This window comes from Thermobia domestica, chromosome 3 (assembly GCF_964235325.1).
Source record: "Thermobia domestica chromosome 3, izTheDome1.hap1.1, whole genome shotgun sequence".
NCBI classification, from domain to species: Eukaryota; Metazoa; Arthropoda; class Insecta; order Zygentoma; family Lepismatidae; genus Thermobia; species Thermobia domestica.
Genome location: NC_137456.1, coordinates 175460489 through 175521029, shown reverse-complemented (window position 1 = coordinate 175521029; position 60541 = coordinate 175460489). Strand labels below are relative to the sequence as shown.

The 60541-nt window shown below is 35.8% G+C and overlaps 1 protein-coding gene across 1 annotated transcript; it reads left to right on the top strand.

Annotated features, from left to right (window-relative positions):
* The first annotated feature begins 20886 nt into the window (after positions 1–20886).
* LOC145680876 (uncharacterized) lies at positions 20887–58095 on the top strand. Its single transcript, XM_081752017.1, has 2 exons — positions 20887–20975; positions 57348–58095. The coding sequence occupies exons 1-2, from the start codon at positions 20919–20921 to the stop codon at positions 58053–58055; spliced, it is 765 nt and encodes a 254-aa protein (XP_081608143.1). The 5' UTR covers positions 20887–20918; the 3' UTR covers positions 58056–58095.
* The last annotated feature ends 2446 nt before the right edge of the window (positions 58096–60541 follow it).

Genomic DNA, 60541 nt, shown 5'->3' with positions numbered 1-60541 from the left:
GTGAAATTATCATCTACAGCAAGGGTTTCATAAGTGTTTTAGGCATTATTCAGAAAATAATTTCAGAGAATACTGTTGACTAAAGACATTTTGGAAAATAACGCTGTTTTCTTTTGCCTACAAATTAATTTGATTTATGGAGTTTTGGCATGAAACCCAGTTCAATATACGGAGATGCTGAAATGGAACTTAAAAGAACCAGTATTTCAAAATTGACAAAAATTGACTTAGGCTCTTTTGTAATTTACCCCTCCATAGAATTTCAATATGGATTCTGTAGCCCTAATTGATATCCAAGAGAGATTTGTCAACATAGCATAACTGGCGTGATAATGTTTCTTTTATTCACGTGTTCTGGATGGGCTCTTTCTAGTATACGATTGTCACACAACCTCTTACGTACAATGTAATCACACTTTTTACAGGACTGAAGAACTTGTTTTCCATCTACCGCCTTGCAACAGGAAGAAATGAAGGAAATAGAGGAGTCTGTAAGCGTTATTCTGACGCGCGCTCGATACGAACAAAGTAAAATCGATTTCCGTTTGTAGCAGAAAAAACAACTCATATTGTTCCAAGAGCAAGAGGACTTTGCAGTAGAGTTTCAAGCTCATATTCAAATTATTATTGGAGCTCTTTTGTGGCTAAGTGGTTAGCATACGCGCCTTTGGCGTGGGAGACCCGGTTCGATTCCCGGAGGGAGCTCATGTGGTTCGGATTCCACGTTAATTAGTAGAGGTCCCGTCTCATATAACCATGCTGCTGAAAGGGAAGTAAAAATCAAAATCAACTCAACTCATATTATTATTATGAAGAAAAAATAAAATATTTTCTTAATGTACTTACAATGTCCGAATTTAATGACACCTGAAGTATTTTTATTTAACATTTCGCAGTGGAGTGACGGGTTATGTCCGTCATGGATCTAAAGTACAGTAGAATGATCGATGGGCATTATATTTTCTTATATTTTTATTGAGAAGGACCTACGAGCTATATTATCAGTATGCCTTCCGTGCATTTGGTGGAACATTGTGTTCAAATTTGAGCCACTAAATAGCAAGTGTACTTTTTTGTTACAAGGAAACATTACTTGAACAAGTATAGTTTTCTTGTTCATGGTATTGTTAATGGAATGAAGTAATTTAGATGCTGATCAGAATCTGGAAATTTTAAAGCACAATTTCGGTTTTGACAATTTTCTATTAAACATTGAAAGAACATTCACATTCAATATTAAAAGTATTTGCATAAATTATTTGTGTAATATTTATTATCTATACCTGTAAAATAAGTTCTAATACAATACTCAAAAAGCGTTACCCCCCCCCAAAAAAACAGTTTCAAATGTTAGAATAATTATTGTAAGTACAACAAATAATCTCTCTCTCTCTCTTTTTTTTTTAAATAAGTAATATTATACAATTGTGGCCTCTACATTGATAGATACGATATATAACTACGATAAGGCCTAGAAAGGGACAAGAATAGTGCTCCGATTTGTGAATTTCTTAAATCACTTACATTAAGTCCACTTACATTAAATTTATATTAAGATGTTTCCAAAAAGGTTTAAATTAAATTGGTCAAAATAGCAATAACTATTTTATTGTATTAAAGTACAGACGTCCCAATTTCAGCCGAAAATGACTTAACAGTAATCAAGATATCACAAGAAAATTTAACGCAAGTTTACCTCATTTTGTAGGAAATGTAATGATAGTATATGCTGAAAGTAGACATCATTCGCTTCCATACAATGATTAATAAAATTTTTCAATGACCGAACATTTTTTAAACTAAACTTTTAAAATTTTAAAACAAAAAGGTTCAAACAATGATCAAAATAAATTTCAAACTAAAAAATGTAAACAATGTTTAAAGATAACTCTTCGAACTAAAAGTTAAAAAAATAAACAAATTAATTTTTAATAAAAATTTTTAAAATAAACGTTTCAAACACTGATCAGTGATCAAACTAAAAATTTTCAACAAAAGTATTGAAAAGTGATAAAACCATTTTTAAATAAAAGTCCAAAGGGATCAGCCAATCAGATTATTCCAAAGATAACTTTCCACTAATGACCTTGGACTATAAATCATATGGTTAAAGGCTAATTTGTTGTATTTCAATTGGTCTTAAGTATTACCTATCAAGTTTCAAGTCCTAAATTTATGAGTTCTACTTTGAGGACACACTGAAGTGACGTCAGAACACATGAACCAGATTAAAAAATGTGTCAAAGCTCTTTTCCATATTTCAAAGCTAAGTTCGTAACTTTGTGATAGATTTTGATTTGAAGACAAGAAATATGCAGATGTGACTTAACATTTTCCAATTAAACAATGACGTACTATATGTCAACATATTATTACTATTAGTCAATGCTCAATATTAAAATCACTAATAAATTTCGTTCTCAATATTTGATATGTAGTATCTTTGTCTAGAACTCAGACCAATGCACATTCCCTAAGATGTTTAAACGTGAAGCAAAGATTATCTAAATCATATCTATCAGATTTGTTTCAGATATTTTAAAAAGATATCTTGAACCAGATATCATCTAATGATTAAATATAGCTATGGACCACATAGGACTTGATTTAAAATGCTTAAAATTAATAAAAGTACTTCCTGAATTCATATTTTCTAAATATGGTCCAGAAACGTAGGAGTAGTATGTTGGACAAAGTACATGTCAGTCATTTAACTTTTCAGATACACAAGGGTACCTTACAAGACTTCATGCAAGAGAATTTAAGTCTAGAAAAATACCTCCCGAATTCATATTTATCACATATGTTCCTGCATTTTAGAGAGGTATGAAGAAAAATTGTATAGAACGTACCCAAACCTTAATGAAATTATTGTCCTTATCATAAAAGGTGCCTACCATAAAGATAATTACTAATGTTTATTTCTAAACTTTCCCAAATGCTGATATTCTTAACAATATTACACTATTCTATGAATTTAGAAGAGCCAATAACACTTAGCCACTTGCTCCCTCCCTATATTTTCGTCTAAAGTTTACTGTTTATAGTTAGATACATGATACAGATACTATATAATTTCAAAGCGAAGAATCATTTTTACAACACTGTTTCGTAATATCCATATATTACACGCTTTATTCTAAATGAGACTGTCCTGCTTTCTTGAAGTTAAAACATATCCAAAAGAAACTACTTGGTAATAGACAGTTATTGTGATTTTATTTACTTCGTTTCATATTGATTTTGCACAGGACATCCTTCTAATTCAATCGCGTCCTTAGTGTGTAACACTGAACAATAAACGTAACATTGTAAATTTTCGTTCGACAGTAGACTTAAAATATATACCTTGACGTACTGGCATTTGAAAAATCCAACTTTGTGTTGGGTCGGCAATACTGTTAACCGTATGGTATCACATAGTAAGCCAAACAATGTCCCCGGCCGATATTTGCATGGTATGAAATTTCAGCGTTTCAGCAATTAACTTAAATTTACAAGAACCCTTTAAGATAAGTAGTCTAATCTGCATACATTACAGTGATTCTTATTTCTCGACATTTGATTTTTTTTTTTGAATCTCACTCCTCTAAAATGTTTCCATATCAGACCAAAGTAACTCATAAGACCAAAGTTAGCTCAATTGAATAATATTGAATAGTACCCCAATCGGCTACATGTTTTGAATGCGTTTATACACGTAATATAGAACATGAGGCAAAGGTACCTTGTAAGATTGGAAAGATAATTGTAAGTTAAAAACAAATATGTAAGTAATAATTATTAAGTGATTACTAATAACTTGGAAATAACGTCAGATGGGTATTTGTGGTTCAAAACATTCCAAAAATAAAATGTCTCATGACTCCCCCTTCTTATTACAAAGTTTGGTCCTGAATAGTGTTGTAAAATTTCCGGAAATTTTAAACCTGTTGGTAAAAGACCGTCTTTTCCTTTTTTCTGGAAAAAATTGAAAAACTGGGAAAATAACATATATCTTTGTATTAAGTTAATTTTACTAGTAATAGAACAGTTTTTTTTTCGAAGAAATGTCAATATTGCGATTTTTTTTTAAAAAAAAGAAGCATTCGAAAATAAAACCGTTGTAGTTATTTTTGAAAATTATTTGACTGCCCTCATTTCCTTTATGTTCTCTTTAGTCATTTATTTGTGGTTGGGTATTAATTACAGAACTTTTACAGTTGCATCCACATCCACCATCATGAAAAGTTTCTGTTGCAACAAATAGGACATTTGAATGAAACTGAGTTCTTAATGTGCTTTTTGATCTTCTGAAATTTTGTTAATTTTAACCAAACTACTTCTTAAAAGAGAGAACAGTAGGCAAATTACACTAATACTCTTGCCCCAAAACATATAATTGCTATTATTTAATATTCTACTATATACTTTTATATAAACTTTATGTGCAAAATTTTGCATGTAAACAAATACCTGTTTTCAAATGCGACAAGGGCAAACATTGAACATGGAATAGCCTGCATATTCAAGTAAGTTTCCAATTTCTCAAGCCAAGAAAAGTTATCTTTTTCGGTTATGTGGGATGGTGTAATTCCGTCCATTTATCAGCAGTATTACTTATCACTACCTACATCGCCATCGATCAAGGATCGTCTCCCAGAACCAGATATTGACGAATCTGATGAGTTTGATTGTATTGAGTGAAAAACAGGACTATGACAGTGACAATATTATAAATTTTGTGGTTTGTTACAAGAGACTGCAACACTTACAAAATGTATAGTATGTAACTATGGATACCCTTACTTTGAAAGCACTGTTTTCTTTATAATCTCACATAAAACTTTCTGAACATACAATACCGTATAATATTTTGTTTTAAAATTAACAGGTTTAAATTTATCGTCTAGACGTTTTGTTATTCTTAAAGCAAAAAGGGCTTAACTGATTTTCTCGGCTCGATCATTATGACATTGTTGGAGCCAAAAAGGCGTAACTGAATTTATCTACAATTTATTCAAATTTATTTTCACTTTTCGGGACTCAAAATAAGTTTCTATGTTCTATTTTCTAAACTTGAATTGTACCTTAAATATAGTTTTCAAAGGAAAACATATTGTGAAAAGGAAAACAGCGACATTTTAAAGCTCGATTTTCTCTAAACTAATAAAATTGCAGTTACGCCTTTCTGGCGCTCAACCATATAGGGTGTAACTTTAATGATGGGTCAAACTTCAGGGAATGATGGAGAATGACAAAAGAAGTGATTTAAGATAGGAAGTTGTTATCTGAAAATGTGTCAGTACTGAGCTATAGCCCGCCGAAAATATACCAAGATAGAATAAATATGAATCAAACTAGAGAACGAATTGTGGGAGAAAGGTCAGGTCAAAGGAAATAGTGCATTATTTGACCTGGAGATTTCAATTCATGTACAAATCGATGAGGAACAGTTTCGGCGCAAGGAGGGGGTTCATATGACAACACTGGTTGGGATAGGATATATTGGGAAAAGCGTAGCGTGATGATGGAAAAGGACACAGAAAGCCATTCAAGAGACGGATCACTATTTTGGAAATGCACCAATCCCGAGCTAAACTGCGATTGACAAATACAAACGTGAGAATGAATTGTCGGAGAAAGGTCGCGTCAAAGGAAATAGTGATGGCAATCTGGAGATTCGATTCAGGTACAAATCGATGAGGAACAGTGGCGGCGTGAAGGTATGTTCAGAGGAAATGGACATACTCTTCATGCCGGAGGCAAATATCCGACGTGGATGCTGAGTTGTAATTCTCGTACATAAAACCATTTGAAATATCGGGAGCGAACAACATAAATACAGGATGTACACAGTGGTATTTGTTTGGAAAAGACATGGCTGCACTAGCATCGAAGTAGGTTGCACTAGCTACCGATAGTACAAATGGAGGTGAGTTATCATCTACTAGATTCGGCGACTACTAGCCACAAGAGAGCTCGCATACCCCACAGCTCGAACATTGTTGACATTAAACATTGCCTTTTAATATCATCCTTTATGTATTGTGGTTCATGGTAAAGCACAAGAAACATTGCCTGAGATCTGAATCCAGGAGTCCTGGAGTCGGTCCAAAATCATGTAAGGTTTCGTGTTCGATGACACCGTTTCGGTTTCTCCTAGTTCCATATTCCACCAATTATTGTAAATATCAGCAGACCTGACTTTCAATAGCCTCAAGTTGTGTTTTATTCCTCTTTCGTGACGCTGTGGCAAGTACAATGGTCCACATGCAATCTTGCATAAATCTTTTTTTTTTTTTTGAAAGCCCTATTTAGTAATCCACAATAAAACACGTTTCGTCTTTAGCATCATTTGACACCTATTCTTGCTTGAATATCATACATTACCTACGTTCGTTTGCTACACACCAACAGAGGAAACAACAAGAGTCTCTATAACCGTACGTCCGCTGTATTACAATACTCGGAGGTCATTTACGTCATCGTTTGGAAGGCGAGTGTTTCGTTCACTAAACTGAAGAAGGTGTGTTTCTATTCCGTGGGTAGTCTCTCAGTATCTGTACCTGTGCGTTGTCTGTGCTCTTGGTCGGTAGTGGGATTAGTGCGGGAGTAAAATGGAGTTCACCTTTGAAGAACTTGCAGATATAGTGATTTTTTATGGGCTAGCTAATGGAAACAGTCATGCAGCAACAAGGTTGTATCACAACAGGTATCCAGACAGGCGACATCTAAAGTACTCCATGTTTTTGAGCCTATTTCGGCGTTTACGGGAAACGCAACATTTGCGTCTATTACGTCACGACCGCGGAAGGAGACTAACAACCAGGACTTCAGACTTTGAAGAAGAGATTCTTGATCGTGTGACAAAACAACCTTCGACAAGCACTAGAGCATTAGCACATGAAGTGGGGGTTGATCACAGTACTGTTTAGAGAGTACTCCGTGAACAACTACACCCCTATCATTCACAGAAAGTTCAAGACCTGCATCTTACAGACTTCGCACCCCGTTTGGTGTTTAGTGAATAGCTAGTGCAGCGCTGTTTGCATGACCTGCAGTTTCATGCCGTGATACTCTTCACAGATGAATCCTGTTTTACGAGAGCGGGTATATTCAATAGCCATAATAGTCATGTGTAGACAGATGAAAATCCCCATGGCACCATTGTGCGTGGACATCGAGAAAGATTTGTTGTAAATATCTGGGCAGGGATGGTCGGTAACAAGTTTATAGGACCATATCTCTTACCACCTCGCTTACATGCCCATTGTACGCATTGATCGTGCAAGAAATACTCCCTGAACTATTAGAAGATGTACCTCTTGATGTTCATCAACGTTTGTGGGTTCAGCATGACCGGGCTCCAGCACACTTTGGAGTAGCTGCTCGCCAATGCCTTGACTATTCCTTCCCGCACAGGTGGATCGGAAGGGGAGGTCATATTTCTCTGCCGGCACGATCCCCTGCTCTTAACCTAATTGATTTCTTCTTGTGAGGTTATGTAAAATCTCTCGACTACGACACACCTCATACGTCACTCCGTTGTCGTTTATTACGTACATATTTCTTGTTCCAAGGATTCTGCTTCCTAGGATCGCTCTCATCCTTCGGTGATATCCGGGCTTTGAGATCCCACATTTTGCCAGAATTTATACAGCTTTCGTGACGTCGGCAAATCTCCTCCTGTTTTATTATACCCTCTTAAATCACTGTCAATTCTCCCTAGCCATTTTCCCAACGCTCCGATAGTAATACAGTACATTTTTGTGATTCTTCTCTTGCGCCGCCACTATTCTTCATCGATTTGTACATGAATCGAATCTCCCTGTTAAATAATTTACTATTTCCTTTGGCCCGACCTTTCTCCGACAATTCGTTATCTCGTTCTCCCTCGTTTGTATTAGTCAATCGTAGTTTCGGCGGACTATAATTCGGGACTGCTGCATTTTCCGAAATAGGGATCTGTTTCTCGAATTGCTTTCTGTGTCCTTTTCCATCCTCCCGGTACGTTTTTTCCAATGTTTGCGATCCCAAAAAGTGTTGTAATATGAGCCCCCTCTTGTGCCGCCACTGTTCCTCATTGATTTGTACATGAATCAAATCTCCAGGTCAAATAATGCACTATTTCCTTTGATCCGACCTTTCTTCGACAATTCGTTCTCTAGTTCTATGCATTTTTTTCTATTTTGGTACATTTTCGGCGGGCTGTATTATAGGGAGCTGGCTTTAATGCGAGGCTGAGGAATTCAGACTTGATTGGCAGGTTCCCCACCCCGTCACCAAGAAACGGTCACTCGACGGTCCTGAGCAGGGTTGCCAGTGCGTTGTCAAAAAATTCAGCTAATACTCACTTAATTCAAAGAGTTTATGCAATTATGCAATCACTATCGAAGATCCTTGTATACGTGGACACACGCAAATTAGGCTGTGATAAAAATGCTTCAGTTTTTTTCTCCCTCGCTTCTTCGTCACACTGCACTATGGCCTTCCTTATTACTTCTCTAGCTTCGCTGTGTATAGTTTGCCCTCTCTTACGCTGTGAAGTCATTGTCAAATGAATAATAAGCAACAAAACCGCAACCACAACAACAAACAACAAATAACCAACTCACACTCTCTTCAGAATGACATTCATGTGGCATTTTTTTAAACCCTGGCAACGCTGACATATAGAAGGAGGGTAAGGGAGTACTGCAAGAGTGAGGCAGAAAAATTGTTGAATTTCCCCCCCCCTTTACCTCAGCCCCCGCTGGTAAACAAGCTAGCTCCCTATAATACCTCGGAGTCAGAACTAACGCATTTTCGGATAACAACTTCCTATCTTAAATCACTTCCTTTGTCATTCTCTATCAACCCTTGAAGTTCGTTCCGTCATTAAAGATACACACTGTATATATAAATGAAAATGACTATATTTATAACTTAAAAACTCTTAACCAGACTGATCTCGATAAAATTTTCAATGTAGATGAGGTTCATTCCCGGAATGGTTTTTATCATTTCACTTTGAAGGTGCAACTTGGAGGAAGGAAGGAGGGATATATCGATATTAGTGTCTAATCCATAGTTTTCGGGGTTGCTGAGATGAATATGACACTTCCGATGCCGCTTAAATCTAAATTCAGCATTTCAACTTTCAACTTAGGGAAAGGGGGTAAGGATATATATATAAACTAATCGAAAATGGCTGATATTAGTATCGAATCCAAAGTTTTCGGGGTCATTGAGATGAACAGTGATCTTTCAATGCCATTTAAATCCAAATTCATCTCCGCAAATTGGGGTAGGGGGAGATAGTAAAATTATGGAAAATGATCGATATTGTGTCGAATCGATAGTTTACGGAGCCGCTGAGATGAACAGTAACACTTCCGATGCGTTTAAAACCAAATTCAGCCCCCATTAGTACTTCTAAAGGGGAGGGTGACATTAATTGAAAATGATCGATACTAGTGTTGAATTCATAGTTTTGGGGGTTCCGAAGTCCATTGGTGACAGTTTTGGTGCCCTTTATGTCCAAAATGAAACATATTCTCCCCATACGGTTAACGGGTATTTTGTTAGTCTTTAATAATAACGAACGGAAGTTTCACATGTTAAATTCTTTAATATATTTCTCTCTGCTCAAATTTACGCACTTGTGCAGTGTATGTATATATGTATGTATATATATATATATATATATATATATATATATATATATATATATATATATATGTGTGTGTGTGTGTAAATAAGATCATTTCTCTTTTTGAGTTGTTCGAAAAATATACAAATAATAAAGAGGGATTTTTACCAGAAATAAAAGAAACTAAACAGTAAAAAAAAATCTGTTGCTTTAAGTATTTTTCCTGCTAGCGAAATACATTGTATATATGCTGCTGACACGTTGCAGCAAATAAGATTAACAACAGGCGAAGAAACAGTTTTAAAATTATATTTTCCGATTTTTGCCAATATTTCCGAACAAAAGATTTTTCTTTTTTTGTAATGGGTTAAATTTCCAATCACTTTGTACAGTTAAGGAAGATACGCATCTCCATAAAATATATATTTGATTTTAACATACTGGTATTAACTAAAATGATTCTGGCCCCGTTAATTTAACATTTCCCTGCCATAAAGCAATAACTTCATAAGATTGCTTAAGAAGATTTAAATGCGTCTATATTAATTAATCTAGCTAGGATTATATTTTAGTATCTTTTGTAACCATAACTCCATTCTATCACGGTGCTAGTTTCAAAGGGGTGGTGCACATATATTTGTTGCCACAAATTTTCCCTAAGTACTCAACGATGTTAACTGTAAACTAGTAAATATAAAATAGTTTTCACTTTAAAAGCATAATGTAATAAAATATTCGAAAATTTCAATTTTTCCCAAAATTTCCGTTTTCTTCCTATAGTGCGTCCAGTAAGAGAACGTCTCTGACAGCTCGCAGTGACATTGCCACTACTTGCATGTCAAGGTTTTTTTCGGTGCAACTGTAGTGGCAATTTAATTAATGATATAAGACAGAGTGATCGTGGTTGGTAACACTGGTATCAAAGTAGGGGCTGCAATATCCCACCGCATGTAGTAAGAAACGTCAGAGACCATCTCTTGTTGGCCGTGCTATAGCTTGGGAAAAACGGTAAAAAAAACTGTTTTTTACCCAAAATTTCCGGTTTTTTTCAGGCCTTCACAACACTAGTCATGAATCCAAGATATTGGAATGATCTATGATATTCCATCCATTTTGGGTCTGAATTTGTTATCATGATATAATCCATGATAATACTATATAGTAATAAAGGATGAGGCAAAAGTCTGGATACACCCCTATAAAAGTCGAAGAGTGTGATGAATGTGTCATTTGGTATGGGGTGTCTATAGGTGGGGACACAACTTATTCCCCAGAAAAAGGCAGTTTCAAATGACATGCGACATGACTCCGTTCTGATTTGAAAAACGTAACCCAAATCCAAGATGGTGGATTTCAAGATAGCCGCCGCTTGTTGCCATAGCTCCTATAAGTTGCGCCCCCACCAATAGACACACCATACCAAAAGACGTTATGATTCCTCACACCGTTCGACTTTTATAGGGGGTGTATCCAGACTTTTGCCTGGCCCCATAAATACGGTTGTACCTCCACTACTTCTATTCAAGATATGGTGTCACTCCTTCTCGCTGTTCTATATTTAGAGGGTACCCTTGTATCATATTGTATATTGTAAATGCATTAAAAACTCGAGGTGATTTGAGAGACCATTCAATATTAAATTGAGAAAATTGTTTTCATGGATTGCTTTCGTCGGGTATGCAACCATTTTAAGGGGCAAAGCTAAAGAAAAAGAGCTTGGAAGTTCGAAAGTAAGGTCCACCCCAATATGTATATCCACTCCAGATAATTGTCAAATCCATGCTACTTCTATTCGTACTACACAGTGATTTTACATTAACAACCATAACACTATTCTTCCACATTTCAACAATTAAAACAAATCTTTTCGTACCGTCTAATACACGTTTCATTTTTACTTCATAATTGTCACGAAAACTGGCAACCTGGACACACAATCCATTGTCTCCCATGATGCAATATTTCAAGCAAGAAAGGCCTTCTTCCTCAAGCTTCGTCATAATTAGGTATATTGTTTATATTTTCAGAGAAGTATGTAATATTTAAAAACCTAAGGTGCTTGTCAGAAAAGCTGATTAATTTTGATTAATTTTAAATTTCAATACAATCACAAATTTTGTAGGTAATTATAATTATAAGTGCCATTGTTCAATCACTACCGCTACAAAGCATGAGGTCCTTAATACCGCCATCTTGAACAAAGCAAGATATCCCATTCGAAAGATCATTATATTGACGCGATGGCAGAGAACAGAAGTGTGAAAGAAGAAGTTTTTGTTTCAGCTCGCTCAAGTTTTCCTGCGTCTCGCCGTACCACAAGGGGATGGCTAAGGGCTGCTAATCTCTTTGCCAGGATTCTAGAAGTGAAAATGTTCCTGTCCGAAGATCACACTCTACGAGTCTTTGATTTGCTCAAGAAAATGTGAATCGTAACTAGAAAGACGTAATCTTCAGTGACGAGTGCATATTTTCTTCAACAAATTATGGTCCTGTAATTATGCACCGTCCGAAAGAAACGAGACATGACTCCCGTATTTGTTTATCACAGAAGATTCTCTTTTAGGGTATATGTGTCCGCTTGGAGATTCATCCACTCTCATGGACTTAAGTTACTACATCGTATAGAGGGGAGATTTACAGCTGCGCATTATTTACACATCCTCCAGGAAATAATGCTGCCAGCTGTTCGCGTCCTCTATACATGTGGAGTAATCCACTTTCAACACGATAAGTTTCTTATCCGCAAGTTTCGATTGATTCAAGGGTGGCTTTTCGGGGACGCAAATCTAGATGTCCGAGATTGGTTCCTAAATATGCAGTCGAAAATGAAGAGGATAATGAGATATATGTAGCCCTTACCACTTCCAGTCACACAAGGTAGTATGTAGGAATTAGTTGAAAAGGCTTGAGAAGAGTTGACCGAAAGCCCAAACTATATACGAAAGCTTGTTGGAAGCATGTCACGACACCTTCAAGCCGTAATTGATTAAGAAGGGCGTTGCATGCCATAATAAATTCCACGGGACAATAAACCAGCTCTTCTAAGAACTATTTTCTAAATTCCCAAGATGTTTAATTATAAACATAAATTTACATGAATTCGTTATTCTACATGATACTACGTAAATTATAAATAAATAAGTGGCTTCGGACAGATTAGAACCACTGAGCTTTTATTTCAAAATCCCATGCCGTTCCACTGCTTCACACTCTATCATGCCTTTAAGTTACGGTAAGAAACACAGAGTGTATGCAAAATTGGCTACAAGTAAAACTATTAGCTTAAAGAAATGGAGAAAACCTTTTTGTATTCGGATTTTTCATTTGGAACTAAATACGTAATAACTTGTTTACGACCAAGTGGGAAACTATCCGTTCCATGGATGGGAAAATTGCTGCATTCGTCCCAGGCTCTGTACTTAAGAAGCTCTGCTTCAAAGGACAAAAGAAGTAGACTCTTCAGGAAAAATAACAAATAAACTATTTGGATTCTAAAATATTATGAAATGATGAATTATCGTTTTGTAAGATGATTTTTATTACTGTATACTATTAATTCAGATTGATTAATTAAATTCACTCATTCATTGTTTGTCGATTTCAATCCTAAGCTATGGGGATCGTCAAAATCTCCTAAAGATAGACAGCAAGGATGTTTTGTCAGAATCGAATAATTTTTAGGTACTTATTCTGCAAAATTATTCTGGAAAACACATGTGTAAATATGCAAATGAGCGATCATCTCACTAATTTCAACCTCAAACTATACAAGTAAATCTCCAATCTCGACCAAAATACATTTATGTTTTATAACAATCGGAATATTTTATTTTATTTTTTCGCAATAATTTATTAACAGTTAGTAGTAAGGGTTCACTTTTACACTATTGACTCATTTCAATACCAATCAGAAGAATTGATTGAAAATTCTCAGAAAAATATACACCATATTACATCAAAATCGAATGACTTCTGTTTCCCAAACCTATTGTAGAAGGAAAGCAAGTAGTTTCCATCATAGAGTGGATGAGAAGAGAAGGAGAAATAAAATTTCTCCTAATTTCTGACTGACTTCAACTCCGAGCATTGGGGATTGAGTGAAATCTTTAACCCTTTCGGCCCTGACGGTAACGTATGTGTACATAATATTTTAAGATTAATATAATTACTAAATGATTAGAAAGTGATTTAGACAAGTTCAAAGAATACTGACATGAAAATCCAGCCACTTTGAATCCTCGAGATAAACTATATTAATCTTAAAATATGATGTACACATATGTTACCGTCAGGGCCAAAGTAACGCTTTATTCCAAAGTTTCTCAACGTGACAGTCGGGACTCCTATAGGGGATCGCGAAGGAAAGTGAAAAAGATGAATTAAATTAGAATCAAGTATCAAAAAATATATATTTTAGAAATAAATTTGAATTTCTTATTTTTATAGACATATTTTTTTATTTTCATACTTATTGCCAAATACAGCGAAGAATATTAAACATATGCAGACACGTAAAAAAACAGTTAATCATAATGGACGAAAGAAGCTTGTAAGAAACCACATGTTGAAATACAAGAAAAATAAGCATACAAGAATGTGTTAAAGGGAATCTTGATATAAAAGAGGTTGAGAAATTGATTTATTGATCAAAATGGAATAAATTTTGCGATAGTTCTTGTGAACTTTTTTTTAAAAAGTTTGGGACAGGGAGGAGGAGCGGTTCATCCACCCCTTATAGACTGAAATAGTGTGACGTCACATCCTTTTCGTTGCCATGGTGATCGCCATTTTATTTTCTAAACAACAAATTGCTTAAATAACAAAGAACCTCAATGCAAAGCGAAAACAGAGATGAACTATTTTTGAATTGCAAACATTAGAGTGAATGAAATATTTATGTTTCTTTTTAAACATTTCTAATCAATGAAACTAAAACACAAAGAGAACACAAATGTACTCATCTTGTTCATAATGAGATATTAACCTTAAATAATTCTGGGAAATTTTTGATTCATTAATATAAGTATCACAACATTGCGTACGTGAACATGATTAATGTTTAACAGTTGTTTAGAATATATGGATGAACCTTTTATAATTGGATGTTTTCTTACAGTACTGTTTCTAAATGTTTTTTTTTTTAAAAAAAAAAGAGGTTGATAGGGAATATAAGAAAATATCTGACGAACATCCACTGATAGTCCGGATTGAAAATTTCCAAAGGCTTGTTTTTTCCCGTTTACTTTGTAATATTGTAGATACTAATACCGTATACAAGTGGACATAAGAAAAGTAAATGTGCCAATAGAATTAATATTGCTCTAAAAGATTTTTCCCTTTTAAAAATCGTATATTTTTACAGTTCTCCTTGTGCCGACGGTTTGTCAATTTGCACGTTAGGGAGTTTATGTTGTGTATAATTACTTCTTAAGGTGGATTACATGATAATAACTTTTACATTAATTATTTGATTTCTACATTATCACTTAGAGATGTGGCGCTTTTAGAAATAGATTCCTTAATTATTAGCCTTTCTTTATGGATTTTCTTGATTTTATTTGTAGTTTCCTAAACGCATTTCCATATTCTAAATCTATGCCCTTTCCCACCAACTTTATTAGTCGTTAAAACATTTTATAATTATAAGTAAATTTACAGCCATTGTCCTTGTTTGTACTAAACTTTAAAATATACCATTCCCTTCACGCGTTTGTATAGAAAAAAACATGGCGAAAAAGAACTGACGTCATCACTATTTCCGTCTATTCTTCACTGATTTGAACTCCATCTAGAGCAGTGATCCCCAAACTGTCGATCGCGAGCTACTAGGAGCTCCAGGGAACATTTTCGGTAGATCGTGTTAACGTACATTTGTCGTAAAATAAATGAAAGATTTCTTTTTTTCTTTCAAAAAATGGTTATAGTTGTTTTGGCTGCTAGCTCACAGTAGGATTTAAAAACGGTACAATAGCTCAGAAGCTTTTGGCGACCACTGATGTAAAGGGATGATTCGGAAGTCTTAATGAAACACACGTCACAATGCATTAAAATAAAACTTTTTATTTTAACGGAAATTATCGTTAAACATTTTTATGAATTCACTGGGGGAATTCACCATTTCCTTCTTGGCAGACCTTAATCCTAAGCGGTGGAAATACTCGAAATTCCTTCAGAAAGTATACACTATATACTGTTGAAATCCAACACTTGTAACATGGATTGGATTTGATCTCCTTTAACTCTTTTATTTTTGATAGATGCATCGCTGCAAATCTGTCTTCAACATTGGGGGGGACGGGTAAGACCGTTCCCATATTTTATATATATATATATATATATATATATATATATATATATATATATATATATATATATATATATATATATATATATATATATATATATATATATATACAGTATATATAAGCGATTTTCAAAATATTTATGAAGTTGAAAAACAATGCTGTGAAGGATCAGGGGAGCAGAATTGTCTTCAGTGGCATATTTAGGGGGCTATCGGGCTCAAGCTATCTCCGAAATAAATTTGTTAGTTTTTCGCATTCCACGTACAACAATAATCCTTCTTACCATTTTTAAGAATGTCATTGACTTTCCATTTTCTTATGCTCTTTGTTCAGAAATAATACTGTATTTGTCAAATTTCATTCCATGTAAGAACTGCGTCCTTTTGTTCTTTCTTTCGTCCTTTCTACTTTTCTGTTTCTTTTTCTTGACGTTACTTTCGCCTGTCATACTTTATCGACCGTTGTCAGTTGTGATTCAAGACGGCCGTCATCAGTAACACCAAAACTAAGAGGAGCTGATAAGCGAAACTGGTGTTCCATTCCAACTTGCGCGGATATCAACATGACGGGACTTTAGTTATTATAACAAAGGAAAAATTATATCGTCTAGTTATTTTTAAAAGAAGGAAATGTTTGAATTAAAGAAAATCAAACCGGCAAAATAATTTGCCCGGGAAATTAAGAAGGCAAAGAGGATGCTTCCTTTTTCTTGTATGAATAGAATAAAGCGTTAGATTCACTCGTGAATTTTTGTATCATATCATATAGATTTATCGGTCTGCATTTCTTGCCATTATGACTTCAATTTATGCATAAATTAAAATATATTTTGTTTTCAAACTCAGGTGGGCAATTGCCCACTTCCTTTCTTGTGTTGGGCATAGCTCCTCGAAACAAAATCCTAAATACGCCATTGGTTGTCTTCAATATTGAGAGGTGGGCAGATTTGAGGCTTATTCTAGAGAAGGGAGATGAAACTTATATTACGGTAGATGAATCTGATCAACTGTTGTAGAATATATTATATATTAGGCGACGTAGATGAAGTAGTAGGACATATCAGTATTACAAATCACTGCCGTGAACAAATTCTGAAATCTTATTACGTTCGTATTTATAATTGGTATGTTTTTAATTAGGCATCCACCAAGATCCACGTTAAAATTGTTTTATAATAATATAATATAAATAAAATAAAGACTTTGTTTGTGTGTTTGTGTGTTTTTGTGTGTCTGTCTATCTGTGTGCGGCCTGGGGACCAGACAAGTTGACCGAGAATTACGAAAGTTTGGTCACTGATACCTTGTCCAGGCTCCAGATCAGAGTGAAATGTTTTTGTCAAAATTAGAACCAGGGGGGTCTCAGGGGGGCATTAACCGGGACATGTAAAAGTAGGAGAAAGTGACCGACATTAGTGTCGAATTCATAGTTTTCGCAATCACTGAAATTAATGGTGATACTCCTACCGGAGTTGATTCTTAATACAGCCCCCGTGCGAAGCATGGGTATATTCAAGTAGTATAATAATATAAATAATGACTTCCCAAAAACTACGAAGAAAGAATATCAATTATGTATGACGCAAAAATACTCTTTGAGCAAAATGATGATAATCTCAATAACATTACAAGAATCGTTACAGAAAACTGACACATGTCATATACTGTTTAGTTAACAGATACAATCTTAAGATTATGGAGAAAAATATTCCAGCATTGAATTACTTCTTTGCTTACGAAGCATGCTCCCTCTAAAGAAAAACTGGAACACGCGGAAATACGTAGGAACAAACCATGGTTCGAACTAGCAGAGAAGAGAAAACAGGTAAAATTACGTTGGCTACAAAATCCGAATGAAATAACTACACAAAATTTCTTAGACATCAGGCGGAAAACTTCCAAAACTTTTCGAGCAAATAAACGCGACTTTTTGAAAGCTAAAATTTAGGAACTTGAAGATAATAGTAAAAATAAAAACATTCGGGACATGTATAAAGGGATCAACGAACTTAAGAAAGGCTATCAACCTCGTGCTTATATTAAAGAAAGCTGATGGAACAGTTCTCACTGATACAGGTAGCATTTTAAATAGACGGAAAGATTTCTTTGACGATTTGCTTAACACGCAGCCAAAAAGTAATGTTCGTGGAGAAAGAGAGATACACACCGCAGAACCGTATATTCCACAACCCAATTGAATAGAACTAGAAATAGCTATAAAGAAATTAAAGAAACACAAATCTCCGGGTGTAAACAAAATTCCGGCTGAGTTAATTTTAGCTGGAGGCGAAAAATTGTAGAACAAGATACACAAACTCATTCTCCTTATCTACAACAAGGAAGAATTGCCACAAGAATGGAAAGAATCAATCATTGTTCCAATCCACAAGAAAGGCGACAAAACTGACTGTAATAATTATCGAGGCATCTCTCTTCTGTCAACATCCTATAAAATCTTTTCAAATATTTTATTAGCAACATTGACCCCATACGCAGATGAAATTATTGGAGATTATCAGTGTAGATTTAGACGAAATCGATCAACTATCGACCAAATATTTACCATTCGCCAAATACTCCAAAAGAAGTGAGAATACAGTAGTCCGGTACATCAACTATTTATTGATTTTAGAAAGGCTTACGACTCGGTTAGGAGAGAAACATTGTACAACGTTCTTACAGAATTTGGAATATCGAAAAATTAATTAGATCAATTAGGGCATGTTTAAATGAATCGCAAAGTAAAATCTGGGTAGGAAAATTTTGGGCTACGAACTTTCACGTCGAGAATGGCCTGAAACAAGGAGATGCGTTGTCGCCATTATTATTTAACTTTGTCCTGGAATACGCTATAAGGAAAATCAAAGATAGCAACCAGGGCGTAGAGCTGAACGGTGTTCACCAGGTTATGCGTACGCTGATTATGTAAATTTAATAGGAGAAGATAGGAGAATAATAGAAAGAAATGCAGAGATCTTATTAAACGCTTGCATGGACAAGGGTTTAGAAGTAAATGCAGAGAAAACTAAATACATGGAAGTGCGCCGGGACCGTAATACGGCAAATTATGAATGCGTTAAAATATTAAATAATACTTTTGATAGAGTGGATACTTTTAAATATCTAGAATCAGTATTAACAGACGAAAATCATATTCACGAAGAAATTAAATGTCGACTAAAAACAGGAAATTCGTGTTATTATTCAGTTCAAAATCTCTTGTCGTCGCTAATTCTGTTGAGGAATTTGAAGTTTAAAATATATAAAACGATAATCATACCTGTTGTTCTGTATGATTTCGAAACATGGTCGCTTACTCTGAGGGAAGCACATAGACTGAAAGTATTTGAGAACAAGATGCTCAGACGAATATTCGGATCCAAGAGTAACGGGAATGGGGAATGGTGGAAACTTCATAACGACGAACTACATAATTTATATGGTTTACCCAACATTGTTAGGTCATCAAGTCTAGGAGGCTTAGGTGGGCAGGACATATAGCCAGGATGGAAGAAAGTAGGGCGCTTCCAAAGTGTTAGCGGTAAGACGAATCGGAGAACGACCATTAGGAAGACCTAGGCGCAGATGGGAGGACAATATTAAGATGGATCACGCAGAGATAGGAATACAAAGTAGAAATTGGATCCAGTTGGCTAAGGATAGAAGTGAATGGAAAGCTTTTGTGAACGCGGCATTGAAGCTCCGGGTTCCATAGGCTATAGAGTTAGTTAGCTTATGAAGCATGAGTAGATGCCTAGGCTGATACTACAAATAGATTAAATGCGCATTCACTGAAAAGATGGGTTCTACTGACATTGGATACTCTATATACTCTTCGTGAGCTAAGGCCTAGGGGAGAGGAGGAGATAAGATTTCATATCAGGTTACGTCACGCACAGTCGCACGCCTTCATTTTATTGAAAATGGAAAAGCCAAGAGAAACAAATTTCATCTCACTTTACTTTGTGGCGCTCGGACACAAATCATCATACTTATATGCAAAAAGCACTTTTCAAATCGGATTATTGGGAGAAACTCCAGTTCCAATGTTGGGGGGGACATGTCTTCCCATTTCCCCGGAATTTGTGCCCGCACCTACAGCTGAGACAACATTCCAGCAAGAGGAGAGGGGCATATCCTCCTCTGGCATTTATTGCAATTTGTGCCCAAGTAGCGGATGTGGAATTAATACATATTGATGATACTACTAAACGCATTACAGCAAGAAGTTCAGTTTGAAATACTATAGAATGCGATTCTTTTTTAAAAAATGAAATGACATTGGATACTCTATATACTCTTCGTGAGCTAGGGCCTAGGGGAGAGGAAGAGATAAGATTTCATATCAGGTTACGTCACGCACAGTCGCACGCCTTCATTTTATTAAAAATGGAAAAGCCAAGAGAAACAAATTTCATCTTACATTCCTTTGTGGCAGTCGGACACAAATTATCAGACTTATCCCAAAAAGCATGTTTTAATTCAGGTCCAAGATTAGGGGAACATGTCCCCCTCGTACCCCCGGGATTTGCGCCAGTGGATAGATGACAACCCTAAACAACAAACTTACTTTGGAAAGTTGCAGGAAGCTACACACAACATTTCATTAAAAACAGATAAGTTTTAGGAGAGTTTTCGTCGAACAAACCGTGCAGAAAGGCACACAAATGAGGATTAAAGCTCGCTAATTCTTACTTCAAACATACTCGTGTGAGATTATATTTCTGTAATCTTTTCTTTATTGCTGTTGATTACTCTTTACTGTATCGTGTTAAAAATTTGTTTAAATATTGTTACTAGTCTCAACTATGAGCAACGCTGTTTACTTAGCTAAAACCATTTCCTTTTTGGCATATTACGGTTTAATAAAGAATTTTATAGCAGTTAATAACATGCTTTTGTAAACTGAGGATAACCTTTAAATGTATTTTAGTATAAATGACGACTTTAATCTTTACGAGATTCCTTACGACTTTATATCTGGATATCTAACCACCAGCAATGGAAGGAAATAGAAACCCAAGTAACACGTTACTTTTTATTTTGTCAATATGCTCAGTAAGTTGATGATTTTTTTTTATTTAAAGGGCAAAAATATTGTCTTCATTAGTTTAATTATATAAATTATAATACTAGCATCTTTATCTGGGATTTACTTTCGCATCTATAAATAGAAAACTAAAATTATACTTTAATTGCTTCTTGCTTATGTTTTCTTAAATAATTTTAGCATGATTATTACTAGTATAATTACTTGTGATTTCGTGCATTGTTGAAGCAAGCATTCTCACTTTCACTAATCGCAACTAGAGATGGCCAGAACCGGTTCCTGATGGAACCGATTTTCGGCTCTGAACGGATCTGGTTCCGGAACCTTATTTCGGGTCCAAGTCTGGAACCGGTCCCTGAGATTTGGTTCCAGAACTAGGTTTTCGGATCCAGGTTTGAAACTGGTTTCTTGAGATCCGGTTCCGGAACTAGGGATGCATTCGAGTCGAGTCGAGTCGAGATTTAAGCCTGTCTCGACTCGTCTCGAGAAAATGTTGTCTCGACTCGTGTCTCGACTCGAAAATATGTTTCTGTCTCGACTCGTGTCTCGACTCGACAGTGTCTGTCTCGACTCGACTCGAATTCGAGTCGAGACGTCTCGAAATTCGAGTCGAGACAAAATGTACGAGTTAAAATATACGCACACATCAGCCAGACCATCATGACTACCTACCTAATTGTCAGTATGTCGACTTTTGGCATGGATAAAAACGGCGACACGTCTTGGGATACACGCAATGATCCTTGATAGGTTGCTGGAGAGAGCTGGCACCACATGTTCTCACTCAAGTCACCTAATTCCCGTAAATTCCGGGAAGGGGGGCGATGTGCTCTGACGTCACGTTCAATCACATCCCACAAGGGACATCACTCAAATGTCCGGCTCCAATTTCAATGAAACTTTTTTGCTGATAGAAGGCATGTATGCATCATTACTTGTGATGACAAATTTTTGCCATGGTGCATGTTTTCTATTTTTTTCAATAACATTTAAGAGTTGTGATGTGGTTATTAGAGATTACTACAGAAGTCCCTTACTACTCTTTGTAAACGGAGCGTTAATGAAGAAAAGTGAAGAAAAACCATGTGGATACATATAAGTCCTGGGGGGAAGTCGTATGGTAGATATGACCTTGATGGCAGCCATATTGAAATCCACCATTTTGAATTAAGGTCAAGTTTTCAAAATGGGAATAGGGTAATATGATACATAATTTCGGGCTAGAATTTAATTAGAAAAATAATGGTGAGGTTAGTTTTAAGATACACCCATTTGGGGGAAAGTTACAGGCATATTAATTGTTTTTACTTACTGTGTGCGTAAGTCCCTTCTTACTTTCGTCTCAAGACCTGTAAATCGATCGCAACGGCAGAGCCCGGTTTCGCACTAGTGTTTAGAAATCTTTAAACTCACTTGAGGCAATATTTGTGGATTATTGTATTGTATTTTGCCTTTAATTAAATTTCAATCCACTTCATGATCTTGTGTAAAGTATCACTAAAAGAGAATTTCTGTTTTTATGGAGAACGTAAGCATCGCAATTATAAAAGGTGAGTAAGGTGTGTATGTATTTATAAGAAAGTCTTTTATGGTTCCGCCAACCTATTCTTTAGTTTTTTTTTCAAAATACTCATATCTCATAAATAAAAGAGCTATTATAAAATCTCTTACCACTATTCTTTAATACTTATAAAATTTTATTTATTGTAAAAGCACTGGCGAGATATTTCTTAACGCCCACTAAAATTATGGTGGAGCTCCTTCGTGGCTAACGGTTAGCATACTTGCCTTTGGCGTGGGAAACCTGGGCTTGATTCCCGGTGGGAGTTCATGTGGTTCGGATTCCACGTTAATCAGTAGGTCCACGTCTCACATAGCCTCGCTGCTGAACGGGACGTCAAACTCAGAATCAATTCAACTCAAAATTATGGTTTTGACTTTATTATGATGTCATTAGTTTAAACGCCCAACTGCCCAGTAATTATAAACATTGACTACATTATAAAATTGTAATTTGTGACGACTAAAATATCAGAAATTAAAGATTATTCTTTGGGTTTTGGAACATTTTGAAAAACTTGAAAAACTGGTACTGCACCGATACAACACACCTTTTGGATTTGTCATAACATGTCTTACATAGCTTTGGTTCGATTCTCAACACGGACTGCAACTACCCGTTAAATTGTGCATCCGAAAGGCACTCTTTGTTAAACCTCGCTTATCACCGCTCATCTTAATAATATATATAACTTCACCGCGAAGCAAATGTTGCATTTCTCTCTTTCATCCTAACACAAAACAAAACTAACCACAGCTGTGACACGAAGGAGCTATTTCGAAAAGAAACAAGCTGTGCTTCATAGAGATGTGTACCAAATGATAGAAGTATAAAGTATTGTTTTCTTTAATGTTTATTGATATCAGTTGGTGTTCTTAGTGAGTTTACTCATTAGTTTAGAAAGAGTATATATGGAATTTGGACATATGTTGTACGTATTCTCCTGAGAAATTGATGAGACCAGAAAAGTTATAAGGACAGATGGAATAGGTTTAAGCGCATCTACGTGACTTTATCAAATATTTATTCTCCGTAATGGTACCACGGGGAAAACTTGGTATAGGCCTACTTTTATCTTTGCCTCCCTCTGTTAGCTGTTTCGTATCATATATATCGGATGGTTTTGATATTTCTTCTGATCATTAAAACAACAATGGTACCTGTGTGCGTGCAGAAATGCAAAAGCACAAGGTAACTTCCTATTTGTTTTGGAAACAACAAACCCATTTCACGTGTGCGAGAGAAATTGAGCACAGCGAGATCGGGTGTTTACTCACGGTCAGTTCGCAGCAGGAGTCCATGGTAAAAAATTTGGCTATCTCGAAAACACTCGCTAAACCTTACAAATACAAAAAACTGCGCTTCAAAGAAAGTTTAGACACAGATGTTTCAATTTTCTTTTAGCATCTTTCTTCAGCAAAAGAGTCGGTTCATTGTATTCGAAAAAGGGAAGGGAGAAAGGGTGAATTTATATTTTATGTGAGGGGTAACGTTGTAAGTAGTATAAACAATACATACCGCTTCCGACTCTGTACTGAAGCACTTCCTTTAGCGGTATATCACTAGATCTATCCTGACCCTCATCCCACCTCAAGTTGTAAAGTAGAAAGGGACAGAAGTATTCAACATGACTGCGCACTTGAGTTTCAGTTCACAATACGAAAACCAGTGAGCAAGTAAACAGTCTTTTGTAGGACCGTGTTTTACTTCTTGAATTTATTTTTGAACATTTCTGTGAATTCAACAACAGAACGCAGTAGAAATACGGACTAGTTTTTACTCCAACCATTACTTTTGCTCCAACCCAGGGATGCCACATTTATGATTTCGTACTAGATTTAGTGATTTTACTATTGAACTAGTGATCTAGTACGTACTTTGGGTAAATAGGCACATTCTAGTGATTTTTTTGCATTTTTTTTCTGATGCAGACAAATGAGAAGGAAATGGTTCTTAAAATAAAAGGAAGAAGTATATTGCAGTTCAAAACAAATGTAGAAACCTTAAATTATTTTTTCTTTTCCCTCTGACTGAATGAAACCCCTGCTGTGTAACGATCTTAGGTAAACAACGGCTATCTTTGGTCCGCTACCTCCTTTTGTTAGCCGACATGAGATGGGTTACTTTTTTTTCTGGAAGAAAGTGAAGAAATAATTATCCAGTACATTTACGTTTTTCAGGCACACAGGCGCAGTCTGTACTTGTTTCCTCACGAATTTTAGCAACATAACATAAATGAAACATATGTACCAGAAAATAGAGGCAGTACAAACGGAAATTTTCATCTGTGACACATTTGATGAGAAATATAGTTAGATGTCACGTGCAAGCAATCTAAACATGTCCTATCCTGTAATTCTATTCGTATGTTTATGTAGGTGAGACTGAGAAATCAAGAAACAATAATAACTGGTTTTCTTCCAGGGGAAAAATCTAAATGTGAAGGGGTGTTACACTGGGACTTTAATTGCGTCCTTTGTACAAGATTAACAAGTAATAGCAATTTTTTAATTTATTTTAGTTCTTGGGGAGAGGAAGATGGAAGCGAACCCTCGTAAGGACCTCTGCAAGGAAACATGAATACTATCCGCCACTGTTTGTTACATTACACAAAATAGTTAATATATATATATATATATATATATATATATATATATATATATATATATATATATATATATATATATATATATATATATATATATATATATATTGAGTTTTAGTCAGGGTTTTCATTCTGCAGGAGAGGGGGGATAGTAATACCTGACGAACATTTTCTATTCTCAGAGTGTTGCAATGATAGCATTTCCTCCATTATAACTTGGCCAAGCTAGTTGCATTATATGTAAGGATTAAGTTAGCCTAAAAAGCTTAAATTTCTATGGCTGTTTTACTCTGTACCCATGTTTCTCATTTTCGGTCTACGGGACTCTATATCCGGAAATTTTCGATGGCTTCCAAGTCGAAAATAAGTGTATCAAAGGCATATATATTATATCTATAGTTATATGAGGCATGGATCTACAGTTTAAAGTGGGATACCGGTAACAACTTCATGAGCTTCCACCGTAAATCGAACCAGAGTCTCCCGCGATCAAGGCGTATGTGTTAACCATACAGCCACGAGGAAATTCACATAAGTAGAGGTCTGCGCGGATGCGGATATCCGCATCAAAATTGGTATTTGCGGATATATATATCTTTTCTGTGCGGATAGCGGATAAAGTTGCGGATAATGTTTCCTAAAAAAAATGCTGTGAAATTTCTGATAATGGTGGAAAGAACACTAGAAACGTTCATTTTCAATTAAAAGTTTTAAAACCAGTTAAAAAATACTAAAATCAAAATACAAGTATGTTTGAAGCTTGAGACTCTGTGACAGCAAAAGGACAAAAAATGACACAAGAGAGTTCTCCTTTTATTGCTGTTTCAATATTTTTAGCAGCCGTTTTGTGGGTGAATGACATCTCTGACCTAAACACAAAGAAACGACAGGCCTCATCGCTACTCCTCAAGTACCGCTATTGGCCGCCAAAGCCCCTCTGATAAAGCTGAAAATTTTCAGACCATTCGCCTTGAAGAGGAAGCAATGTCTTCAAATAAAGTTTTTCTAGCCCGAGAGGTCAGGAACCAAAACCCTAATTTAAAACACCGCATCCCCTTCCATAAACTGAAAACTGGCCAGCAGAATTATCTTTACCTTTTGTGACAAACTGGAGAAGGGCGTCACCGAAATAGTAAACAAATCACATCATATGCTCATCTTTCTCTCTCCCTTTCTTAAAAAAAAAAGAGAAAAAGAAAAAATCTTCACTGTTTCCTTTGAAGTACAGGAGCAGATAGTGAATGCACATTTGCGACCGCACAGATTTCTCTCTTCGGAGAGGTGCCACGGACCTCAATGAACATTCCGAGGGATTGGAGTTTTATAACAGCAATTGTTTCTCTCTCTCTTTCTTCTTGTGTGTATATTCTGGGCCTCTTTTTCACTTCTAGTTTCAGTAAAAGCGTGGTCGTGAAAGCTTGAGTTGACTTTTGAGTTTAACGTCCCGTTCAGCAGCGAGGCTATATGAGACGTTGACCTACTGATTAACGTCGAATCCGAACCACATGAGCTCCTGCTGGGAATTGGAACCGGGTCTCCCACGCCAAAGGCGCGTACGCTAACCGCTAAGCCACGAATGAGCTTGGTCGTGAAAGCATGCATTGTATTGCGTTGTTAGTTTCGTCACTTATTTTTTAAATTTAGTGCAATTACTGGTGCTAGTGTCAGTTCGGGATATGTGGATGTGTTTGCGGTCCTGTGATCAATTTTTATTTCTTAATAACGATTATTTCTATTTCGCCTTTGTGTTTAGAACAAATGCCCCTTTTTTATGAGTAATGATGAAGTTTAAAAACTTAGTGACGTGCTCTAAAATTAGTCGATTGAGGGGATATTACCTACGTGGCATTATTTTGGTCCGATATCTGCATTTGAAGATCTTGGATAAGTACATAAATCGTTTATTAATTTCTAATTTGTATATGCACGGTTTGTATTGCATTTTATTTATCGTAGTTGGTATTTGATCACGAGGAAACTGATTAACATATTGTTTCGTTTGATTCAGAAAACTACGTGTATTATAGAATATGTAATTTGTATATATTTGCTACCTCATTATCTGCGGATGCGGGTGCGGATAGAGATGTTGCGGATGCGGGTGCGGATAGAGATGCTGCGGACGCGGTACGGATGCGGATGCGATATTTTGTATCCGCGCAGACCTCTACACATAAGCACACACACACATATATTGTTGAGTTGATTTTGACTTTACCGTCTCTTTCAGCAGCGAGGATATATGAAATGTAGACCTACTGATTAACGTGGAATCCGAACTACATGAGCTCGCGCCGGGAATTGAACCCGAGTCTTCCACGGCAAATACGCGTACACTAGCCGCGGAGTTCACACACACACACACACACAGAATCAGAGTCCTCACACACCAAGGGTGAGAGCTGTGCCACTGAGTCACAGCGGCCACGGGGCTAGGTCGAGTCCACTTTACGTTCATAGTTTCTTAGTACATAAATGAAATGAAATAGATTTTCATTTATGAGCTGCATAAAAACAAAAGCTTTCGAAATGCATTAAACAATTAGCTCGATTTGAGTGTGAACTTAAAGTTATATCAGAGTGTAAATACGGATACGCACCAAAGATCGAAAACTTAATACACTATTTCTCCTATATAGTCAGCATGTATCAAGCAACCGTTCAGCTTTCATTTGAGAGGATGGAAATCGAAGGCCCCTGAACAACTATGTTACTAATGTGCGGAATGTATTTATCTTACAGTGAACTGCTTTGATGCAGAGTTGCCTAACTCCAAAATTGAAATTTTCCAGGAGTGAAAGTTGAAGTTCAATATCTCATGAACAATCCATATTTCTTTTATGTTGGGAACCAAAACCATAACTACTGTATGTAGTTCATTGTTTTATAACTTAGTGTTTACAAAAATCCTTTTAAAAAATACCTATTCATAGAAGTGAATGGTACTTATCTGTACTAGTTCTTGGCATCCAAGCAGTCCATTTATTGTAATACTAGCTTAATATACCCATTATTCGCATGGGGGCTGTATTTGGAAGTCAACGCCTGTGGAAGTATCACCATTCATTTCAGTGACCGCGAAAACTATGGATTTGACACTAGTATCAATCAATATGGGCTATTTATACATGTCTCGGTATTCCTCATCCGCTGACACCCGGCCCGCATACAGTAGTAGCTGCATTTGCAAGTCATCGCTGATGGAAGTGTCACCATTGATCTCAGCGACCGTGAAAACTATGGATTTGACACTAATGTCGATCAATTTGGATTACTTTTACTACATGTCTCGCTAAACGCCCCCCTGAGACCCCCTGGTTCCAATTTTGACAAAAACGCTTCGCCCTAGACTGGGACCTGGACCAAGGTATCCGTGACCAAAATTTGGTAACTCTCGGTCAACTTGTCTGGTCCCCAGGTCGGTCCCAGTAAACGTCCCCCCCGAGACCCCCCTGGTTCGAAATTTAAAAAAACGCTTTGTCTTGATCTGGGGTCTGGACTAAGGTACCTGTGACCAAATTTTGGGAACTCTCGGTCCACTCGTCTGGTCCCCAGGTCGCACACAGACAGACAGACAAACAAACAAACAAACTCTTTATTTTATTTATATTAGATAAGATATACTATGTAAAATAGTCTCGTATCATAATATGTGATTTACAACAAATGTTACATTATATATTATCCGTAGTTCGTGATATGCTGCAACATATTAAAGCCTCAGAATAGTTGGGCAAGCGAATAATCCAGAAGTTACGTAACCCTATTGCGTTCATGGGAACGAAAACACAATAATTATAACTATGCTAAATTACTATAGACTACCAACTGCTCATTCAGAGAATTTATGAAGTTCACTTTATCGCAATAGTTTTATACAAACTAGATTTTGACTACGGAAAATAGTTTTATACAAACTAGATAATCAATTATTATTATTATTATTATCATTATATTTGCAGTACAACCAAATACAACGACATTAACTATTAGTTCTAATTAACTGAATTGAGCTGAAAATTAAATCTTGATCTTTAAAGATTAACTATTAATTTTATGCTTTCTGTACCTTTCTGAAGGAATAAAAGCTGGAATTGGTTTCAAGGCTGTTTCTGAGTGAATACTTTCTTCAAAATAATATTAAAAATTATAGAAAGATTTTCGAGACATTCGAGTCGAGTCGAGATTTTTAAGAGCCGTCTCGACTCGACTCGTGTCTCGACTCGAAAATTCGAGTCGAGAAATACGTTTGTCTCGACTCGTCTCGAATTTTACAAAGTGTGTCTCGACTCGAATCTCGACTCGAATTCGAGTCGAGTCGAGTCGAGATTCGAGACATGTCTCGACTCGAGCGCATCCCTATCCGGAACCGAGATTTTCGGATCCAGACCTGGAACCAGAGCCGGTTCTGAAAACCGGATCTTCAATAACCGGTTTCTCGCGGAACAGGTTCTGCCGGAACAGGAACTTTGTGGCCATCCCTAATCGCAACACCAATTTATAAGAGTAAGCCAACAAAACACACACAGACTTATTCAGACAGGTTTCTTGTAGGATTAATACCGTACAAATAATTTGACTAACGAGTGGTGCTAACTTGCATGTTATCCATAATTTATATCGAAAAAGGCCAGCCACGACTTTTCTGTAGGGTTGAATACAAACACATTGAGAGAAATCAAAACAGTATTCCCTTATAGTGTTGGCGTGTGGGCTAGTAATCTGGAAACAATTTTTACCGAATCAATTATTTCCTCATATTGTTACTCTACATAGATGCTATTACCAGAAATGTTTGGGGAAGGTTAAGAAAAGTCAATTTAAACAAGAGTTGGGAATTAACCTATATTATTTCTTGAGTCTAATGCAAACGTATTCAAGAAAAGTTATATAACTGTAAAGATGCGTATAACAATTACTCTTAAGAGCTAAGTGAATAATAAAAATTATGCCTCGTATCTTTTCATTATGCCTCGAACTTGTTAGTTATTCAACAATTATAATTAATTTAAGAAAAAACAGAAAATACTTTTCTAGGAAATTATTTGCACTTCATCAATTTACAATTTCCTTAGGATTTGAAGAAGTTGCACTTACTCTGGTTATACAATATTTTAATTAATCGTAAAACAAACGTCGAAGACTAAATACACATTATTATCATTACGGGCACCATTATTATCACACAAAACAATCTCACCTTCAACTCCTCCTTCATTGCAAGTATCTTAATGAAGAACTGTGTGTGTTTATATTTTTTACACGTAAAAATTCAGAAAATACGCAGATCTTCATGTTCTCAAATCTAGACGAAAGTGTTTCAGAAACAATTAATTATTTCCATCATAAAGCGATCCAACTACTTCTTTTTCACTACGTGTTATCTTCATCAGAATTAGTCAACCAAGCTATATCTTCAACATTATAACAGCTATCTTCATGGTAATCTCCACATTCTGTCACACAAGTTAGTCCTTGTTTTCTACATGAACAAAAGTTGCTTGAGTATGGCTTGGTACGTTACACTTACATACTAACATGTTTAAAATATTTTGGGGAACAGGCTCAAGATCGACCATGACTTCTTCTTTTACATTTTTAGCTTTTGGGACAAAGGGAAGAACGTTCAAGTGTTTGCCATTCCAAAAGTGACAAATGCACCAGAAGACAATGATAGAATGCTGCATTTTCAGTTGAAGGAAGATTTTGCTGTTCCAACTTTGATAATCTGTAGCTATCAGCTTCATATGTCTGATAACGCAGCAAATTTAAGGAGTTTTAAAATTTTCCGCTATATGAAAAAAGCTAACAATTTCAGGCCAGCTTCTTTCAGTTCTGTTGTTGTCGATCTGGGGTCATCCAGAATAGCAACTAACTTTCTGCTGTGATCGTTAGATTTAAATTATTGACCACGCCTTGCTTATCTAATCCAAACGGTGCAGATACCGTATCACGTACACTAATTCCATATATTACGAGTAATGCATTAGATACATCATCAGCAATGTCTTCTTTGACGGCTCGAATTTGGATGAATTTTGTTTCCTTTCTTCCATGTCCAACTTCTGATCGGATAAAAATATAACAGAGATTTGAAGCATTAGAAGAAGTATAAGTATAGTCTAGGCATCGGGGTTAAAAATTAAGTTCTAAGGGAAAATCATGTTCTAAGGGAACAATTTGGGATACGGTGTTTTTTTTTTTTTTTTTTTTTTTTTTTTGAATATACACTAATCACTGATTACAAAAATGCCGGATGCCAGAAAAAACACCTCACGTGAAGGGAGTGGGAGGTAGGGAAAGCCGAAATTTTAGACGTTTCTATTATACACTATATCTCCGTAACTATTGGAGCTAGAGCATCCGAATTTCTTTTATTTTGTTTGTCTAATTGTCATCTACAACTCAAGTTTAGTGCATTTTCGAGCTAAATATAATGGTTTTCTTATTATTTTCATTTTTACTCAGTATTGGTTGCGCGTGTCGTCAGTATTTTATTAACAGATTCTTTACAAGATCGAATTCGGAAAAAGTTTTTCTCTAAAAGTTGTTTGTCATTTTATGCTCTTTCAAAAAATGTATACTTATATTAGTGTAGGACTAGTAGTTCCTGAGTTATAAGCGACTTTATTCTGTCGTGTACAAAACTGATCACGGCGCGACCCAAGAGTTACCTTCCCACAAACGGTAAATATTAGCAGCTGATGATGATTGATATATATATATATATATATATATATATATATATATATATATATATATATATATATATAAACTCGTCTGCCTGCAAGTATATAATCCTGATGATTAAGTCTGTCTATAATCTAATTAAAATATCCATTTTTAATATCAATTGATTGGATTTTTGGAAAATAACCCTTGTCAAAACAAGATTTCTAGTACGCACTATGAGAAGCTATGCAAATTTGTTTCTTTATACGTTTGTCTGATACGTTCTAAAACATGCAGAAACATGTAGCTTTCTATTCATTTTTCTGAAAAAATCTTGTTTTGACAATGGCTATTTTTGCTACAATTTCTTGGATTTATGTTCTACAATGGTACTGAACGAAACAGAGCAGGGACTAGATTTCAAAATTGACTTCAAGAGAGAATCAAGTACAATTTGCTATCCACTTTATATATATTTGAGATTTTTAATTTCCATTCAATAAGGTTTCATCGGTAATTCTATCATCAATATTTTATAAACAAGACTGTACACTGTTCTTCAAATTTAAATTTTCGTATTTATACTTAACGTATAAGTGCGTATTATATTTTATACACAAGTTCTTGCTCGTTGAAGGTACATCATTGTATGTCCATATATTTGAAAAGGCTACAATATTATTTTGAGATACAGTTTCTTTATAAGAATTATTTATAGCATACTTTAAACGGTGGATATAGATACTCAAAAAATCCAGAGGACAATAAAACTGCAATATAAATTATATCTATAGACACTGTATGTAGTACTACGTGCTAAAATAATCAAAAAGTTAGAGAGAGAAATAGTTGACTTTTTAGAGCTAAAATAGTCTACAATGAGTTTATTATTAGGTATTTCATTTAAGTCCAAAACTTTACAGATTAAAGTGCTTACAAATTTCCAAACTAGCTGAACCGCTTCACATTCATAAATTTTATGTAATCCTGTACCGACTTTCGGGCAGAAAAGACACTTCGGACTATCTAATTTCTTCCATTGATACAATCTTTCAGGAGTTATTAGCCTATCATGAAAAAACCTCTATGAATTTTGAGCATCATACCCAATTGAGGGAAATCGGCATATTTCAGTGTGAAGTCTTTGAGTTTTACGTCCCACGGTTATGCCGGTTAGGCTAAAGAAGACGGTGATGATGAGAAATGAATGAAATGGTGGAAGGAAGAAAGTGAGTAAGTTTCAAATGCAAATGTAAGAATCGCGGTTTCTTGTGCACTCCAATGTGTAGTTATCCGAGCGAGTATAAAAATTTAATATTAGTTAATGAACATAGTGATAAACAAGGCTGAATAATGCATTAAAGGCATCACAAATTTCTTTATCTTTTTCGATATATAAGAGTGGCATAACATTATTGAAAACTAACTCTAAAAATCAAATAGTTCGTTTTCTTGTGTAGAGATTTCTTAAGAATATGGTTTCCTTCTGTACCACTTCTTATTATAGATTTATTGTATCATAGCAACTGTACACAATCTTATTAATAGGCAAGTGCTTCTTTTGTAAATAAGATTTAACAATTTAAAAACTGATCATTTATAAAATATGTTAGGCATATCTTATTTTACCTTTTTTTCGAAGGCAATTTTGAACTCTGGTTCCTGCTCTATTTCGTTCAGTACCATTGTAGTACATAAATAAAAGGACTTAGACCAATAACAGTCCTTGTCAGAACAAGATTTTTTTTAGAAAAATATATATAAAGCTGCATGTTTCTGCATGTTTTAGAAGGTATCAGACACACGTATAAAGAAATAGATTTGCACAGTTTCTCATAGTGTGTGCTAGAGAAAGCTCTCTTTTCATTCTTCAGAGAAATTTTGACAAGGGTTATTTTCCAAAAATTCCCTCAATTAATATTTAAAATGGATATTTTAATTAGATAGACAGACTTAATCATCAGGATTACATACTTGCAGGTAGACAAGATACATATCCATCATCATTAGCCGCTAATATTTACCGTTTGTGGGAAGATAACTCTTGGGCCGCGCCGTGATCAGTTTCGCAGACGACAGAATCAAGTCGTATATAACTCAGGAACTATTAGTCCTACACTAATATAAGTATACATTTTTTGAAAGAGCATAAAATAACGAAAAACTTTTAGAGGAAGCATTTTTCCGAATTCGATCTTGTAAAAGAATCTGTGGCTGAAAAACTGACGTCACGCGCAACCAATACTGAGTAAAAATGAAAATAATAAAACCATTATATTTAGCTCAAAAATACACCAAACTTAAATTGTAGAAGACAATTAAACAAACAAAACAAAAGAAATTCGGATGTTCTAACTCCGGTGGTTACGGAGATGTAGTGAATAATAGAAATGTCTAAAATTTCGTCTTTTCCCTCCTCCCAATCCCCTCCCGTGAGGTGGTTATTCAGGCAACCGGCATTTTTGTGATCAGTGATTGGTGTATATTCAAAAAATATCGGATGCCAAATTGTTACAGGATTTACCCTTAAACTCGGAAAGGAGAGCACTTTTGTCAAGTTGATACTAGTATCATCTGACACAATGTTGTACTTTTAGTAACAGCGAGCTCTAGCCCTGAAAATATAATCAAAAAGTCGCCATCTGCTTGTTTGATGAGTTAACCATCCTCTTTTAGATAATAACTGAGAAGCGAAATTAATCTCTTTTTATTGAAAGGATTAGCTAGAAGTTATTGGTAGTTGAGGTGGACACAGTGATGAAAATTTTCCGGAGAATTTTGAAACGGAAAATTTTCCAATTCATAAAAACATACTCCACTTATTCCTACATGGTTGTTTAATCGAGATGTGAGGTGGAAAATTTTCTTCTATATTTTTCCGGAAAATTTTCCGTTCTTAACAAATATCAATGATCAAGTAACAATTCGTCAGTATTTATAAAATCGATTGAATTCATATATATAAATTTTAAAAAGTGAAAGATCGTTTAAAGAATTTGAAAATTTTCATGGCTTAGACAATTTTCAGTACTATGTAGGAACAAGTGGAACAAGTTTTCATGAATCGAATGAATAAGTGGAGTATATTTTTATGAATCGGAAAATATTCATGACTTTTAATAAATTGAAATTTTAAATAATAGAATGGGATATTTGTACTCTACAAACTCGAGGTATGTTCTCTGCACTTTGCATACACGCACACACACACACACACACACACACACACACACACACACACACACACACACACACAGAGAGAGAGAGAGAGAGAGAGAGAGAGAGAGAGAGAGAGAGAGTAGGTGAATTGAGTTGATTTTTAGTTTGTCTCTTTCAACAGGGAGACTATATAAAACGGTACCAACTGATTAACGTTGAATCCGAACTATATGGGCTCCCGTTGGGAATCGAAGCCAGGTTTTCCATGCCAAAGGCGCGTATGCTAACCGCTTAGCAACGAAGGAGCTCGCAGAGCAAGAGAGAGAGAGAAACACTGTAAAATTTTATTTCCCAACTTGAAATAGAAAATTTTCCGGTTCCCGAAAGCTAATTGGAAAATTATAATTTGTTGCTGACTAACTTTCCTCAACTGAAATTCTATTTTGTAGCTCTATGTGCAGTTAAATATAGTGGAAAGTTTTCCACCTAACATCACTATACATAATATTCAAAATTGCCAGGCCTATGAAAAGTGGTTTCCACTTGTTTCTACATCGTGATGAAAGTTTTCCGATCTATGAAAATTCCTCTCACTAGTTTCTACAGAGCAATAAAACTTTCCGATTCACAAGAAAGTTGTTTTACTTCTTGCTTCAAAATGATGAAAACTTTCCGACTCATAAAAAGTTCTTCAATTTTTCCATATAAGGCAGAAAATATTTAGATTCATGAAAAATTGTTTAGCTTGTTCCTACATAGTACTGAAAATTGTCTGAGCCATGAAAAGTTTCAGATTCTTTAAACGATCTTTCACTTTTTAACATTTCTATACATGAATTCAATCAATTTCATGATTGCTGAGGAATTGTTATTTGATTACTGATATTTTTTTAGAACGGAAAATTTTCCGGAAAAATATAGCGGAAGCGGAAAATTTTCCACCTCACATCACTAGGTGGACAGATGTTGAAAAGTCAAAAGAGATATTGGCTGATATTAATTTTGCATAATTACGATCATGCTCGTCTTTAGTCGATGGTTCAGAACTGTATCCGTCAAACACAATAAGCAACTTTGAATTATAAATCGTTTTCAAGTAATGAAGATACATGTTGACTACGTCCAGATAAGTGCCTTCCTTGCTCCACTTTCTTTTATACAACAAAGCACCACCATCGATCATGTAACCTACATCACTGGGTGGTAATGCATTCTTGGGTAAGAATGCTTGAATAATAGCATTTGCTAATACAGTTTTTAAAAAGAGATGTAGATTCAGCAGTCAGCTTGTATAAAAAATATTCTGATAATTTCTGATTTCTTTCTGCAGGAACGAGTAATCGACAAAAAATAAAGGATTGAGTTATCTACTGAAATCGTTGAATCACCAATACGAATACTTGTTCTGAGGTTGACCAGAGTTTTCACTTGATCAGTCTTTTCAATGTAATACTTGAAATGATTTTTCCATCCATTTTTTCATGTATTTTAAGACCAACTTCTTCTGCTTTATCACAGTTTATATTATCATTATCACTTGCAGTCAAAACAGAGGAAAACCATCTCAAATTAGGTTCTACAGGTTGAAATGGGTTGAACGACAGTGAAGTCATTTTTATCACAGTACGTTCCAGCTTTTCTTAATTCTAGTTGTTGATTACTTGTGACATAACTCAAACCTTTTAAGTTACGCATTGATACATGAACTGCTGCACATCTGTGCATTGTGTGAACCCATGTCAGTCTTACACTGTCTGACATGCCTTTCCTTGAGTCGAAAATTACGAAATAGATATGGATGGGTTTCAGGCAAACCTATCATCATCTGAAGATAAAGACGCGCACTTAGCATACTGATTATGGCCTGTGGCTGCGAATAGATTCAGCATACCAGTAACTGCTGTGAGGTACGTTCCAATCTCCAAGTCGTTCTGCTGCTATGAACAATTTCAAGATGTGCACATATTCCAAATATGGAATCCGAAGTCGAGTTGTTCTGGAGTAGTTCTTCAAATAAGCCATATATTTTGATAAGCAGTCTTGAATTGTCGATGACACTAGTACATTCTATAAGTTTATATCTTTGGCCAGCACTCCTTCACAAATTCTTCGTAGTTTAGTAATACAACATTCAGTGACTTCAATTTTCGATTTTCAAAGTTCTTCGTCTCTATCCTCGTTGTTGTTGATAATAATTGGCTTTAGAAGCAATAATATCAGTGCTGATTCCATTCATATGTGTGCTCTCCTGCTCTTGTAAAGGCATTTCGACTCACTATGTGATTTACTGTATTCTGCTAGTAGACGGTTTCAAACGAACTCTCCAAACCTGAACCATTCATCAAACTTCCAATACTTCCAAGGAAACTCATCATTATATGGAATCCTCCCAGACGGCACACAATATTTAATGACTTCTCTGGAATAATTTCTACAGCTTTAATCCAAAGCGGCTGATCTAATGTAACTCATGGTGTGACAACATTTAATGCAGCCGCTGTTTTTAATGTAGAGGAGTGTTGAATGCAGGTTAAATCATTTGGACTAAGGTCCAAAATTGGCAGGAGGTGAATTTCTGCTGGCGATGGGTGGCTTCTATCGCTATTTGCGTATATCCAGACTAGTTTGATCTCATCGGGTCAGGAATAGTAATTCCAGTTAAGTGCCATATCAAGTCTAGATTTATAACTGACAGTTGCACATACGGAAACTGTAGTTCGCGAAATGGTTTCAACACAGTACAAGCCAGACTATATGCCTCTGGAGCTACATACTGTCTTATACTTACTATCCACTTCTTGATGAGACTGGCGACTGCCTTTTTTTTTTCGAGGGACAGATGGATGGAAACCAAATGTTCCTTCATGACTATATATTGATGCAACAATAATACCCATTTCATGAAACGATTCTTTTCCGTCCAGGGTTACCAAATTATGGTCAATGTTGTAAGCTACCCACTGCACAAAAACTGGAGGTAAATTGTTGTTTTCAGATATCTGATCCTCTGTTTCTCATACTCTACTATTGAATGTTTGAACTTCATAACTTCGTCGTAAGATGTAGAAAATCTCAACCTAGAATTCTTCTTGATTTCCCTGAATATCTTCTTGGCTAGAATAGTTGTTGAAACTAAAATTAGTCTCTCGAATTTCAGATATGATGAGTGTTGCTGCAATAGTAACTATTCGACTCTTTTCTTCATTGATATTCTTTTTCTTTTCTTTCATACCACTTCCTGTTGATGATATACTTAGCGATATCGCGAAAGCAGACTACATTCCTTTTGCCTTTTACCACTCCAAAAAAATATATAGTGCTCATATTTTTCTTTAAGGTTTTGCTTCGGAGGTTTTGTGAAATATACATTTCCGTCATTTGTCAATTCTTTCATTTTAATTTGTAAGTCTTCAAGAGAAACAAAGACCCGATTCAGCACAGTTCTCAAGCTATTCAGACAACTTTACAAAAGCAGTCATCATTTCAATATTTTGTGATCGACCGAGGGGATTCCCCTGTGTGGTAACTAAAAACAGTTTCTTTCCACTCATGGAATGAGAGTGACACTGCCTCAGAAACTACGAGGTCAAGACAGTCTTACAGTCTACCCTGACTCTCAGTTCCCACTCATCTTTCCTTTCTTTGCACATCTCAAGAACGTTGTCTCTAAAAGGTAATGTTTGACTGAGTGTACCAGTGGTCTCTCCGGGCGATGAGCATCAATTACTGCTGCAATCTCACAAAAAAGCATTGCGTCTTCCAATCAAATTGTTTAGAAGATCGTAATATCTCTTGTGATGATTGGAGAGAGCCCTCAATTTTCCGTATTTTTGGTGATCTTTCAATATCCATTAAATTTGTATGGCCGTTTTGGCAATTAGCGTGAACAGAAACTGGATGCGATTGATTTTCTCTAATAAAATTTAGTAGGAATTCACTTGTTCTTTGCTCATTCCTCATTTCAGCAGACTCCAAGATTGTACTGATACCTTTTTTAAAATAGTCACCTTATTGCTAATGTCATCGGGAATAAAATCTTTCCGGCATATACTAGCGTCACTAAATTTCGATTCACAACTGAATGTGCTGGCGCTATTTCCTTCTTTACTCTCTATCATAAATGGTTAATAAAATTTCAAATCATATTAAAATTCCGTAGAGCTTTCTATAACCTGTGCCATCAACCAGGCTAACAAAATTAAAATTGCAATTATAATGATGTGAAGATGTCCTATGGGAGCTGTCAAACCTTTCACCTCTAAGCAATACATCATATTAACTAAAGGTAACATATTTTTTTCATAAACTATCTTCGAATGCTGAATCTACATTGAACACAGCACAAAAAGTAGGAGATAAGATAAGTCATTAACAAAGTCATTAATTGCTCAGAAATCATATGTTTCCTTTGATTTGTGTCTGTTAGTCACAGTATTCTACTCAATGTAAACGAGAAATGCTGAAAAAGTTTAGAGGAGTCACACGGGCCGTCTACTAGTAAAATATGTGCACTTCGTTACTTCAACGCGAAACTAGTGCAAACTTTCTTTTAAAATTAGCACCAGAAACTTTTCCCCAAGGCCGATTTTGGATGATTTTTGCTAGTAGAAAGCTAAAATATAATTGAAGCTCTGTACAAAAAACAGATTTGTAACATTTTTTTATGGGTAACAGCATGTTTCATATTTCAGTGCCTAGTCTATTACTTTAATTTCTCCTTATGTGTTTTGGAAACCCTACCGGCAAGTCGTGGGTGATGACATAAGTAAGGTGTATTTTCACTACACGTTAGTCAAACTCTTAATATGACGCTAATCATACGGCATAACGTCTCTGAATAAGACTGACAATATGTATATAGAGTGTTAATGAACTATACTGACGAACTGTAAAAGGTCATTCCTCACATCAAAATAAGTAAAAAAAAAAAAAAAAAGTTCATATGGACCTGTGGGGAAAAGTGGATAGTTTCAGAGCTAGGGCTGTTCAAAATTGCAGAAAAGCCAAACTGCAAAAGGTTCTATTTCAAATTTGGTGGCCTTATCAATGTAAAGGAAGCCACGCATATACAATCCAAAAATTCATATTTCATTAATGTTCAATTTGTGTGTAGAGTATTCCCTGCAGGGTGAAATTCCCAGACATTCCTTTAACCGAATTTTGAGATATGTTCTGACTTTATGATTGGTTCAAGGCAGAAAAACGATAAGCCTTGACAGCAGTGGATACGAAATCCTTTGAAGCGATGTCAGAAGTGTTAAGTATCGTCAACAGCACAGTCTCTAGTACCCGAGACAAAGCATGTTACAATGATTACTTTCAAGCTTATAAGTGAAGAAAATGTGAAATATACCGTGAAAAATACATCACATCACACGTTATTCCGAACACGAAAATGCATAGAACTGCCGGTTCCTAACACTTCCGACTTCCCTCCGAAGCACTGGATGTCGATTGTTGCCAAGGTTTAACTTCTGTTTACTTTGGATCATCCTTGAAATTAGGGTATACGAACAGAAACACCAGAGGTACAAAAAGTGCAGCCAAGTTCGTCAGCCTCAAAAAGGGTTAAGATGAGGATGGATGAGCCAAGTTCCTTGGCCACTGCATCTGAAAGGAACACTGGAGCTTGGCGCGAGGTGTCTAACATGTTCGAATACATTAAGATGTCTGTTCCTAGTTTCACGGCCGGGACATTTCAGCCCTAAGGTTAGTGGTGACCCCAAAATCCACCACGCTCACAAACACCATCCCTATGGCTCGTTAACACCATTTACTTTGACACTTCATGGAGGAATATAAGTTTTCCTTGTCTCGGTTTCGAACCACCAATCTTACTGCAGTATACTGTACATGTGCCTTAGCGCCTTAGCAAAGTTGATATTCCTAAGGTTGATGGTGGTCCCAAACCCACCACGCCCACCACCACTAACCCTAAGGTTCCTTAACATCAATTTCCTTGACACCTCGCGCCAAGTTCCAGTGTTCCTTTCAGATGCAGTGGCCAAGGAACTTGGCTCATCCATCCTCATCTTAACACTTTTTGAGGCTGACGAACTTGGCTGCACTTTTTGCACCTCTGGTGTTTTTGTTCATATTTCACTTCTTTTTGTAGTTCACCATGTCAATATCGTATATTGGGATTCTCAATTGTGGCATATTGCTGGATTTAAATTTAAAATTGTACATTTTTAAAGGAGTCATAATGTGTCACATACAAGTTCCTAGTACATTAGTTCACATACACTAGGTCACATACATTAGTTCATAAGGGCTCTCCCACCGGGAATCGAACCCAAGACCCTGTACAAGAAAGGCGCACATGCTAGCCACTAGAACAGCGGGGAGGATGTATTCTATTAAATATCTGTCAGAGCGTTATGTCCAAACGAGATTCCAATTCATTTACCCGAACTACAAAATCACGATCGCTAACATCTCATTTTTCATTACCTAAATACGAAGAGTATCAACAGGGCCCAAAACCCTTGATGCTGAATCCTCGCTCTTACATCACTAGACATAGCTGGTGTTTCAATATACTTAGTTGTTCTCTACCTTTTCACATTGCGAAATTACGGAGTTCATTACATGACGCGCATGTTGCGCAGTTTCATACTGCCTCGGGTTTTCCTTCCAATGATATACACCTTTCAAATAGCTTGTAAACTTAATAATTTTGCCAACAAAAAAACCTAACTGTATATAAAACTACATGAACTGACATAAATTAAAGGGGTGCTTCCGGTTGACGTGGAAAGTTGAAATGATGAAGGGAGATGAAAAATTTTCCCATGTTATTTAAATGGGTCTTTTTTTTTTTTTTTTTTTTTTTTTACATATAATCTCATGTTTTAGGAACTTGGAATTGGAATAAAAAAATGAAATTCGGTATGCTTGTACGTTTTCATTAGTATTACCTAAATAAATCAGTAAAAATAAACAATTCCAACTTTAGAGTGGTTTTATAGGGAACTGAAAAATCTTTCCCATGGTATATATTTATATGGGACACCTTTTATACCTCAAAATTATACGGCACTTCCTATACAGCTACAATGATTAAATTTGACATGATTGTAGTTTTTCGGAAATAACCGACAGAAAAATTGCCAAAAGTGAATATTTTTAATTTTTAGGGAGTCTAAAGAAGAGATGAAGAAATTCCCCATGCTATTTAAATAGTCCTTTTTTTGGACTTATAATCTCATATTTTAGGTACTTGAAATTGGAATACAAACGTGAAATTCGGTATGCTTCAACGTTTTCGTTAGTATTACCTAAGTAAATCAGTAAAATTGAAAATTTGAAAATTTAGAGTGGTTTTATGGGGAACAGAAAAAAAAAATTCCATGTTATTTATATTTGACGTCTTCTACACCCCAAAATGTTTAGGCACTCGCAGCAGGGTTAGAATGATGAAATTTGGCACGATTGTAGCGTCCCGGGACTAATCAACAGGAAAATTGCTAAAATTGAATATTTTTAATTTTTAAGGAGTCTAAAGGGAGATGAAGAAATCACCACCTTATTTAAATAGGCGTTTTCCTGGAATACAAAATCTTATCTTTAAGATAGTTGAAATAGGAAAAGAAACTTAAAATTCAGGAATTGTAAGCTTAAGAGGTGTAAGGAAGTAGGCCAAGCAAAGGCGAGGGAGTGGGGGCGAACGAGGGCAAATTCAGGAAATATGAAGAGCAAAGGCACGAAATTCACTGTTGATGAAAAGGCTGATGCGTAAGAGATTCTCACACTGTTTACAGATAGAGATACGAAGTATCAAGAACATTTTTACATATCGACTGTGGTAACTATAATATAACTCTGGTACCAATATATTTACAAAATCGGTTACATTTTGTTGCTAGTCTCACATAAATTCGAACAATTGGATTTCTCATTTCTTCGAAAACTTCATTAATTTTAAACATTCTCACCTCTACATTGTATTATTATCAAATTAATTTCAATATCTATTTAATACCAATGACTGCAATAAAGGAAAAATATTCACCGAAAAAAAGACAAAATATTGGCTTTCCTTGTCTGGGTTTCCAGCCACGAAATTTATGACAGTATGTACGTGTCTCAGCCCACGCTTTTAAAAGTTAACTGATTCACAGAACGTGCCTCATTAACTTGCTTAACTACTTGTTACTAGCTTTCACTTATTTTACTCGCACACTGAGATAAACTGTATGTGGCGTACGTAAAAACGTTGGTTACATGTATAAATTCTCTAGTTCTTGGACTTAACGTAGACTAAACGTATAACTGAAAAAGTATATTTGAACGTACTTTCCGTATAAGTGTTTCGAATAAACGCAATTTCCACACGAACGAAAAGACTGTATGTAGGCGGTCAGGATCTCACATACAGATGGTCGTATGTAACTTATAGCTGACGTACGTAATGTACGGAAGGGTGTTAGATGTCAGACATCCTGCAACGACATTGTGTAACATCTAAGTGGGAAAGAGGGCAATACATATGTAGCATATGGATAACGTATATTAAGTATTGATTTCTGTAGTAAACATAAGGATCCCGTATATTTGTACACTATACCGCTGTCCGGATAACGGATTTTTCTCAGTGACCTTAGCTCATTTTTCTATTAACCTAGAATGACAGGGACACGAACAGAGAAACATTGAGGAGAGTTTGAAACAAGATTCCAAAGGCTCTTCCACCGGGAATCGAACCCAGGACCCCATACACCAAAGGCGCACGTGGTAGCCAATAAACCAACGAGAAGGGCACCAAGTCGAGCACTCAGACGATTGACAACATTATCACTATGCACATGATGTGCTCAATAACGGAATCGTTCCCGATTTCTGATTGTAAGGACAGTTTTTTTGCTAATGAAAAAATTTCCATAGCAAATTCCTCAAATTTCATTTTCAAGCCGTTATACTGTACCTTTATGGAAAGTTTCGCATCTTTATCTCATTAAGAAATACCTGAAGGCTATAGACAGTTTTTCGCCCATAAAAATTCCCATAGTACATTCCTTAATTTGGAACCTTTACTTACACAGGTCATTACATAAGGTGGGTACCATTATGCAGAGTTTCAATTCTCTATCTCATTTGGAAGCATCTAATCAATGATGTGTGAGTAAATAAACCGATCTCTGTTTGAGTAAGGACAATTTTTTGCCCATAGGAAATTCCATAGCACATTCCTTAAATTTCGAATATTTTTCATATTCAAGCCATTATAAGCTACCTTCGTGTAGACATTCACATCTTCATCTCATTGGGAAGTACCTAATGGCTACGGACAATTTTTCGTCTATAAAAAAATCCCATACCACATTCGTCACATTTCGGACTTTTTCCATACTCAGGTCATTATAAGATACCTTTATGCAGAGTTTCACGACTTATCTCATTGGAAATACAAAATCAATGTGATGAGCGAGTGAGTGAAACGATTTCTGCTTGACTAAGGACATTTTTCACCCATAAAATTTTTCCATAGCACTTCCTTAATTTTCGGACATTTTCCATACTCAAATCATTATAAGGTACCTTTATACAGAGATTCATCCTTCTATCTCATTGGGAAGTACCTAATTAATGCTATGAATGAGTCAATCAGTAAGTGAACAGATTTCTGCTTGGCTAAGGACAGTTTTCACCCATAAAAAATTCCTTTACTACATTACTTAAATTTCAAAACTTTTCCATACTCAAGTCATTATAAGGTACCAATATACAGACTTTTACATCAATATTTCATAAACAAGTACTTAATCAATGTAACGAGTGAATGAATGAACTGATATCTGCTTCGCTAAAAATAGTTTTTCACCCATAAAAAAATTCCCATTGCACATTCTTCACATTTAATACTTTTTTCACACTCAAGTCATTATAAGATACCTTTATGCAGACTTTCACGTCTCTATCTCATTGGAAACTAGCAAATCAATGTGATGAGTGAATCAATGAACGGATTTCTACTTTGCTAAGAACAGTTTGCATTCATGAAAAATTTCTCATTGCACATTCCTCACATTACGGTCCTTTTTCACACTCAAGTCATTATAAGGTACGTTTATGCACAGCTTCAGGTCATTATCTCGTTGGAAACTAACAAATCAATGTGATGAGTGACTCAATGAACCATGCTTTGCTAAGGACAGTTTTTCGCCCATAAAAAAATTCCAATAGCACATTCCTCACATTTCGGAATTTTTTCACACTTAAGCCATTATAAGGTACCTTTATGAAGAATTTCACGTTTATATCTCATTGTGAAGTACCTAATCAGCTTGATGAGTGAGAGGACGAACATATTTATGTTTGGCTAAGGACAGTTTCTCGCCCATAAAAAAAATCCTATAGCACATTAATCACATTTCGGACTTTTTCTGTATTCTAGTCATTATAGGATGCTTCTATGCAAAGTTTCACGTCTATACCTCATTAGAAAGTACCTAATCAATTTGATGATTGAGAGAATGAAACAATTTCTCCTTGGCTAAGAACAGTTTTTCGCCAATAAAAAAAAAATTCTCATAACGCATGCCACACATTTAGGAATTTTTCTATGCTCGTCATTATAGGGTACCTCTCTGCAAAGTTTCACGTTTCTATCTCATTGGGAAGTATCTAGTCAATTTGATGAGAGAGAGAATGAACCGATTTGTGTTTGACTAAGGACAGTTTTTCGCCCATAAATAACTCCCATAGCACATTCCTCACATTTCGGACTTTTTCCAAAAAATTTCCCATAACACATTCCTTAGATTTAGGACTTTTTCCATACTCGTAATTATAGGATGCCATTATACAATGTTTCACGTTTCTATCTCATTTAAAAGTACCTAATCAATTTGATGAGTGAGTGAGTGAAACGATTTTTTTAATGGCTAAGGAAAGTTTTTTGCCCATAAAAAGATTTCGCATAGTACATTCCTCGGATTTCGGACTTTTTCCATACTCAAGTAGTTATAGGTTTCCCTTATGCAAAGTTTCACGTTTCTATCTCATTGGGAAGTACCTAATGAGATTCCATAGCACATTCCTCAGATTTCGGACTTTTTCCATACTCAAGTTGTTATAGGGTACCTTTATGCAAAGTTTCACGTTTCTATCTCATTGGGAAGTACCTAATCAATTAGTTGAGTGAGTGAGTGAATCGATTTCTTGCTTGGCTAAGGACAGTTTTTTGCCTGTAAAAACTTTCCCATAGGACATTCCTCAAATTTCGGACTTTTTCCATACTCAAGTTGTTATAGGGTATCTTCCTGCAGAGTTTCACGTCTCTGTCTGATTGGGAAGTACCTAATCAATTTGATGAGTGAGTGAGTGAAACGATTTTTTTCCTGGCTAAGGACAGTTTTCTTCCCATAAAAATTCCATAGGACATTCCTCAGATTTCGGACTTTTTCCATACTCAGGTCGTTATATTGTACCTTTATGCAAAGTTTCACGTTTCTATCTCATTGGGAAGTACCTAATCAATTAGTTGAGTGAGTGAGTGAATCGATTTCTTGCTTGGCTAAGGACAGTTTTTTGCCTATAAAAACTTTCCCATAGGACATTCTTCAAATTTCGGACTTTTTCCATACTCAAGTCATTATAAGGTATCTTCCTACAGAGTTTCACGTCTCTGTCTGATTGGGAAGTACCTAATCAATTTGATGAGTGAGTAAGTGAAACTATTTTTTTCCTGGTTAAGGACAGTTTTTTGCCCATAAAAAATTCCCATAGCACATTCCTCAGGTTTCGGACTTTTTCCATACTCAAGTTGTTACAGGGTATCTTTATGCAAAGTTTCACGTTTCTATCTCATTGGGAAGTACCTAATCAATTTAATGAATGAATGAGTAAAATGATTTTTTTCCTGGCTGAGGACAGTTTTTTGCCTATAAAAAATTTCCATAGCACATTCCTCAGATTTCGGACTGTTTCCATACTCAAGTTGTTATAGGGTACCTTTATGCAAAGTTTCACGTTTCTATCTCATTGGGAAGTACCTAATCAATTTGATGAGTGAGTCAGTGAGTCAGTGAGCCTGAAAACTGCATATTTTGGGGGTCCAGTACTCGAATATGGTTAAAGGTAGGAATGTGAGATTTGGCATATCGGTACATCTGTGGGATATCTTCCTACATTCTAAATTTCATGTTTCTACCCTTAATAGAATCGTTTTTACAAAGCCTCGAAATCGGCGATTTTACCCAAAACTCTTGTTCGTGTATAATATGCTTACGGCAGTGCAGGCCAGTTTTTAGTTTCTTCGCGGAACTTGGCTGCCATGCACTGCCGTGCATGTTGATATCTGAAAACTATTTAGAGCATATTTGAGATTTATACCATCTACATAATACCCTGTACACCCATTTAATAGTGATGTAATATGCATTTTTGGATTGCGTATGCGTGACTTCCTTTATGATGATAAGGACCACCCCCCAGAGTCGCTGGAATTCGAAAATAGGGCCTTTTGAAATTTATCATTTTCACTATTTTGGACAACCCTAGCTCCGAAACTATGCACTTTTCGCAATAGGTCCATATAAACAAACCTTTTCTCTTATTTTGATGTGATGGGTCACCTCTTACAGTTTGTCGGTGTGGCCAATTCTTTTCCGAAATGAAATTTCGAAAACTACAATCTCTAACTTTCGCTCGTCGATTCCAAATTTTGAATAAAATTGCCAGTTTTCCTTCAAATTTTCAAAAACCTTACTGTTGTTTTTATTCAACGTTATAGGGTCGGTTTGACCAAAGATTAACATGGGTTGCTCCTAAGGTGTTGCTAGGATGTTGCTTAGGTAGATATCTTTGTGTTAGGCAACCAGTAGAAGAGCTACGTATAGCCGGTTATCGAAATTGTAAGCGCATTCCTTCAATCTGAATAGCAAAACCTATTACATGCTGGCAACTTCAAAAGTCTGTAGAGTCGCATTGTTTCATATTTAGTCCAGTCAATAAAGGTTTTTGTGTCGGGACTAATTAGTAACAAGCTAAAAATTTCAGAAACGCTAGACTACAATATAAGGAGTATTTTCTGAAAAGTCCTCACCCCTATCCCTCTTGCTTTCCTCTCTACCCCCTTAACCCTTTCAGACTTGCATTTTTGAGGGAAATGTTGACTTTCAGTTGTGTAGCTAATCTTTCAGTACTATTCGTCCGAGTATCATGGCGTATACGTCATTCTCTTCAAATTGAAACATGCTTTCAAATGGTAGCATGCGCATGTTTACATGACGTACAAGCGAAGGTAAAACAGATAACTTTCCCTCCGAAAAACCCCTTTTTTGAAATTCAGTACCCTTTGGAGCAACCCTGGCTACAGATACGTGAATGTAATCTACCTTGCAAGATACTATGGTCCATATGTAATGTGTGCTGAAAATTTTATTGCAATATCTAGAATAGTTACGACGGAAAAATATTTTTTCAATCTTACTTGACAATATCGAATTTTATATATAAATAAGGAGAAGTGGGACATAAATATATATATAAAATAAGTTTCCAAACCCTTAATATACATCCAAGTATCATGGTTAATACGTCATTCTTTTCATAATGAAACAAGATTTTAAATGATACCATGCGCATGTGTTTATAATGTACAAAGAAAAGAATTTTGGGATAGATATGAAAATTTCCCTCCAAAAATCTCCTTTTTGAAATTTGAGGACCCCTGAAGCAGTACCGGGTACAGATGCCTGAATATAATCTACCTTGGAAAATACTATTGTCTATACATAATGTATGTGCCTAGTTTCGTTGCAATATCTAGAAGAATTACGAGGTGAAAAAATATTTCTTAATCCTATTTGACAATACAAATGAGATATTTTCAGAGAATCGAATCTAGTAAAAGCACTCTTACCTTTCTAATATACCACGAAAATATGACAAACGGAACGAAATACAACTCTTAGGTTTGAACTATATACATGTATATACATTATTAATAGTCTATGCACATAAGTTAATATTTTATTTATAACTGTTATATACAAATGTATGGTTACTACATTTTATTAGCTTGTTTTTTATTTGTATTATTGCTAATTGACATGGCCAATTTTGGTTCGGAGAATTGTTCCTAACTTAGATTAGGGCCGTTCCATTATCTATCACCTATGGATCCGCCATGTCCTCGACTGTCAACAATCGGCAGCTGCTTAACAATGCAATATAATGTACTTTAAACTGCAATAACATCACGGACCATCCATATAAAACACATGGGATGTGGAATCAAATATTCTACTTTCTACAATATTATTACACATTTTATATGATTGGCGTTTACTTGTCGACTGACAAAATTCAATTCAGCTTTCAATACAATCTGGTTAAAACAAAATGCTACACTGTTAACACTCGTCATAATCGAAGTCAATAACATCGTCATAGGCAGGAGAATTATCACAGTAAAGTCCATTACAGTGTTCACACATGGCGAACAATCTAATCTTACATTTCTACTTATAGGTTGGCGCAAGATTATTCACAGGTACGAGAAACGAGACGAAGATCACCAGGTGCAAAAGTCTTACAAGGAACCCCTTGAGTACGAGGTCGGAAGTGCAATCTCTAGTAAGGCTCATTTGAAAGTGTAGTGTGAACAATAATGAGAGGAAAAATATTAGCTGCTAATGGCTCACCATGTGCATCAGGAGGGCGATAGAAAATACGTGTCCGGGAGGTGCAGAGATCAACGTTCTATGGGATATATGTAACACACTTCACAAAATGGACATCATCGACATTCATGAAATGTTCAAAACGAACCTTTAACTTGCACCATGAACACCGAATGAAAAATGACGTGACACAGTGATCACAAATGTTCGCACCATCAAGATTGAAGACGAATTTCTTGGGGGTTACAAACCGTTCAGGACGTTCAGCTAGGTATCTACTTTTAAAGAATGCATATAGAATCATATTGATATCACGGGGAGATGAGAACTGATGGAATGTGATGGCACCCATTACACCAATATGATTCTATGTGAATTCTTTAAGAGTGGATACCTAGCTGAACGCAGTGAACGGTTTGCAACTCCCAAGAAATTCGCCTTCGATATTGATAGTGCAAACATTTGTGATCACTGTGTCGCGTCATCTTTCATTCGGTGCTCATGGTGCAAGTCAATGGTTTGTTTTGAACATTTCGTGAATGTCGATTATGTCCATTTTGTGAAGTATGTTACATATATCCCATAGAAGGTTGATCACTGCACCTCCCGGACACATATTTTCTATCGCCCTCTTGATGCACATGGTGAGGCATTAGCAACTAATATTTTTCCTGTCATCATTGTTCACACTACACTTTCAAATGAGCCTTACTAGAGATTGCACTTCCGACCTTGCACTCAAGGAGTTCTTTGTTAGAGCTTGGTACTGGTATCAAAGCTTTCCTTTGACATGTCCTTCTTCATGATAACCGTAAAAAACGACAGTGGCATTTCTTCCGTATATGTTTACAACGTACACTGAGTGCTCACTGAATTCCGACCTCCACACAAAAAGAAGTCTGGCCATCAGCCGAGATGATTATAATTGTGACCAGCCTGACTGGTAGTATTGCAGAGAAAGAACAGGCTCGAGGCTACATATTGGCAGATAGCACACTGTTATAATGGGAGGTGGGCAGGATTTATCCGCATTTTAATAGAGCATGGTTGTGGGTACCCGAGCAATAGGTACGTCAATACCCTGACAGCAATACTTGTCGGATAGGCCCGTTCATGTGTAATGTAGATGTACAAGGAATACGGAACAAAACTTGGTAACGGTCTCCAAGAGATCTCCAAGAGATCTCCAAGAGATCTCCAACAGAGAAGACTAAGAGTCTTCAAGAGACGTAAGTTTAAAACGTGGGTCGAGCGTCGCGTCAGACAGCTCGTGACAGCCAAACGAACCATCAGTGTCTGGAAATTACGTGACCAATACAATGGTGGTTGCACAACCAGGGGCGGATCCAGGACGGACTTCTTTAGGGGCGGTGAGTGGTAATACTGCTACTTAGAGCTACTTCTAAGAGCTCCAAACTCTGTTTTATTTATATACTAGCAGCGTTCACCCCGCTTCGCTGCGGTCACCCCGGAACGCAATAAACTTTGTTACTTAGATAATTTTTACTTTTTCGCTTTCAAGTGATATGATAAAAACCATAGAAGATTGCAGTAAATCTTAACATTATATCGCCTGTCATTTATGTTAACCCGCCCCGCTTCGCTGCGGTCATCCCGGTGCTGGCATATTGTAAAAGTGTCTGTAAAAATAAAAAATTTTAAACAGAAGATTCAAGCTATTTTCCGCTGTATATCGCCTGTCATTTATGTTAACCCGCCGAGTGACACGGTCATGCGGGTTGCATATAAATACGTTTATTTTTACCTATGATGAACTAATAACAAAGGATTTGTACGTTATGAACACTTGAATGGTCAATTATCTCAAGACACTGGTAATTAAAAATTAAAGTGATATGATAAAAACCATCTAGGGTCCAAATCCTAATAACCCCCCAAAAATGAAAGAAATTGGTTCAGCCGTATTAGCGTGATGAGCGGACAAAATTTTGTACGTTCTCTTTTATATATATAGATAAAATAAGAAAGTTTCCTCTTCGGGGGGGATTGCCCCGATCGCACCCCTTGGATCCGCCACTATGCACAACACCCATATCCTACGTAACTACACTGCCGGAAAATAAAATTGCAACACCATGAAATTGTTTTCAATCTGAAGCGCATTTATTCCATATACTGTACATGGTACGAATATGAGATGATTACAATATTAGCTCCTTCAGTATATTATTTTGTGAACGATACGTCTATCATCATACTACCACCACCGCTTTAGTACCGTGTATACCCTCTACGAACTGCAATACAGGCACGGATTCTTGCATGCATTCGATCATAGAGATGACGGACACAGTCTTGCGGTACCATGCCTGCTTGAACTGGTCGCGCAAATCAGCAACAGTTGTAGGTGGAAGTGGAGCAGCTGTCAGTTGTCGACCCATAATGTCCCATACATGTTCGATAGAAGACATCTGGGGAGCGTGCAGGCCAGGGAAGTCGGAACACACCTTGCAGAGCACGTTCTGTTGCATGGGCAGTGTGTGGCCGGTTATTGTCTTGCTGAAAGAGTACAGGACCCTCCTATCTCAAGAAAGGCAGTAAAACCAGTTATACCACCTGTTGCACGTAAGAGGTGCTTGTCAATGTATGGAGCACGATTGCGTCGTCCTTGTGTTTACTGTGTGAGTCACTTTCATTCACTTGTTGATCTTCGGCCTCTGCTAATTCACAACACAGACTCGGCACAGGTGGCGCAAATATCCCTCTGTGGCGCTGCCATCTGTTACATAGTTAATCATCTACTTCACTATCACCAAAGAACCCAATACTGGAAGGACATTAATCTCCCTCATGTTTTACAGGGTGTTCCAAATTTATTTTCCGGTAGTGTGTATGGTGTACACTGGCATGCATGCAGTTCCACAGCAGATTACACACTCGTCACAACAACGAGACATCCATTGTGTAGCTGCAGGTGTTAGAGAATCACATACACACAATGCAACACTTCTACCCACACAAAGACGACATTTTCTAGGATGGCAATGCATGGTGGCATAAGCCAGGACTGCACTTGCTTGGATAAGGAACTTTTCACGGCGCTGTAGCGTATGAATTGACCCCCTAAGTCACCGGATTTTAATCTTATAAAACATATATGGGATGTTGCGGAACGAGCTCTTCGCACAATGACTCCTGCACCAACATCTGCGGACTCATTGTGGAATACCATCAGGAATATATGGTGTCAGATCCCCGTGTAAACATATCAGCAACTACCAGAATCCATGCCGCGTCGTGTTCAGGCCGTCCTCTGAGCGAAAGTGGACCAACAAAGTATTAGATAGGCGGGCGTAATTCAGTGAACACTTAGTGTAGTTGCTACAGTTTTGAATAAAATATCCGTAAGTACAAGGAACATAATGAATAACAAATCCTCCATCAATCACTACAACTGATTTCATTTTCTGCTTTGATCAACTGCAATACAGCTATAATAAATGGGTTAGACACTTTCTTGAATTTCTTATTATGGTAGTCATAAGTCCACTCCATCCTGGCTGCGACTGTAATCCTACAAGCCATATAAGGTTTAGGGGAAATAGGTATTGTGAAGATTGGGCGGTAAGAGATTTTACTTGTTGAAGTTCACTTAAGTCTTCAACGATCATTGAAGAAAGACCCGTATTTCTCTTTTTCCATTGGATGTAAGTACACTCGGATAGTTGTGGTCTTAATAAAAGACTCAAGAGGGATTATCTTAACTGTTATCCGACACAGGTACCTGATGTGACACATAGAATCCATCCCGTAATGCTTTTGTTATCAAGACTTCATACATTTACGTCAACATTATCAGAAACATGTTGGAGAAATCCATCTGAATGAATAGCTGGGAAGCCAGCGTTAATGATCGATGTTAGGTAGATTGTGACTTCACGGTAAGATGTTCACTCTCCCATTGATGAAATATGTTTATGAAGTGTCTTGAACCGTATAATCGATGTAGATTTAGAGAAAGGCTTGTCTACATGGGTGACAGAAACGATCTAGGTCTTACAACAAATATGAGAGCGTGATTTGTAACAACACACTTTCTTTCAGCTTTCTAGGATTCACTTGAAGTTGTTATTTTGTAACTTGTGATGTAAAAATGTCAAGACTTTCTGGAATAAGAATTTAACCCCCTGAATTAATCGTATTCTTAAAATTTGCAATTTCTTAATACACTTTCTCTGTAACTTTTCTTGCGCATCGACTTTTCTTTGTACACTTGATTTACGAATAGAATGTACACCATTTTTACGACTACAATGTCTGCGTTAAGTTTATTTCCACAGATTACACAAATGAAATCAAAATTATTATTTTTTTTACATTATTAATGTTTCTCAGGTAGCCTGGAACAATACGAAATTACCACACTCTTGTCAATGTAATATATTATACTGAGTAAAGTTTCATTAATCAAAATGATATGGGGATTCAAGTTTAAAATTAGGATCATTGCTTTCTACTTTCTGTTCTTTATTACAGTAAGTGATATTGTCAAGCAGAAATAGTAACTTTGACAGCTCGAAAATGAATAAATATTGTATAATCACAAAACGTTATAAGGAGTTATGCATTTTAAAATGAAGTTTAGTGTTTGAAATGAAACACATTTGGGTTTTTATCCAGGCAAATTATAAATTTTATACTAGTTTTTTTTTAATTGACTGTGAATAATCATGTAGTGACTAAACCTTTCAATGCTTGCCTTGCACTTGAAAACTGCTATTTTGCAATTATACCTAACGTAAATTAGTCTGTAGATTTTTTTAAAACATAAAAATCTAAATTAATTATGAGCATGTAAACAAAATGTTACATTCTAGTTAAAGATAAGAAATCAGAATACTAAAAGCATAGTAATATATGCCTACATTTCAAATTATAAACCAAAAACCTTACATAAAAAAAAGAACCTATAAGATACTCATTAAGTACTTCTCACTCTTACTGCACAAAATCACTTAGCACATACAAGCTTCATAAATCTCCCACTGAAGCTGATGCATGAAGGTAGACAGTGTCAAAGCCGGATTATAGTGAGAGCCTAGCCGGTCCGGCAGAATGACTTTCACGCACCTGCAGTTATTTGGTAAAAACTGCATTTGCTAAAAACATCGTTCTCATTCCTATAAACTTATTAATACGTGTATCATTTTAAAGCTAATAAAATAAGCTAAAAATTTTATTCGAAACATTTATTGCAGCGTTATCATGTTTTAGTAATAAATAACAAAGATCTTAAAAATTATATCGAAAAAACTACTTTTTCAGCATTTTATTTCAATAGCGCCATATATACTTACTTTAGCTAAAAACACATAAAGGCATAATTTAAAGAACGTAATGTGAGGAACCTAACTTTAAAAAATCATATTGATATGAACTGGCTTAATCGAGTTATTGACATTTTAATGTAGGTATGCAAATTTGCATGTTTATGGCCGTGGGGGGAAAGCAAGAGGAGGAGGGTTGGGGACTTTTGAGGAAATACTCAATTATGATGTTATAATAACTGGCAAAGTTTCAGCTTATTACTAATTAGTCCCGACAAAAGCCTTTTTTTTGCCTTTATTCACTCGTCTATTCAGTAAAGAATAACGCCCTTTCTTAGGGTTAGTGATATATAGAGGAACAGGTATATAGGGGAATCAGGAGAGGAAGAGTTTATTTGTTGAAGGATTTTTGGGTAGTTTCCTTTAATTATTAATTCTTTATTTATCGATCATTTATTTATTATTATTATTTATTATTTATTTATTAATTCTTTTTTTATATTTTTTAAATTTTATTTTTCAATATGGATAAGGATTTGTAAGGTTATTCGGCTAAGATTTATGTTTGGTACCATCCCAGCATTTAAGGAAACCTTGAAATCTTGCTCTGGATAAAAGCTTATTCGACTTCTTGCTGTTGGTATGTTTGGATGCTTCGTTTGCTGGTATTGGTTTATGTATAAGATGAGTATATATCTGTTGAGATCTTTAGATGTTTCGGATTTCGAAATGAATAGCTGCAGGATATTAAGAAAAGCAACCTAAGATTATGTTATGTTCGAGAAGGGGGACGGATCCTGATAGATGGGTGGCGCTCAGTAGTTTGTATCATACAAGATGATGTCTAGGATTATGGAATCGGCGGTTTTGGTTGTATTGTTGATGCTGTGCTGATTTGATTTTGAGTTTAACGTCTCTTTACAACAGCGAGCCTATATGAGACGGGACCTACTGATTAATATGGAATCCGAACGACTTGAGCTCCCTCCGGGAATCAAACCCGGATCTCCCACACTAATAGCGCGTACGCTAACCGTTTAGCCACGAAGGAGCTCTGTGTATTGTTGATGCATTTTTGACAATTTCAGGTGTAGCGGGATGGGAAACGGAGTCTACCGTTCATATAGATTTCTCGTTGCAAGTTATTCGCTATGCAATGTGGAGTACATGCCTTTCTAGGATGGCTAGTTCCTGGTAGAAGTTGTGGTTTGGTAAGGTACATGCAGTGTGTCATAACTAAGAACAGTTTTAATAGTTTAAGTCGGTTTTTGTTGTAGTGCTATCTATAAGACGTAGACGTTGATCTGGGATGCTGTAGTTGGGTCGTAAGCCTGCTTTCTGTCGTGGCAAGAGATTGTCTCAATTGCTATTCACACACACTGTTTAATTTTTGGTTTATGTATTTCCACTTTAATGTTTAGATAATAAAGTTTGAATTTGGAAGTAGTAGAACGTAAGAATTAAAAGTGAGCATTAAAGTAAGTAAGGATGTTGTTTTCCCTTATCCGTAAAGTTTCTATAAACTGTACGCGTTCAATAATGGAAACATTGCAGTCAAAACCTGTAAAATTCCTTAATTGAAATATCCGTACTTATTCGTTTGATGACCCCCAAATCATATTTACTGCAAGGTTTTATATATATATGAAATCCAGTGTTTTAATATTGGGTGGGGGTTTGAAAATAAAGTTTGACTAAATTTCTTCTTACGTTATGTATTCTTATAATACTCAACACTTCCACAGATAAATTTTCCTTCAAATTATCACAAAAAGTTTTCTGCCTATATCAGCGTTTTTCGACTTAACTAAAACATAATATCACTGCATGTTGGTTACCATATTTATTAATTATTATATCGGAAGTACATCAGAGTTATTTTGTTCGTTAACTGTGTTATTCTTATAATGAGATGACTACTCCAATTAGAATTAGAGATGCTATCTTGAGAAATAATTAACAAGAGTTTCTTGAGTATGGATAATAACCACAGGTGAATTGATAAAGTTCCATGTACTCTATTCGATTACAGTTTGTATTCGTATTCTGCTACTCAATAGAAATAGATATAAATTTATTGTTAGAGGTTTTCTTAAGAAAACTCACACATACACGTAAACAAGAAAATAATTTGGTTAATCAGCTTGAATTCAGATTCAATTGAGGCTTATAATATATTATCCTAAAAGTGTATCTAACTCGCGAATAGTCACACGGATTGCACTGCTTTATTACGAATTTTGTTACGTATAATAAATGTAATCATATTTAATTGTTAACAAATAATTACTAATGATTAAATTATTGAGAGAGATCACAGAGTTACTAAACTTAAAATGCTTTATTTTCCAAAATCGCGTTTTCAATGTTATGTGCCATGTTTTACAGTCCCCTTTTACTATTCAAGTTTCTAAGTTTTCAAGTTCACATGTTTTTTAATCCTTTTTTCTTTCCTTATTTTATAGGTTGTGATTCTGACTGAAACGTGTGTAACAAGTATTGCCACTCCTACTACTACTCCTTCTTCTGTTACTACTACTATTGGTGGTACTATTACTACTACTCCTGCTGCTGCTGGTACTACTACTCCTGCTGGTGCTAATACTACTACTCCTGCTGCTGCTACTACTACTACTTCTCCTAGTACTACTGCTACTGCTGCTGCTACTACTACTACTGCTGCTGTTACTACTACTACTACTGCCATCGATTCCTTTAATTGTTCAGCGAATGGAGTTTTTCCTTACTCTGGTAACTGTTCATTGTATCACATGTGCAAAAGTGATGCGAACGGGATCTTCTACCACTCAATATACAGTTGCCCAATAGGAACAGAGTTTAATGCTGGAAGTGGCAAATGTGTTTTGGCAGGCCAAGCAAATTGCTCTGATACTACTTCTAGTACTACAACTACTACTAGTACTATTACTACTACTGCCGCTACTACTACTACTACTTCTGCTGCTGCTAGTACTACACCTGGCAACAATGCCTTCACTTGTTCATCGGATGGAGTCTTTCCCTATTCTGGCAACTGTTCATTGTATCACATGTGCAAAAACGACGGGAATGGGAATTTCTACGATTCGGTTTACAGTTGCCCGACAGGAACAGAGTTTAATGCTGGGAATGGTAAATGTGTTCTAGCAGGACAAGCAAATTGCCCAAATTAAAGCTCTAAATAATTCACTATTTAATGATTAATATACTTGAACAAGCACTTGCAATTTTAAGGATTTCACATTTCATTAAAGTAACATTCATCGACTTAATATCTAACAAATCATTTGCAATGAATTTATAAATTTCACAAATGGATTTATCTTGGAGCTGAATTTTGAAGTGCAACTGTGAGGTTAAATGCAGGTACAGTCTTCCGTAAAGACACGGCACTAGATTGCTGAAATTTATCTTGATCCGCATTCAATTTCAATAATTGATTGGTAAATTTTAATTTTCTCGTAGTGTATGTCTGAACACGCTAATTCTATAAAGAAAAAATAAAGAAAAGAAATTAAAGACATGGGTCACCGCATTAAACTTTCTCGCTCCAATTTCTTAAACAAAATAACATTATGATGCAGTTATTACCAGGTTATTAATGAAATATGAATGAAATAGTCTGAATTGTTTTTGAGAAAATGTCTTTGTACGTCATTTTGTCAGCTTATTGGTGATATTTAACTGTTGATAATTAGTGCAGGCAAGTTCGTGCGGAAACTGCTATATAAAATGGCACATGTAGTTTCGCATTAGTCACTAACAAGATAGTCTGTGAAAATTGATCAATAGAATAAGATTTATATAGAATTAAATATATGATACGAGAAAAGATGAAAGTCACTCCAGATGGCGCCCATACAAATTCAACAGTTTTTAAACTCACAATTTTTTGATCTTTTATTAATTACTTTATCCAATGTTTTTGTATTTAGTAATTTTCTTATAGTGTGTAATGCAATTAGAAGGTATCGAGTGTTTCTACTGACATTTGATATTAAGATAATTTAATCTTCTATTTTATTAACAGGCAAATATGTACGTACCATCTTGGTTGCACCATATGCTATAATTTTATCTAAATGTATTCTTCTTTTTAACAATTATAGAGGAATTGCTCTAAATTTCTTCCTTAATACAATTATAACTTACAAAGGTATAGAAGGAAAAAAAAGCTATAATACCAGATGCTATTTAAGAAATGAAACGAAATACTTTAGTTTTACGCAGCACAGTTACGCCGGCTAGGAAACGGTGATGATGAGAAATGAATGAAATGGTGGAATGAAGAAACTGGAACGAAACGGGAGAACCCCGAGAAAACTCTTATACGCGATGTTTGTCCACCATAAAATCCACTTGGGGCGAGCTAGGATCGAACCATGGCCCCAGTGCACCAGAAGTGAACGCTCTACCACTTTTTTAAAAATCATTTATTGAACTATAATGACTAGTACATTGCAGATACTGATGTTACATTGCTCAGACAAGAATACCATGAAAGCTTACAAGATCACTTAGAGAAAATTATCAAGACGTCTCATTCGTAATGGTCAAAGGAAGATCTGATTACGAGCATATTTTAAATACACAGAGAAAAATCCGTTCTCCCGACAACGGTATATTGTACATATATACGGTATCCTCTTGCTTACTATTAGTCTGGTCTGTTAACGATAGGATCGTGACAGACCGGACACAAGTATGAAACTTTGCAGACTGAACGTACTTCGGTATTTAATTCGTTTTAGGGTCGGGTGCCAAAATTTTCTGGCCGCGATTTTGAAATATGCCGCCATATTGGATTTTATGTAATGTTCTCTTAAAAGATCATTATCTCGGTAACCAATGGTCCGATTTTGATGATTCTTTTTCTAAATTATAAGTTAAGCAAAAATTTAATTGATTATAACAGTAATAAAGTCAAGGTAATATGATAAAAAAGAGAAAAATATAAATATTTAAGATTTTATGAAACATATTTACACATGAATGAGTTTTTCTCCAAAATGGCTTATCTTATAAAAGCATGTACCCTATAACGTTTGAAAGAGCATAAAAAGAGTTTTAATTTGATGTACAATACTTTAAAATGCGATGAGAAACAGTCGAAATATAAGTCTTGAAAAAAACCCAATGCAAATAGGAAGACAGCGTAATCGGTCAACTTTGTGAAATTTAGCGGTGTCTGGCAGAAATTTTTATCATTAAATTATCTAGTTATTATTCTTGTCATGATTACTTAATAATAACTACGTTTAATCATTACTTAGTATTGTTATGGGAGTTTTCATTGCAGTAGTTCTATGTAAACATGAATATTTTTTCATAATATTGGTTATTATAATGTAACTGTGAATACATTAAAAGTGTATTGTGCCTTTTAAGTTGGAAAATGTCATTCCTTGCAGTATTTGACATAATATGTTTATTAAGTGTTTTCTAGGCGATTCGTGTTCAGAATTCCTGAGGATCTATAAAGATTTCGGTAACTTAGAAGAAATTTGTAAAGCTTGTCACTGGAAAAGAAGAATTAGTAAACACAGTAATTGACAATGCAGCGAAGAGGCATAAACAGTGAAGACTGAAGTTTGTTATCTAACTAACTAACTCTATGGGCTATGGAACCCGGAGGTTCAACGCCGCGTTCACAAAAGCT

Excerpts from the sequence above, each read along its gene's own strand:
- LOC145680876 (XM_081752017.1), top strand. The coding sequence starts at position 20,919 with ATGGAAGGAAATAGAAACCCAAGTAACACGTTACTTTTTATTTTGTCA. Across the intron at positions 20,976-57,347 it reads TTATTTTGTCAATATGCTCA|GTTGTGATTCTGACTGAAAC; the intron begins GTAAGTTGATGA and ends CTTATTTTATAG.